The sequence below is a fragment of the Salvelinus fontinalis genome, chromosome 32, assembly GCF_029448725.1.
Source record: "Salvelinus fontinalis isolate EN_2023a chromosome 32, ASM2944872v1, whole genome shotgun sequence".
NCBI classification, from domain to species: Eukaryota; Metazoa; Chordata; class Actinopteri; order Salmoniformes; family Salmonidae; genus Salvelinus; species Salvelinus fontinalis.
In genome coordinates this window covers 22185957-22258045 of record NC_074696.1, presented here as the reverse complement: position 1 = coordinate 22258045, position 72089 = coordinate 22185957, and the positions used below count along the sequence as shown (strand labels likewise).

The 72089-nt window shown below is 44.7% G+C and overlaps 1 protein-coding gene and 1 pseudogene across 3 annotated transcripts in view; one reads left to right on the top strand and one right to left on the bottom strand.

Annotated features, from left to right (window-relative positions):
* Positions 1-9821, bottom strand: part of tent4a (terminal nucleotidyltransferase 4A) — a 16077-nt gene extending 6256 nt beyond the window's left edge. The window contains exons 1-10 of one of the 3 annotated variants that reach the window (XM_055893761.1): positions 7747-9820; positions 6169-6292; positions 6010-6056; positions 5777-5897; positions 5424-5531; positions 3076-3204; positions 1639-1852; positions 1394-1520; positions 1101-1204; positions 1-93 (exon numbers count right to left, since the gene is read on the bottom strand). The exon at positions 1-93 is cut by the window's left edge and continues 71 nt beyond it. In XM_055893761.1, the coding sequence (XP_055749736.1) occupies positions 1-93; positions 1101-1204; positions 1394-1520; positions 1639-1852; positions 3076-3204; positions 5424-5531; positions 5777-5897; positions 6010-6056; positions 6169-6292; positions 7747-8549 (1870 nt within the window). In that variant the 5' untranslated portion in view covers positions 8550-9820. The other 2 variants (XM_055893762.1, XM_055893763.1) reach the window with 2 other exon arrangements.
* Positions 9822-38016: 28195 nt separating this feature from the next.
* On the top strand, positions 38017-56478 carry LOC129830574 (RNA cytosine-C(5)-methyltransferase NSUN2-like; annotated as a pseudogene).
* Positions 56479-72089: the final 15611 nt, after the last annotated feature.

The following is a 72089-nucleotide window of genomic DNA, read 5'->3' as shown; positions in this document are numbered from 1 at the left end:
GAGAGTCTGCACTGTGAGGGGACACAGAATCCCTTTGCTCCTCCACACCTACACCCAACACACACCCTGCTGTGTCCTGATCCAGGAGGGAACCTACAGAGAAACAGGTTATTATAAACAGCAACACACACCCTGCTGGGTCCTGATCCAGGAGGGAACCTACAGAGAAACCGGTTATTATAAACAGCAACACACACCGTACTGGGTCCTGATCCATGAGGAAACCTACAGAGAAACATAGGTTATTATAAACAGCAACACACACCCTGCTGGGTCCTGATCCAGGAGGAAACCTACAGAGAAACAGGTTATTATAAACAGCAACACACACCGTACTGGGTCCTGATCCAGGAGGAAACCTACAGAGAAACAGGTTATTATAAACAGCAACACACACCGTACTGGGTCCTGATCCAGGAGGAAACCTACAGAGAAACAGGTTATTATAAACAGCAACACACACACCGTGCTGGGTCCTGATCCAGGAGGAAACCTACAGAGAAACAGGTTATTATAAACAGCAACACACACCGTACTGGGTCCTGATCCAGGAGGAAACCTACAGAGAAACAGTTTATTATAAACAGCAACACACACCGTACTGGGTCCTGATCCAGGAGGAAACCTACAGAGAAACACAGGTTATTATAAACAGCAACACACACCGTACTGGGTCCTGATCCAGGAGGAAACCTACAGAGAAACAGGTTATTATAAACAGCAACACACACCGTGCTGGGTCCTGATCCAGGAGGAAACCTACAGAGAAACAGGTTATTATAAACAGCAACACACCCTGCTGGGTCCTGATCCAGGAGGAAACCTACAGAGAAACAGGTTATTATAAACAGCAACACACACCGTACTGGGTCCTGATCCAGGAGGAAACCTACAGAGAAACAGGTTATTATAAAGAGCAACACACACCGTGCTGGGTCCTGATCCAGGAGGGAACCTACAGAGAAACAGGTTATTATAAACACGTCCCAAACTGCCATTTAAGACAAAGACTACCCTTCACACACAGGCCAATATACATACAGAACCTGCCATACAAGACTGTCAACATGGTACGCAGAGGTTACACACACTGCTCTTACCCTGGCTCTCCATGCGGGCGAGGTGCCTGCCCCCCCACTTCGTCATGATCCACTCCCTGTAGTCAATCACTTCCTGTGTCACCTTGATTATCCTACCCAAAGCGCTGCAGGGATAGTGAGAAACAAGAGGGGAACGGTTTAAACGTTGCACAGCAGTGGATCAGTTACACTTCCCAACACAACCACCGTATTAATTTGACAATCTTTACTTTGATAACAGTTGTACCTATTAATTTACAAATATTTCTAGGCCGGATGGATCCAGAAGACATTCTGAAAGAGGAGGAACGAACCTGTCAATGTCCTTGTTTGGGTAGGAGCGTGCTAGCGGTGACATGGCGTGACAGAGGACGATGTAAGCGTAGTCAAAAACCTGCTGGACTTGCATGGCTCCGTACGAACTCCTGCCAACGTCGTTACCTGGAACACACACACGGCAAAAAAATAACTCAATCGGCCCATACAAACTACAGCCAACACCATTACTAATGGAAAACCACAAAACAGTCCAGGGCACACACACACACACACACCCCACCTGGCATCAGTGGGTCCTCTATACAGAGCATGGAGGGTCTGTAGCCATTGTTCATAACCTTCATCATATCATCCTTGGCCATGTAGGCCCCTCCGTTCTTGACGCGGATGCCTGTCTTCAGGTAGTTAAAATGGCGCCCATAAAGCTCAAAGAACTCAATCAGCAGAATGCCAAGGTTGATGTTGGGGTTGCTGGCATCAATCCTTGGGTGGAGCTGGATGGAGAGAGAGAGAGAGGGAGGGTGAATCGGCATAGGTGTTAGAACACTAAGCGCTGTAATTGTACACTGTCATACTTGTTTAGGCGATATATTTTGTCTATCACGGTATATCAATAAAAAAATTACAGTATGGTGATATTTTATGTTTTTGAATAATAAAAGTTCTAAATTTGCTTTACGAGTAGTGCGTGACCCTAGGGTGGCAACAGACAAAAGTGATTTCAAATTATTATTTCTCCATTCTGATTGCTTTACACTGTTCAATTCAACTTCACCCCCCCAAAAATACTGCATTTTCATCCATTTCTGCATTCATTTTTGAATTTCCACACTGCCACGTAGGGCTGCACGATATGGGCAAACAATTAGGCCTAATTTTAAACCAAATATCACAATTGCAATTTGACTTGCGATAGAGCAAAACACTTGGGTGAATAGAATGATTATTCTAATTCTATAGTTCGAATATAATAGTGGGCACTTTAGATATGTGTTTTTTGACATGACAACAAATGAAAATGCCAGGGAGGAGTTATTGTGACAGGATAGGAACCAAAGTGTTGATAACCATTTCCTAGGGCACCCTATAATCTTTGGCTACATTGAATGTTTCCTCTTAACTACTTCATATAGCCAACCTATTCATGCTTTGCGTATTCCTCTTTTGATTTAGAAGATACTGTTGCACAAACAGGCTGATTTAGGTCTACACCATCACTGGTATTATCAGGCTGTATAGCAAATTATGTTTACTCTGACTTAGAACATTTATTAGCTAGCTAGCGATTAGTATCTAACAAGATTTAGGGATAACTTGCTAAGAAACAACTAACTGTTCGCATACGTAAGAAACAAACTACTTGTGCAATTATAGAATGCCAGTGGAATTATATTAAGGAAAGTGAAAACAGCATCGTTGTCATCAACATTGTTGCATGTGCTGTATTGACCATGCAGACTGAACGCAAGTGTCTCGTGGTTGAGGAACAACAAACGCGCTCCTTGATTGGCGGGGGCAGGTCTAGGACTATATTGAAAGCGTCATGAGAGAGTGAGCGGTGAGTCAAGTAGCGAAGTATCACATTTAAAAAACCAAACATTCAAAAACTGTTATAGAAACTTAAGTAAAAACCCCAACTGGTCCGAGCAGCAATACCAGTATATAGTCAAATACGGTATACCGCCCAGCCCTATGTCATACTAGTGTTTGTGTGTACCTGGAGGAAGCTGATGACCATCAGGATGAGGCTGTAAGAGCTGATTCCTCCGGTGAACACCTCATTGAGATCTCTCTGGAGCAGAAACTGCTTCAGCACAAAGATCATGTAAGGCAGCACGGGATACCTCTGCAGGGGGAGGGAACGAGGAAGTTATCAAATCCCTGCTTAATTTACAGTCATTGAAGAACAGAGCACAGATTAAAAATGAGGAGAATTTTCAATTAGACGAGGGAAAAGTCTCCATTTAATTAAAATATGTAACTTCGTATGGGGATCACAACTTAAATAAAATGAGTCTCTTCTCATTTTCACAGGTTGTCATGTTATATCATATGCTGATTTTGGGGCTACAGTTGTAAAAGGTCAGAGGGACAATGACTCATTCCAAAGTTATGCTTCTGGTGCCAGAAGCATGTTCGGCTATGTAATTGAATACAGAACATGTCAGAGAGACATTCCTTTACTGACTGTATATTATACGCCCATCACCAGATCTCCCCCTAACCCTTACTGTGCATATAGGCTGTGACTTAGAATTACATTTAAATTAAACAAAAAATGCCTTATTAGGCTCACTGCCGTGAAAGTTTTTTCTCCTTCTATAGGTAGGCCTTAACCTCAACAAGACGAAGCTGCTCTTCCTCCCGGGAAGGCCTGCTGGCTCAGACTCCATTATCACCCTCTCAGAGTGCAAATAACCTTGGCGTTACCCTGGACAACACCCTGTCCTACTCTGCAAAAATCAAAGCAGTGACTCGCTTATGCAGGTTCATGCTCTACAACATCACACAGGAAGAGGTGCAGGTCCTAATCGAGGTCCACTCCTGTCTGGACTACTGCAACTCACTGTTGCCTGGGATCCCCGCTTCTGCCATCAAACCCCTGCAACTTATCCAGAATGCTGCAGCCTGCCTGCTTTTCAACCTGCCTAAATTCTCTCATGTCACCCTGCTCCTCCACACTCTGGCTTATAGTCAAAGCTCGCATCCACTACAAGACCATGGTGCTTACCTACGGAACAGCAAGAGGAGAGCTGCCCATCCATACCTTCAGGATATGCTCAAACCCTACATCCCAACCACTGTTCTGCCACCTCAGGTCGCTTGTGGAAAAATGTACTTTCTATGACTGATGTGGTTTTCCCACCTAGCTACAGTAACCTAAGATGAACGCACTAACTAAGTCCATCTGCTAAAATGACTCAAATGTAAATGTTTAGGCAAAGTAACCCTATCAAAATGGAAAGCTCCTTGAAAGAGGTAATATGCCAGGGCTATTGGCCCAAATTCAATTATGACCTGTGGGGAAGATAATAGAACGAAAATTAACACACTTAAGAGATACGATTTTTTTGTTCATAAATACTTTGCTACAATGATACACCTCATTCCTTTCTGTTAGCACGTGCACATAGTAAGTACACCATCATGCTTTCGGGATGAGTCTTTTCAGATTCACCAATTATTCTTTAGTTGTGGATAGTACATCAAAATCACTCTTGCTCTTGGTCCTCTTTGTAAGTTACTGTGATTTTGCACCTGTGTATTTTATTAGTTTATTTATGAAAATATGTAGTAAACTCCATGACAGTAGCTAGGGGCTATAGCAGCACACAAGTAGACTACAATTGTATGCTGGGCCAGGCATGTCCTGACCTCGTGAAGTGAGCACTACTGGTGTGAAATTGGAGCGGGCAAGAAGGCTGACGCTCCAGCCTTTGGGAAACTCGCTCCGTGCTCCAATCAAATTGGGCACGCTCCGTTCCTCGCTCTGCTCACATACTCTGCACCACTCTGACCCACTGTGCAATACTCATTAGTATTATGGAAAGTAGTGCTGAGCGATGAACCGCCATGTCGTTTTTTTATCGGTTATTAAACTAGTTTAACCTGAAAGGAGTTGTAGTTTTCATAAAGCAATTATTTAGCACAGAAACGTGATAACTAACTACAATGACCATATCGTCACAGCCCCACTGCAGGTGCACATTCTGTACTTGCCTGATATGAAACATCTGAAATCCAAAATACTGGAGTATAGAACAAAATGTTCAACAAATATGTTGTGGACTGTAGTTGAAGTGTTTAAGTAGTGCTTCTGTTGCTACAGCGATAGAAAATGCATTTCACAGGGACAGTAGTTCAGTAAGTATTTATTAGCCTCAAATTTGACCAAAACAATTACAATATGGGAGCGTCAGTAGGCAGGAAGTCCATAAATTTTCCTTTCAAAGGCCAGTTTTTATACCCTGCAACTGGGAACACGTTTTAAATTGTTGCTCTGATCATTATAGCCATTCAGGTCTCCCATAAAAATAAAGGAACTATAAATGCTAGTGTCCTCACCCGAGTGTAGTCCTTGATAAAGAAAGCAGCTTTGACTCCAGTCTCCACGTTGAAGCTGATGTCCACTTTGACTTCAGTCTCCTGGTCAGTCAGCTTGATGATTGGCACCTGGGAGAGAGAATAGAGAAACATTGTGACTTCATTTCTGAAAAATAAAGTTTATTTAACGTCCATTTCGTTTTTCGTTCGCTATCTCAATTCTAAAGCAGTCACTAATTAGGTCCAATCATTAGCTAGTGCAGACGTGTCCTACATTATTAAAGTAAACCATCTGCTTGTTTATCAGTTCGGACAACATTGGAGTTACTCCAACAGATTGTATGTATGTATTTTTATTAAGAGCACCAACTCACTGTAGCTTTGTCCAGCACTTTGATGGAGAAAGGTTCCGCCACGTTGTGTTTCCGGAGGGCCTGTTCCAACTGCTGCAACGGTGGGCATTCCCACTTCCCAAACACCACCAGGTCTATGTCACTATGGCAACAGAGAGAGCGAGATGGTATTAAGTAAGCTGGTGGCCAAGCACTTGTGGCAAATTCTGAGAGCAAGACTGAGCCAAAACGTCACAACAAAACTGCCCTGTTACCTTGTAGGTAGGTAGAGTCCAGTGCTGAAGCTGCCAAATATCTGCACCTGAGAGAGCAGGGGAATGAAAGAGTTCAGAAAAAAACCTATACTGTACAAATATTTTTAGGGGAAAAAAAGTCTGATGTGCCAGTTCAACGCCCAGCTCTGGTGTGCTCACGTCGGCAGTAGGCCACAGCTCCTTGATGACAGTCTCGATCCTGTCGACCACCTCCTTCCTCATAGCAGCCTCCTCCGGTCGGGGAGACATGAAGTTGTAGAAGTCCACCACCTCCTCATGGAGACTGGGGGGGGGGGGGGGGGGGGGACGACAGGGAGAACACACACGCAGTTGCTCACCCAAAACTAAATCAGTCAAATAATTGGACGATTTACATTTTCTGTTTCATGATTTCATTCATTTAAATGGCATCAGTTCACCTACATGTTAGGTCTTTTCAAAGAAAGCAAGACCAGCATGGAAGCTGAGAGAGATATGACCTACATTGATACAGGCTTTCAAGTAAGCTCAGCATCCCTCACAACATTCAACATCATTACATGGTCCTGTAAGAGCGTGGGATTAGCAACTCCAAGGTTGAGGTTTCAATTCCCATACTGATCACAGACCTATACAAAAATTGTATGCACTGATGTTAACATTGTTCACACCAAAATGATTGAGTGCAGCCATACACTGGAATTTAGCACGATCAAATATTGCAATATGTACATTAGCCTACATTTTCATCCACGACACAATGATGGCCCATTGAAATTGGGAAATGTTCTACTTAAACACGAAAGCCTTCAGGTCTGGGCACTGCATGCTCTTCCAATTCCACAAGGGTGCAACTAGAGGCCAATCATTGTATTACACAGTTAAATTCAAACGAAACCTATGGATCTTACAACTGTCCATGGAGACCAGAGAGAATCTTAACCTAAGTCACCTGGCAGTTTTTTTATGCTGACAATGTTTACATGTATCAACAATCAACAATGTTAGGTTATGTAATAAACTAGCAAGTTCAGCTATAGTTTATTAATAACTGAATAATGAGTCAGAAGTTAATAATCCCTTAATGACTGTATAAAGAAGAAAAAACGTTAGCTAACCATGACCGCTTTCATAATTTTGCGTTACATGCCGCGTTCACGGCATGTCAAAAACTCGGGACCTCAGAGTTCAAATTAACTTAAATTATTTGCGTATAGCTTCCTATTGCTTGATTCTGATACTACCCAAGTAGGAAACTCGGGTATCATCTTTCTACTGAGTAAACATGCCGGAAAATGTCCGATTTCCGACATGACATGAATGCGGCATTAACCCTACATTCCAGAAGTTACCCAACCCTTTAGATCTGTCAAATAGCTTGCTAGCTGTTAGTTAACCTTACCAAACCGTTCTCTAGTTAGCTAGTTATAGCTGCTTAACAAGTCAAATCTGGCTAGTCAGTGCAGAGCGCAGTCAAATTAGCGATCTAGTTAGCTAAGTGGCTAGCTATTTAAGCTAACGTTAACATTCCCATTACTAATCACCCGTGCAGCAAATCAATTTGAAAAAGATAAACGTCAACATGCAAACACCAAAACACGGATTGACCTTAGGCGTGACATTTTTTATAATAATAAATACGTGTCTAGCTAGTAGGAAACCATGATAGGTAACGGTATCGCGGTTAGCGTTAGCAAGCTACCGTTAGCGTCAAACAATTCCAGAGGGGCAATGGCCCTATCAAAAATAACATCTCACCCATCAACACCGGGGCTGTATTTCCTCGTCTTCCAAGGCGTCCCCGTCCCCGAACTAACATAGTTGCCATAGTTAGAAAGAAGGTAATTCATCCCATAGGTGCTCGCCTTGTTGTCACTTTTCCTTCGGCCTGGATGGTGAGTGTGGTTATTTAGGGGTGCAGGCGGGTGAGTCGGGTGAAGCTTCACACAATTCTGTTGGAAATTGTACTGAGGTTGATGCTGATGGTGCCTTTGATGGTGGTATTGGTTGACATTATTATGCATGCTTTCACTGAAGTTAAACAGATTGACACTGCCAGCGTTTTTATTCATATTTCCAGTTACATTGCCACCACTAATCCTTCCCAAAGAGCGGTTTGAAGATGTACTGTCCGTTATAGATTCCACCGAAGACAAGGACGAGATAGATCCCGTCTTTTGGGGCATTTTACTGTCTCCCAAATCTGTCGTTACCCCGTAAGCGTTGGACGGGGTCAATGAGTTCTGTACGGTGCCGTTCGGTAACGTTAGCCCGAAGGAGGAGAACGCAGTGCCGTGGTTAGAAGTAGTGCCTTTTGAAATACCGTGATGGCTGCTGCTGCTCAGACCAGCGTTGGTGTTGGTGCACATGCTATTGCCCTTTGCCGCAACATGTTTATAAACGTCCAATGCTGGAGAATTCAAATGCAGGTTGTGGTTCTGATTATTATGAAGATGCTGGCCGGAGTTTGCTCGTACCTGAGAAGTCTCCCAGACTTGCATCCACAATGCGTTTGCAGGTCCTTTCTGCTCGGGCTGAATCCAAGCCACCCTCGGATCCATTCAACTTCTTTTTTCTGAACCCACTTCAAGCAAGTCAATGAGACCGTTAAAATGTACGACTGCTCCGACAAAATAAATGAGCTACTAAACCGGGTTACAAAGACATAGAGAAGTGCTAACGCCAAACCGAACGAGGACCATTGAGAAGAGTAGTCCAGGTTCTTTTCAAACCGCTAACTGAAAACGGTTAGCAGAAGTCTACGGTGAATCAATATGGCGTATTCTCTTCAAACCAAAGCGCCGTGCGCATTTCTGTAGGATTTTAAACTATCGCTTGAACACACCCCCATTCACCGCCCATTCCTCCCTCGCTCTCAGCTGCCACAATATTTAACTAATTACAAACCAACCAATGCTGTTCAAAGTAAATATTTGAATAATATTTGATCATGTTTATATAGCAACATATGTATTATGAATAAAACAATAACATAATATATTATCATAACAGGAGACAGATAAGCTAAAGTTAATTTGAAGAAAATAATCAGAAATAGTAATCAACATGATATTAAAGGGGATGTTCCAAATTAGACATGTTTCTTATTGTAATCACTATGTCTTTCTTTTTATCATTTGTCATTATCTATCATGAAAAATCTTGCATTTCCCTGCCCCCAAAAAACTACCAAAAAAGCTTGGCTCACAAATAATGCTCTTTCCTCAATACATAAAACGTTTTATCAGTTGCAATTAAAAATTAGTGATGCACCACTCACTTGTAGCCATCAAGCAAGGCATCAGCACGAATTCCACCTCAAATTAATAAAAGCCTTGGCTCCCGCAAAGTATGCACTTTTTCCCCTCCTTCCTTGCTCTCGCAATCGTTGGCCACAGACGATTCCGAGCTTCTTTATCAAATGCTGTCAGGTCCTCCTTGAACCTCAGGTTGTTGTTCTTTAGAATAGCCATTTTTCTTTGCACTTTTCCATGTCAGATCCCCCGCTGTCCTGGGGATGAATCTCATGATCACTGGTCGCGGTGGCTGGCTGTTCTCCCCATCTCTCAGCCTACCCAGGCGGTGCACTACATCCAGAGAACCTGCAACAAGATTTCGCTCGTCCTCCGGGACTTTTGCCCTGCAAATGTCCTTCACGTTTGCTTTGATGTTCTCGTCAGATCTTTCTGCGATTCCGTAAATTCTCGTCGGAGACCAACCCGTATGAAATTGTATTCACTCACAACTGTAAATCGTTCTGGATAAGAGTGTCTGCTTAATGTAATTGAGGTAAATATGTACAGGGCCTTCAGAGAGTAATCACACCCCTTTGGATGGTGTGTCACTCCAAAGATACAGGAAGGAAACCACTAAAGTGTATTTCACCATGAAGCCATGTGTGACTTTAGGCCTTCATTGGAAATAAGAATGTGTTCTTAATTTACTTGCCTAGCTAAATAAAGGTTAAAAAAAACATTGTTTAATGGCTGTGATAGGAGAAAACTGAGAATGAATCAAAAACATTGTAGTTACTCCACAATACTAACCTAAGTGACAGAGTGAAAAGAAGGAAGCCTCTACAGAACAAAAATATTCAAAAACATGTGTTCTGTTTGCAATAAGGCACAAAAGTAAAACTGCAATGAAATTAACTTTATGTACTGAATACAAAGTGTTATGTTTGGGGCAAATCCAACACGTCACTGAGTACCACTCCTCATATTTTCAAGCATGGTGGTGGCTGCATCATTTTTTTATTTTTCCGTTATTTTACCAGGTAAGTTGACTGAGAACACATTCTCATTTGCAGCAACGACCTGGGGAATAGTTACAGGGGAGAGGAAGGGGATGAATGAGTCAATTGTAAACTGGGGATTATTAAGTGACCGTGATGGTTGAGGGCCAGATTGGGAATTTAGCCAGGACACCTGGGTTAACACCCCTACTCTTACGATAAGTGCCATGGGATCTTTAATGACCTCAGAGAGTCAGGACACCCGTTTAACGTCCCATCCGAAAGACAGCACCCTACAAAGGGCAGTGTCCCCAATCACTGCCCTGGGGAATTGGGATATTTTTTAGACCAGAGGAAAGAGTGCCTCCTACTGGCCCTCCAACACCACTTCCAGCAGCATCTGGTCTCCCATCCAGGGACTGACCAGGACCAACCCTGCTTAGCTTCAGAAGCAAGCCAGCAGTGGTATGCTGCTGGCTATCATGTTATGGGTATGCTTGCATTGGCAATAGAGCTAAGCACAGGCAAAATCTTAGAGGAAAACCTGGTTCAATCTACTTTCCAACAGGTACTGGGAGACAAATTCACCTTATTGATGTGTGTGGGCCATGATAGGTCCTTAATGATGTGGACAACAAGGAACTTGAAGCTCTCGATCCTCTCCACTACAGCCCCGTTGATGTGAATGGGGGCGTGCTCGGCCCTCCGTTTCCTATAGTCCATGATCAGCTCCTTTGTCTTGTTGAAGTTGAGGTAAAGGTTGTTGTTTTGACACCGTACTGCCAGGTCTCTGACCTCCTCCCTATAGACTGTCTCATAGCCGTCGGTGATCAGGCCTACCACCGCCGTGTCGTCAGCAAACTTAATGATGGTCTTGGAGTCGTGTGCAGCCAGGCAGTCTTGGGTGAACAGGGAGTACAAGGAGAGTACTGAGCATGCACCCCTGAGGGGCCCCTGTGTTAAGAGTCATAGTGGCAGATGTGTTGTTGCCTCCCCTCATCACCTGGGGGTGGCCCGTCAGGAAGTCCAGGATCCAGTTGCAGAGGGAGGTGTTCAGTCTTAAGGTCCTTAGCTTCGTGATGAGCTTGGAGGGCACTATGGTGTTGAATGCTGAGTTGTAGTCAATGAACAGCGTTCTCACATATACTACATGGGCAAACGCATGTGGACACCCATTCCAATTAGTGGATTCCTCTATTTCAGCCACACTCATTGCTGACAGGTATATAAAATCAAGCACACAGCCATACAATCTCCATAGACAAACATTGACAGTCGAATGGCCTTACTGAAGTGCTCAGTAACTTTCAACGTGGCACTGTCATAGGATGCCACCTTTCCAACAAGTCAGTTCGTCAAATTTCTGCCCTACTAGAGTTGCCCCAGTCAACTGTAAGTGCTGTTATTGTGAAGTGTAAACGTCTAGGAGCAACAACGGCTCAGCCGCAAAGTGATAGGTCACACAATCTCACAGAACGGGACCGCAGAGTGCTGAAGCACGTAACGAGTAAAAATCATCAGTCCTCAGTTGCAACACTCACTACCGAGTTCCAAACTGCCTCTGGAAGCAACGTCAGCACAATAACTGTTCATCGGGAGCTTCATAAAATGGGTTTCCATGGCCGAGCAGTCGCACACAGGCCTAAGATCACGATGCGCAATACAAAGCGTCGGCTGGAGTGGTGTAAAACTAGCCACTATTGGACTCTAGCAGTGGAAACGCGTTCTCTGGAGTGATGAATCACGCTTCACCATTTGGCAGTCCGACAGACGAATCTGGTTTTGGCGGATGTCAGGAGAATGCTACCTGCCCGTATGCATAGTACCAACTGTAAAGTTTGGTGGAGGAGGAAAAATGGTCTGGGGCTGTTGTTCATGGTTCTGGCTAGGCCCCTTAGTTCCAGTGAAGGGAAATCTTAACGTTACAGCATACAATGACATTCTGGACGATTCTGTGCTTTCAACTTTGTGGCAACAGTTTGGGGAAGGCCCTTTCCTGTTTCAGCATGACAATATCCCCGTGCACAAAGTAAGGTCCATACAGAAATGGTTTGTCGAGATCGGTGTGGAAGACTGACCTGCACAAAGCCCTGACCTCAACCTCATCGAACACCTTTGGGATGAATTGGAACGCTGACTGTGAGCCTGGCCTAATTGACCGACATCAGTGCCCGACCTCACTAATGCAATTGTGGCTGAATGGAAGTAAGTCCCTGCAGCAGTGTTCCAACATCTAGTGGAAAGCCTTCCCGTAAGAGTTGAGGCTTTTATAGCCGCAAAGGTGGGACCAACTCCATATTAAATGCCCATGATTTTGGAATGAGATGTTCGACAAGCAGGTATACACATACTTTTGGTCATGTAGTGTATGTAGGTGGGAGAGGGCAGTGTGGAGTGCAATAGAGATTGTGTCATCTGTGGATCTGTTAGGGTGGAATGCGAATTGGAGTAGGTCCAGGATGTCTGGGACGAAGGCGTTGATGTGAGCCATGACCAGCCTATCAAATCAAGTCAAATTGTATTGGTCACATACACATACACACATATTTTATTGCTCACATCCACCGAAAAATACACAAAATTGAGAATTTCAATAAGCATTTTCTCTACGGCTGGGCATGCTTTCCACCTGGCTACCCCTACCCCGGTCAACAGCCCTGCACCCCCCACAGCAACTTGTCCAAGCCTCCCCATTTCTCCTTCACCCAAATCCAGATAGCTGATGTTATGAAAGAGCTGCAAAATCTGGACCCCTGCAAATCAGCCGGGCTAGACAATCTGGACCCTCTCTTTCTAAAATTATCACCCGAAATTGTTGCAACCCCTATTACTAGCCTGTTCAACCTCTCTTTCATATCGTCTGAGATCCCCAAAGATTGGAAAGCTGCCGCGGTCATCCCCGTCTTCAAAGGGGGAGACACTCTAGACCCAAACTGCTACAGACCTATATCTATCCTACCCTGCCTTTCTAAGGTCTTCGAAAGTCAAGTTAACAAACAGATCACCGACCATTTAGAATCCCACCGTACCTTCTCCGCTATGCAATCTGGTTTCAGAGCTGGTCATGGGTGCACCTCAGCCACGATCAAGGTCCTAAACGATATCATAACCGCCATCGATAAGAGGCAATACTGTGCAGCTGTATCCATCGACCTGGCCAAGGCTTTCGACTCTGTCAATCACCACATTCTTATTGGCAGACTCAACATCCTTGGTTTCTCAAATAACTGCCTCGCCTGGTTCACCAACAAAATGAAATGCATGCTCTTCAACCGATCGCTGCCCACACCTGCCCGCCCGTCCAGCATCACTACTCTGGACGGTTCTGACTTAGAATATGTGGACAACTACAAATACCTAGGTGTCTGGTTAGACTGTAAACTCTCATTCCAGACTCACATTAAGCATCTCCAATCCAATATTAAATCTAGAATCGGCTTCCTATTTCGCAGCAAAGCATGCTTCACTCATGCTGCCAAACATACCCTCGTAAAACTGACTATCCTACCGATCCTTGACTTTGGCGATGTCATTTACAAAATAGCCTCCAACACTCTACTCAGCAAATTGGATGCAGTCTATCACAGTACCATCCATTTTGTCACCAAAGCCCCATATACTACTCACCACTGCGACCTGTATGTTCTCGTTGGCTGGCCCTCGCTTCATATTCATCGCCAAACCCACTGGCTCCAGGTCATCTATAAGTCCTTGCTAGGTAAAGCCCCGCCTTATCTCAGCTCACTGGTCACCATAGCAGCACCCACCTGTAGCACGCACTCCAGCAGGTATATTTCACTGGTCACCCCCATAACCAATTCCTCCTTTGGCCGCCTTTCCTTCCAGTTCTCTGCTGCCAATGACTGGAACGAACAGCAAAATTCACTGAATCTGGAGACTCATATCTCCCTCACTAACTTTAAGCACCAGCTGTCAGAGCTGCTCACAGATCACTGCACCTGTACATAGCCCATCTGTAAATAGCCCATCCAACTACCTCATCCCCATACTGTTATTTATTTATTTAGCTCCTTTGCACCCCAGTATCTCTACTTGCACATTCATCTTCTGCACATCTACCATTCCAGTGTTTAATTGCTATATTGTAATTATTTCACCACTATGGCCTATTTATTGCCTTACCTCCCTTATCCTACCTCATGTTCACACACTGCATATATACTTTTCTATTGTGCTATTGACTGTACGTTTGTTTATTCGATGTGTAACTCTGTGTTGTTGTTTGTGTCGCACTGCTTTGCTTTATCTTGCCCAGGTCGCAGTTGTAAATGAGAACTTGTTCTCAACTAGCCTACCTGGTTAAATAAAAGTGAAATAAAAAATATATATTTTATTGCGGGTGTAGCGAAATGCTTGTGTTCCTTGCTCCAACAGTGCAGTAATATCTAACAATTCACAACAATACACACAAATCTAAAGTAAAAGAATGGAGTTAAGAAATATATAAATATTAGGATGAGCAATGTCGGAGTGACATTGACTAAAATACAGTAGAATAGAATACCGTATACACATATGGAATGAGTAAAGCAGTATGTAAACATTATTAAAGTGACTAGTGTTCCATTATTAAAGTGACCAGTGATTCCATGCCTATGTATATAGAACAGCAGCCTCTAAGTTGCAGGGTTGAGTAACCGGGTGGTAGCCGGCTATTGATGGCTATTTAACAGTCTGATGGCCTTGAGATAGAAGCTGTTTTTCAGTCTCTCGATCCCAGCTTTGATGCACCTGTACTGACCTCACCTTCTGGATGGTAATGGGGTGAACAGGCCATGGCCCAGGTGGTTGATGTCCTTGATGATCTTTTTGGCTTTCCTGTGACATAGGGTGATGTAGGTTTCCTGGAGGGCAGGCAGTGTGCCCCCGGTGATGCGTTTGACAGACCTCACTACCCTCTGGAGAGCCATGCGGTTGCGGGCAGTGCAGTTGCCGTACCAGGCGGTGATACAGCCCGACAGAATGTTCTCAATTGTGCATCAGTAAAAGTTTGTGAGGGTCTTAGGGGCCAAGACAAATTTCTTCAGCCTCCTGAGGTTGAAGAGACGCTTCTTGCGCTTTCTTCACCACACTGTCTGTGTGGGTGGACCATTTCAAATCATCGGTGATGTGTACGCCGAGAAACGTGAAGCTTCTCACCATCTCCACTGCAGTCTCGTCAATGTGGATAGCATTTAATGGCTACAGATGTGAGTGCTACAGGGTGATAGTCATTTAGACAGGTTACCTTGGTGTTCTTGGGCACAGGGACTATGGTGGTCTGCTTGAAACATGCAGGTTTTACCGACTGGGTCAGGGAGAGGTTGAAATGTAAGTGAAGATACTTGCCAGCTTTTCAGCGTATGCTTAGAGTACGTGTCTTGGAAATCCATCTGTCCATGCGGCCTTGTGAATGTTAAGCTGTTTAAAGGTCTTACTCACATCAGCTAAAGAGAGTGTGATCACATAGATGTCCGGAACCGCTGGTGCTCTCATGCATGGTTCAGGGTTGCTTGCCTTGAAGTGAGTATAGAAGGCATTTAGCTTGTCTGGTAGGTTTGTGTCACTTGGCAGCTTGCGTGTTGGTTTCTCTTTGTAATCCGTAATAGTTTGCGAGCACTGTCACATCCGACAAGCTTCGGAGCCAGCGTAGGTCCTTTGAGAGGTACATTTATAAAAATGTATTACCTCAAACTGGCAGATTGTTTAATGTAATTAATGTAAATGTGTAATTTAGCATGTGTAATTTACCCCCCCCCCCCCCCCCAAGGAAATTATTGCCTATTTCGCCCATATATTTTTTGTTGTTGCAAAAAAAGTTGTGTAGTTCCAGTTCTTAGCTACACACCAAATAAGTAATTAACTACTGTAAACACTATCAATATTTGAATTTAGTTCAACTACCACCAAGCTACTGCAAAATGTGGTTAAATTACATGTAATTTAACTACTCCAGCACAGGTTATTGCGCAGTAACGTCAAAAACGTAATTTCCTGTGCTTTTTATATATATAATATTTCCACACTATGAGGTTGGAATAATGTCGTTTTGAATCACAAATGGCCCCCAACTGACAACACGCTCAGCCATCAGGACTCTACACTCCTCCATCCAGATAGTTCCCAGACAGTCCTAGCAAATTATTGCTTCAGAAATATCCCTTTGCTAATAAGCTATTTTTGTTTCTTTTTGACAATTTTAATGTAAACAACCACAGAAAGGTACTTTATTGTACCCATAAATAATTTGATATTGAGATCAAAATGGCTGCATTGGACCTTTAATGAAGCATACTCATTCACTCATCACCATTAGCAGCATCTACTAAATGTTAAATGTATTACCTGTCAGGTATTTTAATTGTCCGTAATGTCTACTTGTTAAATGTTTGTAAGGTCTTAAAATTGTAATTTTTCTTGTGTCTTTTTAGTTCTGTGTTGGACCCCAGCTAACATTATGGCATCAGCTAATGGGGATCCTAATAAAATAAAATGTTTTCCCATCAGAGCAGCAAAAAGCAACAAAAAGCCTCATTACAGTAATATGTTAGTACATTTTCCCACCAGTGATGTGTTTCAATCAAACTGACATAAAAGTTGATTAAAGTAAATGGCCTCTTTTTGTCATTGTAGCCTTCAGGGTACTTTAAATTAACTCTTGTCAGTGGTGTTGTGGATTCTAGAGCTCTTCATATTTTCCCAGTGATTGTCAGTACTCAGTGTTCATCCTTGTACGTCTTCGCTTGACGTAAACACAAACTAACAAGCAATAACTAACCTTAACAGACCGCAGCTGATGTAGCATAGGGTCACAGCTCTTTGCGTAGGGCTGTTGAAGGTTGGATCGTAGTAGTGCTTTGTAATATGAATGATATCAACGTCTTCCTACACTTGGGGTAGTCTTCAAATTTCTGAAGGTACCACCTAGAGAGAAAGACAGAATGACATTAATTCACTGTGTTAACGGGACAGTTAACGGGACAGTTCACCCCAAACCGTGTGTGTGTATGCTCAGTATCTACATGCATGTGTGCCTGCCTGCAGAATGTGTGTGTGTTTCCCAAGGGTGCAACTTTTCACAATCTGAAATTGCATGTTTGTCATCCCCCCACTCCCAGTTTTATCATTGGAATGTGATAGACAATGAAGAAACCGTGCGGACCATGCGGACGCCTGAGAGCTTTCGGTTAGGCTGTTTGGAGTGTTTATCCCACTGGAAAAAAATATGTAATTATGCCCCCCCCCAACACACTTCTAAAACCAAAGTGGCGCCCCTGGTGTTTCCTACCTGAAGTGAGCGAAGGCTCTGCTGGCAAGAACAATGAGAGTAAAGGTGGGGAAGGATGCGCTGTGGACAGAATGAGCCGCCAGGGCAAACCTCACCCACTCTTATCTCGCCAAAGAACTTTGAGTATATGCCCGGAGCAAACAGCCTACCTACAGGAGAGAACATAAGACAGGGTAGAACTCGTTGCATTGTGATTACAGCAACAGTCATGTACAAATGTGACTAACCCAGTGGCGGTCAGTGCCGTTTATGATGAGGGAGGCCAATTTTCTTTTCATGAGCATGGCCTTATTTCTATTACAGCATGTTGGATGACTGTCACTCATATTCCATTCACCCAGTTCAATGTAACGTCGAGAGGTTGAGGCTACTACAAGATACAAAAATGTCCCCTACAACCTAGCCTATGAATGAAAGTTGACAATGTAGTTGCACACAGATCAAGATACATTTTTGAGATGACAGACAGTGACACATGGACAGACAGTGACACATTCAATGCCACCATGCACACTCTTGCCTGCATCTAGCTTATCTAAGGTGTAATCATTAGTCCAACAGTTGCAAACAAATTTTAAGAAATTCACTGAGGATGGTCCTTCCGTTCTTCCTCTGAGGAGCCTCCACTGGACTAACCAGGTTTATCATGATATCTGTTTATCCTTGCTGTTACCACTACTATGTAAAAAAGTCCATTCATGCCTGTTCCTGCAGTCACAAAACATTCTCACAGGTTCTCTATTAGCATACTTAATTGTCTGCTGATGGGCCATCAACAGGCTTTCCATTGTGTTCCAACTGGTTGGGTAGGTTAGGCCTTGCAGAACATTCACACCTGGCCCAGTGGGCAATCAGGAAGAAGTTGTCTTTACTTCACAAAACTGTGGAAGATAAGTCCACACAGTTGCAATGTTATTCATTCAAACCGATATATAATTTCGGGAAAAAATGCAACTCAGATCAATATAGGTTTTCCATATCAGTGCCCATCACAAAAAATATATAAATATACAGTATTAGTGTCACTCCACGATATAACAGCAATTGGCAATACAAATTACACTGAACAAAAATATAAAATAATGCAACATGTAAAGTGTTGGTCCCATGTTTGGATTAATTCGTGAAGAGCATTATTCTCCAGCATGCTAGTGGCCATCGAATATGAGCATTTGCCCACTGAAGTCGGTTACGACGCTGTTAGGTCAAGACCCTGATGAACCTTAGACGGTTTTTAACAGTTTGTGCAGAAATTTGTCAGTTGTGCAAACTCACAGTTTCATCAGCTGTCCAGGTGGCTGGTCTCAGACGATCCCGCAGGTGAAGAAACCGGATGCGGAGGTCCTGGGCTGCCGTGGTTACACATGGTCTGCAGTTGTTAGACCGGTTGGACATCCTGCCAAATTCTCGAAAATGACGTTGGAGGCAGTTTAAGGTAGAGAAATTAACATTAAATTCTCTGGTAACATCTCTGGTGGACATTCCTGCAGTCAGCATGCCAATTGCATGCTCCCTCAACTTGAGACCTCTGTGGCATTGTGTTGTGTGATAAAACTGCACATTTTAGAGTGGCCTTTTATTGTCCCCAGCACAAGGTGCACCGATGTAATGGTCATGCTGATTCTTGATATGCCACCCCTGCCACCCCTGTATATGTGTATGGATGTGTATGGATTATCTTGAGCACAACATTTGAGAAAAATAAGCTTTTTGTGCCTATGGAAAATGTCTGGGATCTTTTATTTCAGCTCATGAAACATGGGACCAGCACTTTACATGTTGCGTTTATATTTTTGTTCTGTGTATATACTCGTTGGAGTGGGATTGTTGTTCTCACACAAAAAAAATATATATAGTGAGTGAATATACTTCAAACAAGGTTCAGAATGTCCACTCTACACATGGGCCTACACATTGCACACCCCTTAAATAAGAACTGACAAATTTTAAATAAAATAAAATTCATGTCAAAACGTGTGAGATGAAAATGGACAAACTAAACGGTGTGCAATGTGTAGGCCCGCTGAGTGGACATTCTGAACCGTGTTTTAAGTCAGTAGCTCACATGACCAAGGAGCTATTCAAATTTGAAAGTTTGAACATTTAATGTAAAAACATCTGAGATGAAAATGGACAAACTAAACGGTGTGCAATATAGAAGGGTAGTCAGTGGACATTCTGATCCTTGCTTGAGGTCAGTAGGTCACATGACCAAGGAGCTACTGAAATTAGAAACATTGAAAAACATTGAAAATTCATGGGGAAATGGTGTGAGATGATAATGTACAAACTAAAGGGTGTGCAATGTGTAGGGCCACTGAGTGTACATTCTGAACCTTGTTTGAAGTCAGTAGGTCACATGAGCAAAGAGATATTGAAATTCACAAATGTAAATAAATAATTAAGTAGTGCGAGTAAATCGTCAAAAAGAAAAGTGTGCGCAATGTGTGTCTATACCATCAGGTTAGCTAGAACCAGTTTTGAAAGTTTTAGGAGTAATGGTTAAAGAACTATTGAAATTTGAAAAATTTGATTTGTCACTATATTGACGGTTCCTAACTGCTGTTGGTGGACGTAAGGAAAACTACAGGCGAATATCCGTAAAATATCCAACCTGAAAACGGTCTTTACCTCAGTATAAACCGCATGCTTTTCCGACTAGTCCTAGTGGGAGGACCACACAACATGTCATCGTGTGACTCCAAGTTTACTTCGATATGATGATTATTATACAAATATTTGCGCATAAAAGCATTTCTCACATAATTTTACATACAAAAAGATCGCACCTTGTCTAGTGTATTTTGTTTTGTCGAGATTTGGACAGTTTACCGAAAAAAATTCTGTTTCCATCAGGCCCGTCATTACATTTATCCGACATGTACTTTAACCTGGTTATTGTTATACATTTTTGGGGACCAAATCAGATGTGATGTGCTATATTTATTGAATATTCCATGAACCCTATAATTTAAAATTGACAATTTGGGTGCAATCAATTAGTTTAATTTCTCAGCAAATTACATTTTAACAAAATTATGTAGGAATGCTAATCTTATCATCGATGTTGGACGATAAGATGGCAAGATTTGGATCAGGCATTTACATTGTTTTTATCTGACGAAACTTGACAGTTGATTATTTTCATCAAAACCATTACTGACTCATTGTGGCTGGATAGTTGGAGAACGAGATCATCCCTAATATCATAAACCTCAGTTGAGTAAAACATTTCAATAAAGCCATTATTACAAAAGAAAGAAAAATCTTTTACTTTAGGAGTGTTTGTATCTACCCGTTTCAATTTCTTCAGGTCTCTCTCAGGTCAGTTTCTGGTGAAAACGTAGCATTGTAATTCAGATCCTTTCTCACGGTCTCTCTGGTTTCAAACCACTTCTAAGTCACTGAAGGTTAACCTCAATTTTGAGTGTTGATGTCATGGACGGATAAATATGGCAGCATAAAAAAACAACATTCATAAACACCGCACTAAAGACCATAGATGGCTGCTGTGCTCCCTCCCTGCTTGAACACAGACTGTACAGCCACTGCCTCTACCTCGCCTCTTCTAAAATGAGAATGTTTCTGGAATCCAGGAGTGCCTGCAGTTTCTGCAGGGCAGCAGGTAGCCTAGTGGTTAAGAGCGTTGGTCCATTAACCGCAAAGCCACTGGTTTGAATCCCTGAGCCGACGAGGTGAAAAATCTGTCAATGTGCCCTTGAGCAAGGCACTTAACCCTAATTACTCCTGTAAGTTGCTTTGGATAAGAATGTTTGCTAAATGACTAAGATGTAAACATATTTCATTAGGTGTGGCTTGTCCACAGGTACAAGAAAATATGAAATGCAAATATATCTGACTTTGAATATTATATAGTACTGTGCAGCCTTCTTCATCGACCTGGCCAAGGCTTTCGACTCTGTCAATCACCATATTCTTATCGGCAGACTCATATAGCCTTGGTTTCTCAAATAACTGCCTCGCCTGGTTCACCAACTACTTCGCAGACAGAGTTCAGTGTGTCAAATCAGAGGGCCTGTTGTCCGGACCTCTGGCAGTCTCCATGGAGGTACCACAAGGTTCAATTATCGGGCCGACTCTTTTCTCTGTATATATCAATGATGTCGCTCTGGCTGCTGGTGATTCTCTGATCCACCTCTACGCAGACGACACTATTCTGTATACATCTGGCCCTTCCTTGGACACTGTGTTAACTAACCTCCAAACGAGCTTCAATGCCATACAACACTCCTTCCGTGGCCTCCAACTGCTCTTAAACGCTAGTAAAACCAAATGCATGCTTTTCCACCGTTCGCTGCCCACACCCGCACGCCCGACTAGCATCACTACCCTGGAAGGTTCTGACCTGGAATATGTGGACAACTACAAATACCTAGGTGTCTGGCTAGCCTGTTGAGGATGGGGGCGCTGTTGAGACTATTTATGCTAATCGGGTAATTTTTGAAACGGCTTCCCACAAAATCCTTGATCGTACAATATGCATATTATTATTATTATTGGATGGAAAACAGTCTATAGTTTCTATAGGAGTTGAAATTTTGTCTCTAAGTGGAACAGAGCCCATTCTACAGCAATTTCCCTGACATGGAGTCAGATTTCAGAAATGTTGGCCACTGTTCTGGAGTCAGTTAAAAGGGCACTGTTATTGCTATGACTATACAGACACTGCTTATGTCTTCCCCTGGATGCCTTTACGTGATGACGATTTCAATGGGGTCGATTGCGCGTTCACAGGCACTACAAATGAAAAAACCCTGAGGCTAGTCATTCTTTTGGAGCTGCGTCATGCGCCTAGAGGACACCGGCCCGCACCTGTTCCAAGCATTAGTGGAGGGAGTAATATTACTCGGGTCATGTTTCTACTCGTTATGGGAGTTAAAAACATCATAAGGTAGTTAATTTAAAGCGTTTTATAGCAATTTATATCCGTTTAGTGCGATTTTGGGACAGTTATTTCTTTAACGCTGTGAATAGCTGGGCACGCTTTCAGTTCATCCCGAACGCAGTTGGCATTTCCACATGGCAAGAGGACAGCTTTCCACCAAAAGACGATTACTCCCAAGAAAGGATCCCTTGCCCAAGATACTGATGGAAGAACTGCTCACAGTAGGACATTTTTATTATGATAAATCGTGTTTCTGTCGAAACATTTTAGTGGCTTAGGACGCCATGTTTTTTGACGTAGCTTCGCTTGGCGCAAACTGTATTGAAAAGTAAGGATAAATTAAAAAATGTAATTCCGCAATTGTATTAAGAATTAAATTGTCTATCAATCCCTGTCCACCCTATATTTTTTAGTCACGTTTATGAGTATTTATGTATAAGAGTAGATCACTGTCTAAGTGGCGCAAGGACATTTTCTGACCAGCTGAGCTACATTTCACATTGTCTAACCATGATTTTGGTGGCTAAATATAAACATTTTCGATCAAACTCTATATGGATTGTGTAATATGATGTTACAGGAGTGTCATCTGAAGAATTCTGAGAAGGTTAGTGAAAAAATTAATATATTTTTGGCGATGTTGACGTTATCGCCCACTTTGGCTAGAATCAATGCTGGGCTGCTATGTGCTATGTGCTATGCTAATATAACGATTTATTGTGTTTTCGCTGTAAGACACTTAGAAAATCTGAAATATTGTCTGTATTCACAGGATCTGTGTCTTTCGATTCGTGTATGCTGTGTATTTTTACGAAATGTTTGATGATTAGTAAGTAGGTAAACACGTTGCTCAATGTAGTTTTTCTAGTCCATTTGTGACGGTGGGTGCAATTGTAACCTATGCCATCTACCTGAAATATGCACTTTTTTCTAACAAAACCTATCCCATACCATAAATATGTTATCAGACTGTCATCTGATGAGTTTTTTTCTTGGTTAGGGGCTATAAATATCTTAGTTTAGCCGAATTGGTGATGGCTACTGGTGTTGGTGGACAAATAAAAGATGGTGGATTATGCTAATGTGTTTTTAGGTAATAGATGTACATCTTTACATATTGTGTCTTCCCTGTAAAACATTTTAAAAATCGGACATGTTGACTGGATTCACAAGATCTGTGTCTTTCATTAGCTGTATTGGACTTTAATGTGTGAAAGTTAAATATTTAAAAAAAAAAGTTTTTTTAATTTCGCGGCACTGGTTTTTCAGTGAGGGGGGGGGGTGTGCCGCTAGCGGCACGCTGATCCTAGACAGGCTAGACTGTAAACTCTCCTTCCAGACTCATATTAAACATCTCCAATCCAAAATCAAATCTAGAGTCGGCTTTCTATTTCGCAACAAAGTCTCCTTCACTCAGGCCATCAAACTTACCCTAGTAAAACTGACTAGCCTACCGATCCTCGACTTCGGCGATGTCATCTACAAAATAGCTTCCAATACTCTACTCAGCAAACTGGATGCAGTCTATCACAGTGCCATCCGTTTTGTTACCAAAGCACCTTATACCACCCACCACTGCGACCTGTATGCTCTAGTCGGCTGGCCGTCTCTACATATTTGTCGCCAGACCCACTGGCTCCAGGTCATCTATAAGTCTATGCTAGGTAAAGCTCCGCCTTATCTCAGCTCACTGGTCACCAAAAATGTTGTCGGAGGAAGGCCAGGGTCTAGATTGGAGGAATGAGCCCATTCCAGGACCGGGGATGGGCAAAATCCGGGACAAACAACCAGTTAGCCGGGGCCCCCCGGGCTGGGAACGCTGTGCCTTGCGGACCAGGCCCTCAATACTCCAAACAAGTGTTGCTGCTAGACAGGAAGTAGGGAGGATGGTCTCTGGGTCAGACGGATTTGCAGCAGAGCTATGCAAGTGAGAGAGGGAGTCAGGCTTCACATTCTTGGACCCAGTGCGGTAGGAGATGGTGAAATTTAAACGATTGAACAACAGAGCCCAACGAGCCTGCCTTGAGTTGAAACGCAGTGCGGAGATATTCCAGATTCTTATGGTCGGTCTACACGAGGAATGGATGTTGCGCCCTTTCTAGCCAGTGTCTCCATTCCTCCAGCGCCATCTTGACCTGGTTACCAACATCCTAGTTCCTCTCTGCGGGATTAAGACTATGGGAAAAGAAAGTGATGGGATGCATCTTTTGATCCTGGGCAGAATGCTGGGACAGGACTGCCCCCACTACAACGTCCGAGGCGTCGACCTCCACCACAAACTGATGGGACGGGCCCGGATGGATTAGGATGGGGGCTGTAGTGAACCGATGCTTGATCCGAAAACGCCCAGTCAGCAGCTGGGGACCATGTGAAAGGATCCTTCGGTGAGGTGAATGCAGAGAGGGGGGAAGCCAGGGTGCTGCAATACTTCCCAGAAAGGAGATAGTGGATTATTGGAACTCACATTTCTCCGCTTTAAATAACAGGTGGTTCTCCAGGAGGCGCTGGAGAACATCCTCCTAAACTGAACGGGAAAAGACAAGGATGTCGTCAAGGTAGACAAACACGAACCGGTTCAACATGTCACAAAGCACATCATTGACCAGAGCCTGGAACACTGTGGAACGTTGGTCAGTCCGAATGGCATATCCAGATACTCGTAGCGCCCGCTAGCTGTGTTAAAGGCTGTCTTCCATTCATCTCTTTCCCGTATCCGAACCAGATGGTAGGCATTCCGGAGGTCCAACTTCGAGAATACAATTGCCCCCTGGAGAGGCTCGAAAGCCGGGAAGAGGAGTGGTAGTGGGTAACGGTTCTTTACATCCGTGATGTCTTTAAGACCCCGGTAGTCGATACACGGGCGCAAGGTTTTGTCCTTCTCCCCTAAGAAGAAACCTGCGCTGGCAGGGGAAGGAGGATGAATGAACCCTGCCCCAAGAGAGTCCTCAATGTACCCTTCCATGGTATTGGTCTCATTACCAGACAGGCAATAAGCCGCCCCCGTGGCGGTGTAGTGCCAGGGAGGAGGTCCATGGCGCAGTCATAGGGTCAATACAGAGGAAGAGATGTGGCTCGGGCCTTGTTGAAAAACCTCCCGGAGGTCCTGATACTCCGCGGGAATGGCGGAGAGATCCGAGGCTTAACCCAAGCCCGCTGGAGAACGTCAAGGGGTGGGTTGTGCCGCCTTCAGCCAATGCGCGTGGCAGAACGAGCTCCAACCCAGGATAGAACCCGTAGCCCAGTTGATCAGGGGGTTGTGCTTCTGGACAATCCCAAAACCACAGGTGCATGAGGAGATTCAATGAGCAGGAACCACATGGACTCACTGTGATTCCCTGACACTCACAGGTTAATAGGAATCGTACTGTGAGTGACCCTGCTAATAGAGCGTCCATCCAATGCTCTGGCATCCATGAGAACGGAGAGGAGTTGTGTGAAGATACACAGCTCCAACACCAGGATAGTGTCCATAAAGCGCTCGTCGGTCCCAGAGTCCACGAGCAACCGGAGAGATTTAGACAGGTCACCCCTCAACAGGATAGCATGGAGAGGAGTACGAGTAATGGGAGCTGGGAGACTCCCTGTATGGCCCACCAGCGTACTTGTACCTACTGATGAACCTGGGCTTTTTACTGGACAGGTGGATATGTAATGTCCCGAAGTTCCACAATACAGACAGCTTTTAGAGGTCAGTCTGCGGAAACGTTCTTCAGGGGACAATCTAGCCCTGCCCAGTTGCATGGGCGCTGGAGGAGGAGAGTCAACAGTCCTCGATGATTTCTGAAGGAACTCGTGTGACATCGGATTCTCACGGGAATGCAGGCGTCTGGGATTTCTGGGGTTCTTCGGAGGTGAGGGGAAAACCGTGGACGGGTGTGTGTGCCCAGGAACAGACCTCTCCCTACTGTGTTCCCGCCCATCGATCCTTATGGTCAAGGCTATGAGAGAGTCAAGGTACTAGGGCAGCTCCCGGGCTGCGAGCTCGTCTTTAATTCCCTCCGATAATCCATGAAGGAACGTGCTGAACAAGGATTCCGGGTTCCAGGAACTCTCGGCGGCTAAAGTGCGAAAGTCTACCACATAGTCTGTCACACTACGGGAGTCTTGACACAGTTGAAGTAGCTTCCGAGCCACCTCTATCCCAGACAACGGAGAGTCAAACACCTTCCTTACTTCCACCAAGAAATCCTCGAGCATAAGGCAAATGGTGGATTGTTTCTCCCACACCGCCGTAGCCCAGGCGAGTGCCCTCCCGGACAACAGCATTATAAGATACACCATCTTAGAACGATCCGACAGAAACGAAGAGGGCTGCAGATCAAAAATGAGGGAGCACTGGGAGAGAAAAGCCCGGCAGGTTCCAGGATCCCCAGCGTAGCGCTCCGGAGGAAGTAAGCAGGGTTAACGGGAAGTCGGTGTAGGCTGGGGAGAAACACTGCTGGTAGCGGGGTTACTGAGAGTTTGGGAGATTACAGTTGTGGCTTGCTGCCTGTTAGAAAATCTGTGGAATAGCTCTAGTAATGCATTGAAAGCATGGTCATGGTGTTTCGCCAAGGTCTGGAGTCTTTCCATAAGCCTTTCAAGGAACTCCTAGTGGCTCCTTGGGAAGAGACAGCGTCGCAGAGCTGGTCCGAGTCTGCTGGGTCAGTCATGGCCAGTTTGTACTATCATGACTCGGGATATGACCCAGATGAAGACAGAGGGGGCGGATAGTTCAATACTCAGAATATTTATTATACAACGGGGCAGGCAAAGGGCAGGTCGAGGACAGACAGTGGTTCGTAATCCAAGGCAGGGTCAAATAGGGACAGAACGGAGGGCAGGCTCAGGATCAGGACAGACAGGTCAGATCCGGGAAGACTCAAAAAACAAACTTGAGAGCATACGCAACGTGAAACACACTGGTAAGACCTGACAAGACAAACTGGCAACAGACAAACAGAAAAACGCAGGTATTAATACACAGGGGATAATGGGTAAAAATAGGAAACACCTGGTGGGGGGTGGAGACAAGCACAAGACAGGTGAAACAAATCAGGGTGTGACAACAACAAAATGTGGTATCAGTCAATTGGTATGCACTATCTGTAACTGTAAAGCAAGGGTGTCAAACTCATTCCATGGAGGGCGTAGATTCTGCTGGATTTTCATTTTCAATTTCAATTAAGACTTAGACAACCAGGTGAGGGGAGTTTCTTACTAATGAGTGACCTTAATTCATTCATTATTGTCAAGGGAAGAGCGAAAACCTGCAGACACTCGGCCCTTTGTGGAATGAATTTAACACGTGCTGAAAAGGAACAAGCAGTGATTCTCCACTACATGTAGACGTAGATTGAGGATCACTACGTTACTAGGAAACTTCCAGGCAGTGGTTTTGATTGGCCAAAGCGAACCTGCAGGCAGCAGGAATCTTATCTTTTGGTACAGTATCTTGTAGCCCCTCTCTCCAGGTTTCCGTAGGTTCCTTAGGATGTGGTCAGAGTGAACGTTCACCAACCAACCCACCAACCCCAGCACAGAGCCTGAAAATCAACCAGTGGGGAAGCTGATTTATAATGACAGTGTGTATAAGACGACCAATGAGGTGAACATTTGGAGATGTGACGTGTTTATGGATAGCGTGACGTTGAATAACTCTAGAACGATCAGGGACAATACATTAAGAAATTCACGGAACTTATTGACAGACAACTGTGTAATTTGTGGTTTGTGATTTTTTTCTTGAGCGGATGGTCAGATAATAATTTGTAGACTGCAAATTGACCGCAAGAAGCCCAAACAGATATATTATTTGACTAAAACATAATTTCAAACCTTGTTTACATTTGTATACGATCACATACACTAGATGCACAAACATTAGGAACAACTTCCTAATATTGAGCTGCACCCCCCTTTGCCCTCAGATCAGCCTCAATTTGTCGGGGCATGGACTCCACAAGGTGCCGAAAACATTCCACAGGGATGCTGACCCATGTTGACACCAATGCTTCCCACAGTTGTGTCCATTGGGTGGTGGACCATTCTTGATATACACACAGGAAACTGTTGAGCGTGAAAAACCCAGCAGCGTTGCAGTTCTTGACACTCAAAACGGTGCACCTCGTACCTACTACCATAGCCGTTCAAAGGCACTTAAATCTTGTCTTGCCCATTCACCCTTTGAATGGCACAAGTGTCTCGAGGCTTAATAAAAATCCTTCTTTAGCCTGTCTCCTCACCTTCATCTACACTGATTGAAGTGGATTTAACAAATAAGTACAGTTACATGCAAACAATAATGTGATTATTGTGGATAGTCAGATTCATATAATAGTTTGATTAAAATGTTTAAATGCTTTGCAAGAACGATTTCCTTAATAATCCTGTTTACATGGAGACATCTGAAATAAGGCTACCTGATAGTACTCTGATAAATGTAGAAAATCGGCAATCAAAATAAACGTTCCACCACAGCTGCCAGGTTATTTCTTGGAAATGTATTTGATTCTGGGTTCGGACATATGAAGTATTTATGTGAAAACTACTTCTTATGAGGCATACATTCAGTTGTTTCGAACACACTTCACTCACGCTAAAGAGGGAGGCTCACTCGGCTGGTGCTAGCACATGTGCAGATCAAATACACAGCTGCAACCCCGATTAAGGTGTTTACTGTGCGTGTCCTAATCATTTGAAAGATTGCTCAGAAAACCAGGTATTTTAATCGATGTATGCTTACTTTGATTTTTACCTCACACCGATTAAGATAAGCAGAGTAAGGTGTTTACATGACTACTGCATAATCTGTCTACTGCCATAATCTATTTGATATCTAATTATTAGTGTGCATGTAAACATACTGAATAAGGCATCATAGCTTTCACCTGGATTCACCTAGTCTATGTCATGGAAATGTTCCTATTGTTTTGTACACTGTGTATATCTCTCTATTATGCGTGGAAATACTTTGGAACAGATATCCAAAATGAAACTAATTTCAGCTGATTTGCTGGTGTTTTTACAGTCTTTTAAGTCCAACATTTTTTATACATTTTTGTCAGAATGCATGGGAGCCAAATAAAATCACTTGCGGGCCAAATTGGGCCCAAGGGCCGCCAGTTGGGGAACCCTGATGGTATGCAGTATGTCACCCATGTCTCTTACCTGTGATGAAGCAGGGGCTGGTAACCCAGTTGCTCAGGTATCTGACCTGCATATAGCCATTATAGATGCAGAACAAAAAGGCCAGGACAAACAATGCAAACAATGTCGATTTCCCTCCACCCAAAAAATGGATAGATGACCTCGAAGAAAAAATAGAACTGATTCATAATAATTTCACCACCAGTTGTCTAAGGTGGATGTTTCTCATGGCTAAGAAACAAGTTACAATGTTGACACATCCTTTAAGCAATGACATGCATTATTATTACCGATTTCATTTTCAATTTCAGCCATCAAATTGCCTACTAAACTGAACACTGTCACCTAGAACAGTGGTTCTCAACCAGGTACTTGGCCTATCCACTGGGGACACTTGGGAAGACTCATCAGACCATAGGCTTACTGGTGCACTGCGTATGAGCAGGTATTCTGGGCAGAGCAAAATAACCAAACAGCAGAAACTGATTGGGAAGATGAATAGTTTTTGCAACAGAAGTCCACAGCATAAGGCACAGTAGCACTAGAAAAGCAGGTAGCTCCTGAAAAAAAACTATCCAACGCAATAATTAACACATACGTGACTTGAGAAACATGCGTACATGTGATCAAATCACTGGTATGCCCAGCACCATCGTCCAATCATAAAGAAGGATAAAGGATGGTTCTAACAAACCAAAACCTGCAGAAGAAACATTGAAGAAACCTTGAAATAACATCCAACACAAAACTGAGTGAGCAATGTTCAGTCTGAACCTACTTCTGAAGCCAAAAAGTAAAAGACAATCTGTAGGTAATTTTGTTATATAAAGCTTAGCAAATAAGGCTACTAAGCTACCAAGCTTCTTGGACAGAACAGACTTGGCTGCAACTTCAATTAGCACTGAAGTGTGAAGTGAGATGTGTGAAAACTCTTGAGTACAAAAATAAGCTCCTCAAGGACAATCCAGAGACACTATTTGCTGACTACTACACAGACCATCCCCTGGCATGGCACAGTGCTATAAGAGTTCACTACCCCTATGTCAAAAGAGAGGGTATTGTCCCAGGGTGGAAACTCAGAATACTAGACATTGAAGAAATGGAAACAACCTCTGTCAACATCTGGGACAGTAATGGTACAGGGCATCCCCATGCCACTAGGACAGTAATGGTACAGGGCATCCCCATGCCACTAGGACAGTAATGCTGCAGGGCATCCCCATGCCACTAGGACAGTAATGGTGCAGGGCATCCTCATGCCACTAGGACAGTAATGCTGCAGGGCATCCTCATGCCACTAGGACAGTAATGCTGCAGGGCATCCCCATGCCACTAGGACAGTAATGGTGCAGGACATCCCCATGCCACTAGGACAGTAATGCTGCAGGGCATCCCCATGCCACTAGGACAGTAATGGTGCAGGGCATCCCCATGCCACTAGGACAGTAATGGTGCAGGGCATCCCCATGCCACTAGGACAGTAATGGTGCAGGGCATCCCCATGCCACTAGGACAGTAATGCTGCAGGGCATCCCCATGCCACTAGGACAGTAATGCTGCAGGGCATCCCCATGCCACTAGGACAGTAATGCTGCAGGGCATCCCCATGCCACTAGGACAGTAATGGTGCAGGACATCCCCATGCCACTAGGACAGTAATGGTGCAGGGCATCCCCATGCCACTAGGACAGTAATGCTGCAGGGCATCCCCATGCCACTAGGACAGTAATGGTGCAGGGCATCCCCATGCCACTAGGACAGTAATGGTGCAGGGCATCCCCATGCCACTAGGACAGTAATGGTGCAGGGCATCCCCATGCCACTAGGACAGTAATGCTGCAGGGCATCCCCATGCCACTAGGACAGTAATGGTGCAGGGCATCCCCATGCCACTAGGACAGTAATGGTGCAGGGCATCCCCATGCCACTAGGACAGTAATGGTGCAGGGCATCCCCATGCCACTAGGACAGTAATGGTGCAGGGCATCCCCATGCCACTAGGACAGTAATGCTGCAGGGCATCCCCATGCCACTAGGACAGTAATGGTGCAGGGCATCCCCATGCCAGTAGGACAGTAATGGTGCAGGGCATCCCCATGCCACTAGGACAGTAATGCTGCAGGACATCCCCATGCCAGTAGGACAGTAATGGTGCAGGGCATCCCCATGCCACTAGGACAGTAATGGTGCAGGGCATCCCCATGCCACTAGGACAGTAATGCTGCAGGACATCCCCATGCCAGTAGGACAGTAATGGTGCAGGGCATCCCCATGCCACTAGGACAGTAATGCTGCAGGACATCCCCATGCCACTAGGACAGTAATGGTGCAGGGCATCCCCATGCCACTAGGACAGTAATGCTGCAGGGCATCCCCATGCCACTAGGACAGTAATGCTGCAGGGCATCCCCATGCCACTAGGACAGTAATGCTGCAGGGCATCCCCATGCCACTAGGACAGTAATGGTGCAGGGCATCCCCATGCCACTAGGACAGTAATGCTGCAGGGCATCCCCATGCCACTAGGACAGTAATGCTGCAGGGCATCCCCATGCCACTAGGACAGTAATGGTGCAGGGCATCCCCATGCCACTAGGACAGTAATGCTGCAGGGCATCCCCATGCCACTAGGACAGTAATGCTGCAGGGCATCCCCATGCCACTAGGACAGTAATGCTGCAGGGCATCCCCATGCCACTAGGACAGTAATGGTGCAGGGCATCCCCATGCCACTAGGACAGTAATGCTGCAGGGCATCCTCATGCCACTAGGACAGTAATGGTGCAGGGCATCCCCATGCCACTAGGACAGTAATGTTGCAGGGCATCCCCATGCCACTAGGACAGTAATGGTGCAGGGCATCCCCATGCCACTAGGACAGTAATGGTGCAGGGCATCCCCATGCCACTAGGACAGTAATGCTGCAGGGCATCCCCATGCCACTAGGACAGTAATGCTGCAGGGCATCCCCATGCCACTAGGACAGTAATGGTGCAGGGCATCCCCATGCCACTAGGACAGTAATGGTGCAGGGCATCCCCATGCCACTAGGACAGTAATGGTGCAGGGCATCCCCATGCCACTAGGACAGTAATGCTGCAGGGCATCCCCATGCCACTAGGACAGTAATGCTGCAGGGCATCCCCATGCCACTAGGACAGTAATGGTGCAGGGCATCCCCATGCCACTAGGACAGTAATGCTGCAGGGCATCCCCATGCCACTAGGACAGTAATGGTGCAGGGCATCCCCATGCCACTAGGACAGTAATGCTGCAGGGCATCCCCATGCAGTTCCAGTAGGACTTTAACAGGATCAAAAAGAGAGCACAGCAGGAAAAGTTCTCTCTCTGTGATGACTCCCCCATCCTGAGTGAGTCTGATCACACCTCTTCAAACTGTCCTGCAGACGAGGATAGTCACCCCCTCCCCAGCACGGAATACACCCAGGTCCCACAACTGACTGCTCCTCCATCATTGAGAGGGATAAATTCACAAAGCTGGAGAGAGGCATTATGGAGCTCAGAGGGCTAGTCCACACAGTCCAGACAGAACAGACCCATGAAACAGACCAGCACAACAACACCCTCCCAACAAGACCTGGAGGGCTGAAGGTGGGGATGGACAGTTGTCTGACAGAGCTGGCTGCACTCCGGACTGAGGTGAGACAACTTAAAGAGGAGAGAGAGGAACACATGGTACAGCTAAATGCAGTGATGGAGGAGGGAGAGACACACATGGCACAGCTAACAGCAGTGAAGGAGGAGGTGAGAAACACATGGCACAGCTAACAGTAGTGAAGGAGGAGAGAGAGACATGGCAAGCTAACAACAGTGAAGGAGGTGAGAAACACATGGCACAGCTAACAGCAGTGAAGGAGGAGAGAGAGACATGGCAAGCTAACAACAGTGAAGGAGGTGAGAAACACATGGCACAGCTAACAGCAGTGAAGGAGGAGAGAGACACATGACACAGCTAACAGCAGTGAAGGAGGAGGTGAGAAACACATGGCACAGCTAACAGTAGTGAAGGAGGAGAGAGAGACATGGCAAGCTAACAACAGTGAAGGAGGTGAGAAACACATGGCACAGCTAACAGCAGTGAAGGAGGAGAGAGACACATGACACAGCTAACAGCAGTGAAGGAGGAGGTGAGAAACACATGGCACAGCTAACAGTAGTGAAGGAGGAGAGAGAGACATGGCACAGCTAACAGCAGTGAAGGAGAAGGTGAGAAACACATGGCACAGCTAACAGTAGTGAAGGAGGAGAGAGAGACATGGCACAGCTAACAGCAGTGAAGGAGGAGGTGAGAAACACATGGCACAGCTAACAACAGTGAAGGAGGAGAGAGACACATGACACAGCTAACAGCAGTGAAGGAGGAGAGAGAGACATGGCAAGCTAACAACAGTGAAGGAGGTGAGAAACACATGGCACAGCTAACAGCAGTGAAGGAGGAGAGAGACACATGACACAGCTAACAGCAGTGAAGGAGGAGGTGAGAAACACATGGCACAGCTAACAGTAGTGAAGGAGGAGAGAGAGACATGGCACAGCTAACAGCAGTGAAGGAGGAGGTGAGAAACACATGGCACAGCTAACAGCAGTGAAGGAGCTGAGAAACACATGGCACAGCTAACAGCAGTGAAGGAGGAGAGAGAGACATGGCAAGCTAACAACAGTGAAGGAGGTGAGAAACACATGGCACAGCTAACAACAGTGAAGGAGGAGAGAGACACATGACACAGCAGTGACGGAGGAGAGAGAGACATGGCACAGCTAACAGCAGTGAAGGAGGAGAGAGACACATGGCACAGCTAACAACAGTGAAGGAGGAGGTGAGAAACACATGGCACAGCTAACAGCAGTGAAGGAGGAGAGAGAGACACACATGGCACAGCCAACAGCAGTGAAGGAGGAGGTGAGAAACACATGGCACAGCTAACAGCAGTGAAGGAGGAGAGAGAGACACACATGGCACAGCTAACAACAGTGAAGGAGGTGAGAAACACATGGCACAGCTAACAACAGTGAAGGAGGAGAGGGAGACACACATGGCACAGCTAACAGCAGTGAAGGAGGAGAGAGAGACACACATGGCACAGCTAACAACAGTGAAGGAGGAGGTGAGAAACACATGGCACAGCTAACAACAGTGAAGGAGGAGAGGGAGACACACATGGCACAGCTAACAGCAGTGAAGGAGGATGAGAAACACATGGCACAGCTAACAGCAGTGAAGGAGGAGAGAGAGACACACATGGCACAGCTAACAACAGTGAAGGAGGTGAGAAACACATGGCACAGCTAACAACAGTGAAGGAGGAGAGGGAGACACACATGGCACAGCTAACAGCAGTGAAGGAGGAGAGAGAGACACACATGGCACAGCTAACAACAGTGAAGGAGGAGGTGAGAAACACATGGCACAGCTAACAACAGTGAAGGAGGAGAGGGAGACACACATGGCACAGCTAACAGCAGTGAAGGAGGAGAGAGAGACACACATGGCACAGCTAACAACAGTGAAGGAGGAGGTGAGAAACACATGGCACAGCTAACAACAGTGAAGGAGGAGAGAGACACACATGGCACAGCTAACAGCAGTGAAGGAGGAGAGAGAGACACATGGCACAGCTAACAGCAGTGAAGAAGGAGGTGAGAGAGACACACATGGCACAGCTAACAGTAGTGAAGGAGGAGGTGAGAAACACATGACACAGCTAACAACAGTGAAGGAGGAGGGAGAAAAACACATGGCACAGCTAACAGCAGTGAAGGAGGAGAGAGAGACACACATGGCACAGCTAACAGTAGTGAAGGAGGAGGTGAGAAACACATGGCACAGCTAACAACAGTGAAGGAGGAGAGAGAAACACATGGCACAGCTAACAACAGTGAAGGAGGAGAGAGACACACATGGCACAGCTAACAGCAGTGAAGGAGGAGAGAGAGACACACATGGCACAGCTAACAGTAGTGAAGGAGGAGGTGAGAAACACATGGCACAGCTAACAACAGTGAAGGAGAAGAGAGACACACATGGCACAGCTAACAGCAGTGAAGGAGGGGAGAGAGACACGCATGGCACAGCTAACAGCAGTGAAGGAGGAGGTGAGAAATACATGGCACAGCTAACAGCAGTGAAGGAGGAGGTGAGAAACACATGGCACAGCTAACAGCAGTGAAGAAGGAGGTGAGAAAGCTGAGGTGTGACAGAGAGCAGGACACTCCCCCAGAGGAGCCAGCAAAACTGCCCACAACCTCAACACCACAATGGGACAGACAACACAGGACCCACCAACCCAACAGACTCTACCGACTCCTAACAGCCCCCCTGTCAGCTCCCCCTATAGCCCTCCTGACAACCCCCACACATCTACTGAGGACACACAAAAGCCAGAAATGGTGTTCCCCATTGACTCAAATGGCAAATACATTCAAGAGAACTAACTTTTGTCCAAACACTAGGCATGCCCTGGAGCTGTTGTCAGAGGACAGACTATGGTCCCCCAGCCACATTATAATTTACACAGGCACAAACTACCTGAGGGCCAGCAGGAAAGGATGGCCACAGCACAAGGGAGTGATTGAAAAAGCTTCTTCCACTTTCCCCAACACACAAGTGGTTATCTCCACCCTGCTTCCACGAAAAGACATTCACCTTGTCACCATACAGCGGGTGAATGCAAGCCTTTCCTGAGAATGTGCCTCAAAACCTAATGTCTACCTGGCCCACCACTCCACCTGGACTTGAACAGCCTTTATGACCAGGTCCACCTGTACAAGGCAGCAATCCCAACTTTTGCCAGGACCCTGAAGGACGTCACCCTCAACCACAGCCCCAGCACCTCACACAGGAGCAACAGAGCAACGGACACCCTGCCTAGACCAGCGAGACACCCTCCCAGACCTGCTAGACCCCCTTCCGAAGGACCTGCACCGAGAGAACCCACGCCAAGAGGACCTACACTCAGACCACAGCTTCACTAGCCACACCACAACCAGCTGGGACCACCCCAAACAAACCCTGACCACCCCCGAGATCAGACCTACGTCCCCATGTGCCCCGCCCCTGCAGCAAGGACCTCAACATAACAGCCACACATATGCCCAGGCCGTGAGCAGAGCAACAGGCCCACCCCCCTAATACACCCACCCAATCTCCATCCTGCAACCTAATAGGTATGTATCAGATGCTCAACATGCTCTGCTCACATCTACTGTAATGGTCGTGGCCTAAACCACACAAAAACAACACTAGACACTATGGAACACAAAGCTTTTTCTATCTCATCCAGGAATATACAGGGTCTGAGGTCATCTGCCTTTGGCCTAAAGACCAGGAGCCCAGACTTCATCAAAGAAACTGGAAATACAGACATTCTCCTCCTACAAGAAACATGGTATAGAGGAGACAGACTCACTGGTTTCCCTCTAAATTACTTTAACTATTTTTTTAAATTTAAATGTTTTATTTATTTCACCTTTATTTAACCAGGTAGGCCAGTTGAGAACAAGTTCTCATTTACAACTGGGACCTGGCCAAAATAAAGCAAAGCAGTGCGACAAAACAACAACATGTAAACATGTGTTTCCCATGCCAATAAAGCCCCTTGAATTGAGCCTGAATCCAAATAACCAATCGATATCAAATTGAGCAATGTTATTCAACTAAAAACCCACTAGTGCATACTGTATATAACCATTCTGCGGATTAGATTATTCTGAGCCATGGGCCTGTGACGTGCGGTGCAAAAACGGTGAGGGAGGAGCGCTCTTCTCGGATTGAACAGTATTCTGTGCTGCTAGGTCATGTTGCCAACAAGGAAGCATCGTGTACCATGCAGAAACATAAAACATGTATTTTCCATATGGTTTCATTTTCATAGTAGTTTTCATTGTGAAGGCAGATGACGCGTTTTTATCAAAACAATCACCTACTCATTACTCCTCGTGCTTAATTATGTCACTTTTGTTTGTTTTGAGACGATTTCGCTGTGGGCTTTGAACAGGGGCACCTGGTTTACGCACCGGAGGCACCCGTTCCAAAACGAATGCAATCAACTTTCACCCTTTCAAATACGCCTACATGGGCGCCCGGGCGATATTAATCGAATCCCCACATTCTATAGACCCTACTTTGGGGTGTGTTCAAGAGAAACCACTATATTGTGGTGAAAATGTGAAATTTCAGTACTTTTAGATTAATTAAATTACACATGTTGGCAAAAGCTGGAGTTTTTGTTCTAAATTCGTATCTCTTGTTCAGACATGATCGTTTCCTATACTGGCGAAGAAAAGGCCACTATCGGACATTCTTTGGAGAAAGGTGTGTCAGTGCACACAAAAAACACAAATTGTTGGGGGCATGGACATCAAGCAATTTTCACATATAATATGTCACTGTCTGTCTGTCTCCAGTTGGCTAAAATGTTGCACTGACATTTTTCTTTTCTCTCTGGCGAATACATGGTCACCCATAAACTGCTGGCTGACAAACTGGGGTCCTGTCTCAAATGGGTCCGCGAGCAGTGTGGTTTCCGCTAAATAACACAGCCACAAAAATGTTTTCGTGAAAACAGAAATGTGATTTTTGTTCTTAATTTACTGTTAGGTATAAGGTTAATATTGTGGTTAAGGTTAGGTTTAAAATCAGATTTTAAGATGATAAATTGTATAAATAGGCGGGGTTAACTAGTGACGACCGAGCAATGTGTATTCGTCAGAGGCAGTACGCGAGTGCAACACCATTCGCAGTTTCGGTTTGACCACCAATTTTCTGCTTTGTAGGTTCATATCCAGAGTGGTTTTGTGTTTCCGACATGGGGAAGAGAAGTCGACAGAGAAAGAAGGAGCATCATAACAGCAAGCCTGGCGGAGGGGTTAGTGGGGACAATGCTGTAAGGTTTGATAGCTAATCATAGATAGCCGGCTAACTTTAGCGGAACGTTACTGTATCTAGTTAACTTAGATAGCTTAAAATTACTGTAACGTTCGAGATGGTTATACAATTGTAAATAAAAGCATGTTTTGATTTCACAAGTTCTGATAAAGCGTTATATTTCTGAGATGATTTTCCACGACACGTTATGCCAAGTCAAAGAGATAAAGAAAAGAGCCCGGGGGGGGGGGGGTTGAGAAGTTCATTGCGGTGGCAGGTAGCCTAGTGGTTAGAGCGTTGGGCCAGTAACCAAAAGGTTGCTGGATTGAATCGATGACAAGGTAAAAATCTGTCGTTCTGCCCCTGAACAAGGCAGTTAACCCACTGTTCCCCGGTAGGCCGTCATTGTAAATAAGAATTTGTTCTTAACTGACTTGCCTAGTTAAATAAAAAAGGGAGAACCACCATCGGCCACACTGGATACAAGCGGTATGGAAGGGAATCTACTTAGCCAGACCTCTGCAATCAGGTCAGGGGTGTATTCACTATGAAGAAAATGGTATCAAACGGTGAGGAACCTATCTGAATTTGTCCAATAGAAACACTTGATTCTTTGCCAAACGTTTTCTGACGTTTTGCTACAGTGCACTAATAAAAGTGGTCTTTCTCAGCCTGTGTAATGAGAACAGGATTGAAATGAATAGAGGTATATGTTTGAATATGATGATAGATACATCACCCTCTCTTTCTTTAGCCTGTTCCCGGATCTGTTATTGTTCATGATAATTTGGCATGACAATGACCATAGGAGGGGGAGGGGGGGGGGGGGGGGGGTTAGTGAGACAGCGTGCACACATTTACATGTACATTTAAGTCATTTAGCAGACGCTCTTATCCAGAGTGACTTACAAGTACATACATTCATACTTTTTTTTGTACTGGCCCCCCGTGGGAATCGAACCCACAACCCTGGCGTTGCAAGCGCCATGCTCTACCAACTGAGCCACACGGGGCTGTGTCTAGGAACGGACACGGGGCAGTGGTGTGGTCTAGGACCGGGCTACTCTTGCTCTACATCAGGATCAACAATTATGAAGACTTGTCCAAAACACCCTCTATTAAACCTCTAAAATGCATTGAAAGGAATGCGTTGTCCGTCTGTAGCCATGCAAAGTAGATCCTCCACTGTCTGAAGAACTAGTGCAAATAGAGGCTCCTCAGCCTCTGAGCTGGTACGAACACATGCGCATGCACGGACACAGACCATAATGCCACATTCACATGCTACTAGGAATCTCAAACATTTCCGACTTCATGTCATAACAACTGAACCTGTGTCTGGGGAAACCAGCCCAAATGTTCATGTCACAACAACTGAACCTGTGTCTGGGGAAACCAGCCCTAATGTTCATGTCACAACAACTGAACCTGTGTCTGGGGAAACCAGCCCTAATGTTCATGTCATAAAAACTGAACCTGTGTCTGGGGAAACCAGCCCTAATGTTCATGTCACAACAACTGAACCTGTGTCTGGGAAACCAGCCCTAATGTTCATGTCACAACAACTGAACCTGTGTCTGGGAAACCAGCCCTAATGTTCATGTCACAACAACTGAACCTGTGTCTGGGGAAACCAGCCCTAATGTTCATGTCATAAAAACTGAACCTGTGTCTGGGGAAACCAGCCCTAATGTTCATGTCACAACAACTGAACCTGTGTCTGGGAAACCAGCCCTAATGTTCATGTCACAACAACTGAACCTGTGTCTGGGAAACCAGCCCTAATGTTCATGTCACAACAACTGAACCTGTGTCTGGGGAAACCAGCCCTAATGTTCATGTCACAACAACTGAACCTGTGTCTGGGGAAACCAGCCCTAATGTTCATGTCATAACAACAACTGAACCTGTGTCTGGGAAACCAGCCCTAATGTTCATGTCACAACAACTGAACCTGTGTCTGGGGAAACCAGCCCTAATGTTCATGTCACAACAACTGAACCTGTGTCTGGGGAAACCAGCCCAAATGTTCACGTCATAACAACAACTGAACCTGTGTCTGGGAAACCAGCCCTAATGTTCATGTCACAACAACTGAACCTGTGTCTGGGGAAACCAGCCCAAATGTTCATGTCACAACAACTGAACCTGTGTCTGGAAATCCAGCCCTAATGTTCATGTCATAACTGAACCTGTGTCTGGGGAAACCAGCCCTAATGTTCATGTCACAACAACTGAACCTGTGTCTGGGGAAACCAGCCCTAATGTTCATGTCACAACAACTGAACCTGTGTCTGGGGAAACCAGCCTTAATGTTCATGTCACAACAACTGAACCTGTGTCTGGGGAAACCAGCCCTAATGTTCATGTCATAACAACTGAGCCTGTGTCTGGGGAAACCAGCCCTAATGTTCATGTCACAACAACTGAACCTGTGTCTGGGGAAACCAGCCCTAATGTTCATGTCATAACAACTGAACCTGTGTCTGGAAATCCAGCCCTAATGTTCATGTCATAACAACTGAACCTGTGTCTGGGGAAACCATCCCTAATGTTCATGTCACAACAACTGAACCTGTGTCTGGGGAAACCATCCCTAATGTTCATGTCATAACAACTGAACCTGTGTCTGGGGAAACCAGCCCTAATGTTCATGTCATAACAACTGAACCTGTGTCTGGGGAAACCAGCCCTAATGTTCATGTCACAACAACTGAACCTGTGTCTGGGAAACCAGCCCTAATGTTCATGTCACAACAACTGAACCTGTGTCTGGGGAAACCAGCCCTAATGTTCATGTCACAACAACTGAACCTGTGTCTGGGAACCAGCCCTAATGTTCATGTCATAACAACTGAACCTGTGTCTGGGAAACCAGCCCTAATGTTCATGTCACAACAACAACCTGTGTCTGGGAAACCAGCCCTAATGTTCATGTCACAACAACAACCTGTGTCTGGGAAACCAGCCCTAATGTTCATGTCACAACAACTGAACCTGTGTCTGGGGAAACCAGCCCAAATGTTCATGTCACAACAACTGAACCTGTGTCTGGGGAAACCAGCCCTAATGTTCATGTCACAACAACAACCTGTGTCTGGGAAGCAGCCCTAATGTTCATGTCATAACAACTGAACCTGTGTCTGGGAAACCAGCCCTAATGTTCATGTCATAACAACTGAACCTGTGTCTGGGGAAACCAGCCCTAATGTTCATGTCATAACAACTGAACCTGTGTCTGGGGAAACCATCCCTAATGTTCATGTCACAACAACTGAACCTGTGTCTGGGGAAACCAGCCCTAATGTTCATGTCATAACAACTGAACCTGTGTCTGGGGAAACCATCCCTACTGTTCATGTCACAACAACTGAACCTGTGTCTGGGGAAACCAGCCCTAATGTTCATGTCACAACAACTGAACCTGTGTCTGGGGAAACCATCCCTAATATTCATGTCATAACAACTGAACCTGTGTCTGGGGAAACCAGCCCTAATGTTCATGTCATAACAACTGAACCTGTGTCTGGGGAAACCAGCCCTAATGTTCATGTCACAACAACTGAACCTGTGTCTGGGAAACCAGCCCTAATGTTCATGTCACAACAACTGAACCTGTGTCTGGGGAAACCAGCCCTAATGTTCATGTCACAACAACTGAACCTGTGTCTGGGAACCAGCCCTAATGTTCATGTCATAACAACTGAACCTGTGTCTGGGAAACCAGCCCTAATGTTCATGTCACAACAACAACCTGTGTCTGGGAAACCAGCCCTAATGTTCATGTCACAACAACAACCTGTGTCTGGGAAACCAGCCCAAATGTTCATGTCACAACAACTGAACCTGTGTCTGGAAATCCAGCCCTAATGTTCATGTCATAACTGAACCTGTGTCTGGGGAAACCAGCCCTAATGTTCATGTCACAACAACTGAACCTGTGTCTGGGGAAACCAGCCCTAATGTTCATGTCACAACAACTGAACCTGTGTCTGGGGAAACCAGCCTTAATGTTCATGTCACAACAACTGAACCTGTGTCTGGGGAAACCAGCCCTAATGTTCATGTCATAACAACTGAGCCTGTGTCTGGGGAAACCAGCCCTAATGTTCATGTCACAACAACTGAACCTGTGTCTGGGGAAACCAGCCATAATGTTCATGTCATAACAACTGAACCTGTGTCTGGAAATCCAGCCCTAATGTTCATGTCATAACAACTGAACCTGTGTCTGGGGAAACCAGCCCTAATGTTCATGTCATAACAACAACTGAACCTGTGTCTGGGGAAACCAGCCCTAATGTTCATGTCACAACAACTGAACCTGTGTCTGGGGAAACCATCCCTAATGTTCATGTCATAACAACTGAACCTGTGTCTGGGGAAACCAGCCCTAATGTTCATGTCACAACAACTGAACCTGTGTCTGGGAAACCAGCCCTAATGTTCATGTCACAACAACTGAACCTGTGTCTGGGGAAACCAGCCCAAATGTTCATGTCACAACAACTGAACCTGTGTCTGGGAACCAGCCCTAATGTTCATGTCATAACAACTGAACCTGTGTCTGGGAAACCAGCCCTAATGTTCATGTCATAACAACTGAACCTGTGTCTGGAGAAACCAGCCCTAATGTTCATATCACAACAACTGAACCTGTGTCTGGGGAAACCAGCCCTAATGTTCATGTCACAACAACTGAACCTGTGTCTGGGGAAACCAGCCCTAATGTTCATATCACAACAACTGAACCTGTGTCTGGGGAAACCAGCCCTAATGTTCATGTCACAACAACTGAACCTGTGTCTGGGGAAACCAGCCCTAATGTTCATGTCACAACAACTGAACCTGTGTCTGGGGAAACCAGCCCTAATGTTCATGTCATAACAACTGAACCTGTGTCTGGGGAAACCATCCCTAATGTTCATGTCACAACAACTGAACCTGTGTCTGGGGAAACCAGCCCTAATGTTCATGTCACAACAACTGAACCTGTGTCTGGAGAAACCAGCCCTAATGTTCATATCACAACAACTGAACCTGTGTCTGGGGAAACCAGCCCTAATGTTCATGTCACAACAACTGAACCTGTGTCTGGGGAAACCAGCCCTAATGTTCATATCACAACAACTGAACCTGTGTCTGGGGAAACCAGCCCTAATGTTCATGTCACAACAACTGAACCTGTTTCTGGGGAAACCAGCCCTAATGTTCATGTCACAACAACTGAACCTGTGTCTGGGGAAACCAGCCCTAATGTTCATGTCACAACAACTGAACCTGTGTCTGGGGAAACCTGCCCTAATGTTCATGTCACAACAACTGAACCTGTGTCTGGAGAAACCAGCCCTAATGTTCATGTCACAACAACTGAACCTGTGTCTGGGGAAACCAGCCCTAATGTTCATGTCATAACAACAACTGAACCTGTGTCTGGGGAAACCAGCCCTAATGTTCATGTCATAACAACAACTGAACCTGTGTCTGGGGAAACCAGCCCTAATGTTCATGTCACAACAACTGAACCTGTGTCTGGGGAAACCAGCCCTAATGTTCATGTCACAACAACTGAACCTGTGTCTGGGGAAACCAGCCCTAATGTTCATGTCACAACAACTGAACCTGTGTCTGGGAACCAGCCCTAATGTTCATGTCATAACAACTGAACCTGTTTCTGGGAAACCAGCCCTAATGTTCATGTCACAACATCTTAACCTGACAATAGATGAGCTGCTGGTTGAGTTACTTGGTTTCTTGCATAGAATTAGAATACTAATTGAATTGGATCTTGGTAGTTTCTTAGCTCTATGGCTTCCTTATGTAGTCAGGTGTTTCTGTCTCTACCTTGGCCTCTACAGGTAACGTCAGTAGACAGGAGGCTGTAAGTATGATCCTCTGCTGAAGATTGAACAAAAATACAAGGTAAGCGACACACTGGACGCCTCTGGTAAAGGCCTGCTCCCATTTATGCCCCCCTAAACCTGGGAACATCATAGTGTAACAGTGTGTATTCCTGTGGGTAGATTCTGGACATGTGTGCTGCTCCTGGATCCAAGACAGCCCAGTTGATCGAGATGCTCCTTTCTCATATGGACATATCCTTCCTTGGTAACGTGTGTCACACACGCACATTGCAAAAATATGATCTAAAATAAATAAAATAACACCTGATCCATTGGAGTGTCTGAACTGTTGTCCAATAGGAAAAGACCTTAAGTTGCTGAATGTATCTTTTCTGAAAAGGAATAATACACTAATAACACATTGTAGTCTTGAACATCCCTCTCTTTCGCTCTACCTTCTGCTTTGCAGAGGGCTTTGTGATAGCCAATGACATGGACAACAAGCATTGCTACCTGCCGGTGCACCAGGCTAAGAGACTGAACAGCCCCTGTATCATGGTGGTGAACCACGATGCCTCCTGCATCCCCAGACTACAGATAGTCACGGAGGACGGACCGAAGGACACACTGTTCTATGACCGCAGCCTCTGTGATGTCGCCCGGCGGTAAACAAAGATTTAACCTGCTTAGCTGAGAGAGAAGTAGGGGGAGAAAGAAAGGTAGGGGGAGACAAAAAATCTGGGGGTTTTGTGTTTGACTGTTAGAACTCGACATGATATCTAGACAGTCAGCAATATGGAGCTATATAAACCTCATGGTTCTACCCTGTCTGTCCTATGATTGGTTGCTATACTGGGTAGGCTACTGCTTGTTTGTTTTTAGTAGGGGAAACAAGTGTGACTACAAGAATGAGACTGTGGGTAAAGTAACTCTCCCAGGTCAAATGCTGAGTCTGACTGGTCCCATCACTCACACATATTTACTGTTCATTTCTAAAACTTTTTGTTTCTTCTAACTTTTGTTAGTCTACATTGCCAAAGCAAGTGAAATAGACAATGTTTAATAGGTTTACATTTGGGACTCTGGAGTGGTGCAGCGGTCTAAGGCACTGCATCTCAGTGCAAGAGGCGTCACTACAGTTCCTGGTTAGAATCCAGGCTGTATCACAACCAGCCGTGATTGGGAGTCCTATAGGGCGGCGCACAATTGGCACAGCGTCATCCGGTTTTGGCCGGGGTAGGCCACCATTGTAAATAAGAATTTGTTCTTAACCGACTTGCCTAGTTAAATAAAGGTACAATTTAAAAAAACGTAGATTTAATAGAGACAGAGGAAAGGGATGAGTAGAGACATAAGAGGAAGGCGGCTGAGCAGTCTGAAACCACGCTGTTGGAGTTCCTGTGTGGGAAGGCTCATGTGTCGTTAGGGGTTTGCTTTCCTGGTTTCTCTCTGTCCAAACAACATTTTTAAGTGTGTTCCTATTTTCTTCATTTCCTAAAGTCAAGTATTATGTGTATCTCCAGTGGAGAGGGCACCATGAGGAAGAACATTGATGTGTGGAAGAAATAGACCACCAGCAACAGCCTGCATCTCCATGGGTGAGGAGAGAGCTTGTGTGTGTCTTAACCTTTATTTATTTTATTTCGCCTTTATTTAACCAGGTAGGCCAGTTGAGAACAAGTTCTCATTTACAACTGCGACCTGGCCAAGATAAAGCAAAGCAGTGTGACACAAACAACAACACAGAGTTACACATGGAATAAACAAGCGTACAGTCAATAACACAATAGGGGAAAAAAGAACGTCTATATACAGTGTGTGTAAATGGCATGAGGAGGTAAGGCAATAAATAGGCCATAGTAGCAAAGTCATTCACAATTTAGCATATTAACACTGGAGTGATAAATAAGCAGATGAAGTAGAGATAGAGATACTAGTAGAGATACTGGTGTGCAAAAGAGCAGAAAAGTAAATAAAAACAATATGGGGATGAGGTAGGTAGATTGGGTGGGCTATTTACAGATGGACTATGTACAGCTGCAGCGATCGGTTAGCTGCTCAGATAGCTGATGTTTAAAGTTATTGAGGGAATTATAAGTCTCCAGCTTCAGCAATTTTTGCAATTCGTTCCGGTCACTGGCAGCAGAAAACTGGAAGGAACGGTGGCCAAAGAGGTGTTGGCTTTGGGGATGACGAGTGAGATATACCTGCTGGTGCGCGTGCTACGGGTGGGTGTTGTTATCGTGACCAGAGAGCTGAGATAAGGCGGAGCTTTACCTAGCATAGACTTATAGATGACCTGGAGCCAGTGAGTCTGGCGACGAATATGTAGCGAGGGCAAGCCGACTAGATCATACAGGTCGCAGTGGTGGGTGGTATAAGGGGCTTTGGTAACAAAACGGATGGCACTGTGATAGACTGCATCCAGTTTGCTGGGTAGAGTATTGGATAACATCGAATTCGAGGATCGGTAGGATAGTCAGTTTTACTAGGGTAAGTTTGGCGGCGAGTGATGGAGGCTTTGTTGCAAAATAGAAAGACGATTCTAGATTTGATATAGCAGTGCATGGTGTGGAGCAGTGCGTGGTGTGGAGCAGTGCATGGTGTGGAGCAGTGCGTGGTGTGGAGCAGTGCGTGGTGTGGAGCAGTGCGTGGTGTGGAGCAGTGCGTGGTGTGGAGCAGTGCGTGGTGTGGAGCAGTGCGTGGTGTGGAGCAGTGCGTGGTGTGGAGCAGTGCGTGGTGTGGAGCAGTGCGTGGTGTGGAGCAGTGCATGGTGTGGAGCAGTGCATGGTGTGGAGCAGCTAGCTGTAGGAGGGAGGATGGTCTACTCTACCTGTTCACTCAACACTGTAGAGGACGAAGCTGTCATAGCAACAGTACTGGAGAAGAGTGAAGGTAACACACACAAATGCATGCATGCACAAATCCAGTGTCTCAGACACACACCCACACCGGTGATAACTGCCTCATCTGCTTTGTCTCTCTTCAGGTGCGTTAGAGTTGGCAGATGCGTCCGCTGATCTCCCAGGGTTAAAATGGATGCCTGGAGTAACCAAATGGAAGGTATATAACTGTTGGACCACATGACCTCCACCTCATGCCTAACAGTCACTGCTAGCAGCTACTAGAGGTACTTGATAGGCATGAGAGTCAAGCCACTACAATATTCATGATATTCCACAACCTTGTCAGTTTATTGACGACATATTCAGACAGTTTTAGATCGCGCTCTTTCCCATCTCCTCCCCATCTACAACTATCTCTCACATACTTATTCTCTATTCATTTTCTTTCTTTCCTAGTTGATGACTAAGGAGGGTCAGTGGTATAAGGACTGGTCAGAGGTGCCAGCCAACCACCATACACAGATCAGACCCACCATGTTCCCTCCCACAGACACAGAGAAACTGGCCAATATGAAGTTGGAGATGGTACGCAGATCTGTGTATACACATGCGAACTCATACACACCGACCGGCTCCACTTTATTTGGTTAGAATATGCCTAAGATGTCAACTTTCATGACAATCATGTACATTGTATTTGCTACACCTGTGCACATTCACCTTTCAACACAGCTGCATACATATCTGATCCTAATATGAGATAAATAATCAAATCTAGACAGACTATCAAATCCCTGTGAAGGGTTGCTGGTTTGTGTTTTGATTTCTACCAGCAGAGGGTGCTCCTGGCCCATATTTATCTCTATATAATATATACATACTCACACACACACACAGTATCTATGTGTATTCAGTATGAGGATTCTGCCCCATCACCAGAACACTGGAGGCTTCTTTGTAGCTGTCCTGGCCAAGAAAGCCCCCCTGCCCTGGAACAGAACAATCCCCAAGGTACACACCCACATACTTGCACTGGAACATACACAGAAAAGCGCACAGTCCACACAGACACGCACACTTCACACACACATGGACACGCACGCTCCTCACACCTTTGTTTTCTTGTTAACACAGGCACATTTCAGATGGAACGCAACACTGTCCGGTACCTCATACACGAGAGAGAAGTTCCCACAAAAGTGAACTTTGATTCCTTTCTCCAGTTGAGGAAGGAGCAGACATCCAGCTCTGTGCCCCAGCCATAGGACTCTCCAGTGGACACCCCCCTCCTTGAGAAACCCCTGGAGGATGGAGACGAGGCAGGAGAGGACTCGCCCAAAGAGCTAGTCAGACCAAGGAACCCAACGTGTGTGGGTGAGATGAGGGAGGGAGAGTGTGTGCAGGGTGGGAAATTAACTTTTTGGTCCACCAGCCACTAGCAGGTAGATAAGAAAAATGTACCAACAACAGATTTTTTTACCAGCCAAACTACTTTTCCCGCCATAATCACTCCAAAAATCACAAAAACGAATGAGCATGCATTCTAATGTTTCTAAAACAAAAGTATTACTAGTAAGAAGTAATGGGGTATATTGCTTAATTTTATTTCATTGTTTTCACCTGCGTCTTAACCATTGCATCTTAAAATAAATCATTTAAATACTATAGTAAGAACAGAAACAGTTCTACAACTGAACATCAGAATCAACAAAGTGCCTCCCCTGCCACAAATGCTGATACAGCTGATTTATGATGTTTTACAAAGAGTACATGTGTTCCTAAGTAGAAATGTAGAAGCACACAAATACATCTAGGAGAACAATTACAATGTTTGAGTGTTTTAATGACAAGAAATTACAAAAAGTTAATGAATAAAAGTTTTGGGGAGTGATACATACTCAATCAAGCACAATCATTAGGTGATACAAATGTTCAGCTTCCCCTTTAAGGGACAGGGCGTCACCGTGGTAATTTGGACACTCCCCTGTGATGGAAAATCTGACTGCAATGTCTTCTTAGCAGAAGGCAGTTGCCGCAAACTCAAACTAATATTGAAAAACAATCTAGTATGTGAACAAAACGATGTAACTGGCAAAGAAACACGAGGGAGAAAGTCACACCTTAGAAGCCTTTCTTGTCCATTCGACCAACTTCTACACGTGGGCTTTGGATTTTTTTTTTATGCTCTTTGTGACCATCCGCCAACATGGCTGGTGAAATAGACATTCTTACCTACCAATGACAATCTACATTTGGCGGGTGTTAATTTCCAGCAGTGTGTATCTTCTGACTCTGCTCTCTGCTCCAGGCCTCCCAATAAAAAGATGAAGACTTCAGCATGATTTTAAAGAAGACCCCTTTGTCTTCCTACCTGAAGACCACCCTGTCTTCCCACCTATAGAGTGAGTATTTGGTCTCTTACGGATTGCAACCTATGTAAGCAGCTGCTTGATATCAGCTTTACCTGTATGGAGGGGAAACTGTTTTGACCAAGCATAGATAGTATTAACTTTACAAGGTAATGTACACTGAACAAAAAAATATAAACGGAACATGCTTTAAATTTAAAAGATCTTTCAGAGTTTTACAGTTCATATAGGGAAATCAGTCAATTGAAATAAATTGATTAGGCCCTAATCTATGGTTTCACATGACGGGCAATACAGATATGAATCTGTTGGTCACAGATACACACCCTACTTTAATTTTTTAAATTTAAGTTGTCAGTATCTTGTGTGACCATTTTGCCTCATGCAGCATCTCCTTCGCATAGAGTTGACCAGGCTGTTGATTGTGGCCTGTGGAATGTTGTCCTACTCTTCTTCAATGGCTGTGCGAAGTTGCTGGATATTGGCGGGAACTGAAACACACTGTCGTACACGTCAATCCAGAACATCCCAAACATGCTCAATGGGTGACCTGTCTGGTATGCAGGCCATGGAAGAATTGGGAAATTTTTCTGCTTCCAGGAATTGTGTACAGATCCTTGCGAAATGGGATCCTGCTGAAACATGAGGTGATGACGGCGGATGAATGGCACGACAATGGGCCTCAGGATCTCGTCACAGTATTTCTGTGCATTCAAATTGCCATCAATAAAATACAATTGTGTTCGTTGTCTGCAGCTTATGCCTGCCCATACCATAACCCCACCACCACCATGGGGCACTGTTCACAACATTGACATCAGCAAATCACTCACTCACACAACGCCATACCCGCTTGTCTGTCATCTGCCCGGTACAGTCGAAACCGGGATTCATCTGTGAAGAGCACACTTCTCCAGCATGCCATCGGTTACGATGCCGTACCGCAGTCAGGTCAAGACCCTGGTGAAGAAGACGAGCACACAGATTAACTGAGAGACGGTTTCTGAAAGTTTGTGTAGAAATTCTTTATTGGCGCAAACCCACAGTTTCATTAGCTGTCTGGGTGGCTGGTCTCAGACGATCCCGCAGGTGAAGGAGCAGGATGTGGAGTTCCTCGGCTGCCGTGGTTACACGTGGGCTGCGGTTGTGAGGTCGGTTGGACATACTGCCAAATTCTCTAAAATGACGTTGGTAGAGAAATTAACATTCCATTCTCTGGCAACCGCTCTGGTGGACATTCCTACAGTCAGCATGTCAATTGCACGCTCCCACAATACTTGAGACATCTTGTGGCGTTGTGACAAAATTGCACATTTTAGTGGCCTTTTATTATCCCTAACACAAGCCTCACCTGTGTAATGATCATGCTGATCATCACCCAACTACCTCATCCCCATATTGTTTTAGTTTTTTTGCTCTTTTGCACCCCAGTATTTCTACTTGCACATCATCATCTGCACATCTATCACTCCAGTGTTAATGATAAATTGTAATTATTTCGCCTCTATGGCTTATTTATTTCCTTACCTCCCTAATCTTACTACAATTGCACACACTGTAGATATACCTTTCTATTGTGTTATTGACTGTGCGTTTGTTTATCCCATGTGTAACTCTGTTGTTTGTGTTGCACTGCTTTGCTTTATCTTGGCCAGGTTGCAGTTGTAAATGAGAACTTGTTCTCAACTGGCCTACCTGGTTAAATAAAGGTGAAATAAAATAAATAAATGATCATGCTGTTTAATCAGCTTCTTGATATGCCACACCTGTTAGGGGATGGATTTTCTTGGCAAAAGAGATGCTCACTAACAGGGATATAAACAAATTTGTGCACAAAATTTGAACGAAATAAGCTTTTTGTGCGCGTGGAAAATGTCTGGGATCTTTTATTTCAACTCATGAAACATGGGACCAACACTTTACATGTTGCGTTTTATATTTTTGTTCAGTGTACAGGTTTTGATTGATAACTTAATCTATTCCATAATGTGTGTGTTGCTGGTCCTTCTATGACCTGTCTCCAGACTTCCCTAAGACCCTTCTCACCCCAAATCCCCCTAGTACACTCAGCACCTGCGCAGGTGGATGTGTGTGTGTGCCTCCAAGCAGTCAGATAACCACTCCCTTCCCCTATTCCTCTGTCATTCTCCCCCTCTCTTTCGATGCCCCCCTCCCTTTCTCTGTTGTGATGTTTAGACTTGACCCAGGGTCTGATCAATCTCCAGTTAAACATTAGAAACAGTCTGAGTCTCCATCACCAGACTGTTCCCAGAACTACATACAGTACCAGTCAAAAGTTTGGACACACCTACTCATTCCAGGGTTTTTTGTTATTTTGACTATTTTCTACATTGTAGAATAATAGTCAAAACATAAACTATGAAATAACACACGGAATCACGTAGTAACACAAGGAGTGTTTAACAAATCTAAATATATTTAAGACATGAAGGTCAGTCAATCTGGAAAATTTTAAGGACTTTGCGTTTTTTCAATTGCAGTCGCAAAAACCTTCAAGCGCTATGATCAAATCAAATTTATTTATATAGCCCTTCTTACATCAGCTGATATCTCAAAGTGCTGTACAGAAACCCAGCCTAAAACCCCAAACGGCAAGCAATGCAGGTGTAGAAGCACGGTGGCTAAGAAAAACTCCCTAGAAAGGCCAAAAACTAGGAAGAAACCTAGAGAGGAACCGGCTATGAGGGGTGGCCAGTCCTCTTCTGGCTGTGCCGGGTGGAGATTATAACAGAACATGGCCAAGATGTTCAAATGTTCATAAATGACCAGCATGGTCAAATAATAATTATCACAGTAGCTGTCGAGGGCGCAACAAGTCAGAACCTCAGGAGTAAATGTCAGTTGGCTTTTCATAGCCGATCATTGAGAGTATCTCTACCGCTCCTGCTGTCTTTAGAGAGTTGAAAACAGCAGTTCTGGGACAGGTAGCACGTCCGGTGAACAGGTCAGGGTTCCATAGCCACAGGCAGAACAGTTGAAACTGGAGCAGCAGCACGGCCAGGTGGACTGGGGACAGCAAGGAGTCATCATGCCAGGTAGTCCTGAGGCATGGTCCTAGGGCTCAGGTCCTCCGAGAGAGAGAAAGAAAGAAAGAGAGAATTAGAGAGAGCATACTTAAATTCACACAGGACACCGAATAAGACAGGAGAAGTACTCCAGATATAACAGACTGACCCTAGCCCCCCGACACATAAACTACTGCAGCATAAATACTGGAGGCTGAGACAGGAGGGGTCAGGAGACACTGTGGCCCCATCCGATGATACCCCCGGACAGGTTCAAACAGGCAGGATATAACCCCACCCACTTTGCCAAAGCACAGCCCCCACACCACTAGAGGGATATGATGAAACTGGCTCTCATGAGGACCGCCACAGAAAAGGAAGACCCAGAGTTATCTCTGCTGCAGAGGATAAGTTCATTAGAGTTACCAGCTTCAGAAATTCCGGCCCTAATAAATGCTTCAGATTTCAAGTAACAGACACATCTCAACATCAACTGTTCAGATGAGACTGTGTGAATCAGGCCTTCATGGTCGAATTGCATGAATAATAAGAAGATACTTGCTTGGACCAAGAAACACGAGCAGTGGACATTAGACCGGTGGAAATCTGTTCGTTGGTCTGATGAGTCCAAATTTGAGATTTTTGGTTCCAACCGCAGTGTCTTTGTGAGATCCAGAATAGGTGAACGGATGATCTCCGCATGTGTGGTTCCCACCGTGAAGCATTGAGGAGATGCTGTGGGAGTGCTTTGCTGGTGACACTCAGTGATTTATTTAGAATGCAAGGCACACTTAATCAGCATGGCTACCACAGCATTCTGCTGGACCTATCATTTGTTTTTCAACAGAACAATGACCCAACACACCTCCAGGCTGTGTAAGGGCTATTTGACCAAGGAGAGTGATGGAGTGCTGCATCAGATGACCTGGCCTCCACAATTACCCGACCTCAATCCAATTGAGATGGTTTGGGATGTGTGAAGGAAAAGCATTCAACAAGTGCTCAGCATATGTGGGAACTTCAAGCCTGTTGGAAAAGCATTCCAGGTGAACCTGGTTGAGAGAATGCCAAGAGTGTGCAAAGCTGTCATCAAGGGAAAGGGTGGCTACTTTGAAGAATACAACGTATACACTACAGTTTAAATGTTTTGGGTCACTTAGAAATGTCCTTGTTTTTGAAAGAAAAGCACAAAAAAATTGGTCCATTAAAATAACATCAAATTGATCAGAAATACAGTGTAGACATTGTTAATGTTGTAAATGACTATTGTAGCTGGAAACGGCACATTTTTTTATGGAATATCTACATAGGTGTACAGAGGCTCATCAGCAACCATCACTCCTGTGTTCAAATGGCACGTTGTGTTAGCTAATCCAAGTTTATCATTTTAAAAGGCTAATTGATCATTAGAAACCCCTTTTGCAATTATGTTAGCACAGCTGAAAACTGTTGTGCTGATTTAAAGAAGCAATAAAACTGGCCTTTAGACTAGTTGAGTATCTGGAGCATCAGTATTTATGGGTTTGAAAACAGGCTCAAAATGGCCAGAAACAAAGAACTTTCTTCTGAAACTCGTCAGTCTATTCTTGTTCTGAGAAAGGAAGGCTGTTACATTAACAATGTCTACACTGTATTTTTGATCAATGGACAAAAAATGTGCTTTTCTTTCAAAAACGAGGACATTTCTAAGTGACCCCAAACTTTTCAACCCTAGTGTATTTTGATTTGTTTAACACTTTAAAAAAATGTATTACTACATGATTCCATATGCTATGTCATAGTTTTGATGTCTTCACTATTGTTCTACAATGTAGAAAATAGTAAAAATAAAGAACACTTGAATAAGTAGGTGTCCAAACTTTTGATTGGTACTGTATATATGCACATGCATATACACTGATTGTACAAAACATTAAGAACACCTGCTCTTTCCATGACATAGACTGACCAGGTGAATCTAGGTGAAAGCTATGATCTCTATTTGATGACATCTGTTATCCACTTCAATCAGTCTAGATGAAGGGGAGACGGTTTAAAGAATGATTTTTAAGCCTTGAGACAATTGAGACATGGATTGTGAATGTGTGCCATTCAGAGCGGCAAGGCATAAGATTTGAGTGCCTTTGAACAGGGTATGGTAGTAGGTGCAAAGCACACCGGTTTCAGTGTGTCAAGAACTGTAACGCTGCTGGGTTTCCTGTGTGTATCAAGAATGGTCCACCACCCAAGGGACATCCAGCCAACTTGACACAACTGTGGGAAGCATTGGAATCAACATGGGCCAGCATTCCAGTGGAATGCTTTCGACAACATGTAGAGTCCATGCCCAGACAAATTGAGGCTGTTGAGGGCAAAAGGGGGTGCAATTCAATATCAGGAAGGTATGCACAAATAAAATAAAAAAATCAGTGTTTACATGCATGCAGAATACTCACTACGGTTCTGGCTCAATGATGTGTGACAAAATATTGTAAGAAGCAATGGCTTATTTGAAATCCAAACTATTATTCAAAACATTGAAATCAGAAGCAATCGGTAAATATGTTGCTGAAATGGATGTTATTCTCAAGCACTGTAATTTTCTTATTTTGTGTGTTTTGCAGGTGATCAATACAGGGGTGAAGGTGTGGTCTCTCAACAGCGACAAGGAGGAGCTTGGCTGTGCCTTCAGACTTGCCCAGGAGGTAGGTACACGTGTATTAATATTCTAGACTGTCAGATAACATGGAAAATGCACACTCGCACATACAGCAGTACACATGCGTACACACACTCAATCCTCTCTCTCCCTCCTCATCCATCTCTCCTCCAGGGTATCTATACTCTGTTCCCCTACATCCGCTCCAGGATGATCACAATCACTGTTGAGGACATCAAGATTCTACTGACTCGGGAGAATCCGTACTTCAACCAACTGGAGGATGATGTTCACCAACAGGCCAAGAAGATTGGTACAGTCGTGCTTTTTGTTTTTCCTTCAAACCCGTCTATGTTCTGTACTGTTTGGCTGTAGGGTGGTGGCTTTGTGTGTGTTCATGCAGTGTTTCTCTGTTTCTACAGAAATGGGCAGCATTGTTCTAAAGTACCGGCCTGATAGTAGGTAAGTACCATTTTGTCTCTGTATTATTTACTGTTATCAGAGAATTCACCCTCTTTCTCTCTCCAACCCTCTCCTCAGTAACCTTGATGGTCCACAGTGTCCTATAGAGCTGTGTGGCTGGAGAGGCAAGTCCTCCATCAGAGCTTTCGTACCCCGCAACGAGAGGTTCCACTACCTCCGCATGCTAGTGGTCAAGGTATTCCAGAACAAACAGGGACCGGGTCCCAGGGAGGGAGAGGAGGAGATGGAGACGGAGAACGGGAACAAAAATGGCAGTATAAAAGAGGAGGTGAAAGTAGAGGTGACGAGCACCTGACAGGGGAGGGGAGATATTGACCAGCACCTGAGGGGAGGAGTAGAAAGAGATTTGTATCTCATTAGTCTTAACAAGTTTTCCTCTCTTTGTCTCCACCATATTACTTTCACCCTTTTGTTTTTATATCAGTGGAGATGTAGGAGAGGCGTTGAACCTCTTTAGACTATTGAGACACAGGGAGGAAGGGAAAGGGAGGAGGATGTGCTGTATGAGCTGGAGCTATGCTGGCCAGACTAGGGCTAGACCAAATGTGAGGGAGAAGAGATGAGTTGGGTAGCTTAGTAGAACTTCTAAGCCACTGCCATAGCAGAAAGGCCACCCCTTGACAGAGCACCTGGTCTTCCATGCTCCCCCAGACTTGGTACACTCCAGGGGTCGAAGCTTTAGTAACTTATTTTAGTTTCTACTGCTGATTTGTTTTAACAGGGAACTTCACTGGCAAAAAACTTTTTAAAATTATTATTATTGTGCATGTTTGAATGTTTATCAACGGCTATTTAATTTTCTATCATTGTAAGGAAGATGGAATTGATTAAAGATATTAAATTCATATACAGTCTCTGAAGGTCATTGAAATTGAATCTAACCCCAACTCTGCTTCCCACGCACACAAATAAACATGCACGATCTCTCAAAGTAACTGCCTTTATGTGGTTGCCATGCCGACTTAAACTGCATCATATCACACAAACATACACAACCCCCCCATCAGCCATATCTCTCCTATTTAGTACCAATCTCTGCTGCCATGACGACCATGCAGCCACCTCAGGAAAGAGTATACTCCTTTCTCATTCCATCCTGTTCTCCCACTGGAAGAGGAAGAACAGAGGAAATGTTTCTTCTCCTTAGCCACCCTTCCATCCTTCCCCTCTTCTCTCATCCTGTCTCAAACTAATGTAGGCATAAGGAAGAGGAAGCAAAGGCCAGCCCTAGACAGAGCAAAAGAGTGGGGGGAAATATAGGCTAGATAGAGGGAGATTGAAAAGGGAAAACATTTTGTTACATTACAGCCTTATTCAAAAATTGATTAAAAAAATGTAATATTCAACCTACACAATACACATTGACAAAGCGAAAACAGGTTTTTGCATATGTATAAAAATACTGATACCTAATTTGCTAAGAAACTCAAAATTGAGCTCAGGTGCGTCCTATTTACATTGAACCTCCTTGATATTTTCTACAACTTGATTTGAGTCCACCTGTACAAATTCAATTGATTGGACATTATTTGGAAAGGCACACACTTGTCCATATAAGGTCCCGCAGTTGACGGTGCATATTAGCAAAAACCAAGCCATGAGGTCAAAGGAATTGTCAGTAGAGCTCCAAGACAGGATTGCGTTGAGTCACAGATCTTTGGAAGGGTACCAATAAATGTCTGCAGTATTGAAGGTCTCCAAGAACGCAGAGTCGTCCATCATTCTAAAATGGAAGAAGTATAGAATCACCAAGACTCTTCCTAGAGCTGTCCGGCCGGCTAAACTGAGCAATTGGGATAGAAGGGCCTTGGTCAGGGAGGAGACCAAGAACCCGATGGTCACTCTGATTGAGCTTGAAGAACCTTCCAGAAGAACAACCATCTCTGCAGGACTCCACCAATTAGGCCTTTATGGTAGAGTGGCCAGACGGAAGCCACTCCTCAGTGAAAGGTACATGACAGCCCGCTTGGAGTTTGCCAAAAGGCACATAAAGGACTCAGACCATGAGAAACAAGATTCTCTGGTCTGATGAAACCAAGACTGAGCTCTTTGGCCTGAATGCTAAGTGTCACATCTGGAGGAAACCTGGCACCATCCCTACGGTGAAGTATGGTGGTGGCAGCATCATGCTGTGGTGGTGTTTTTGAGCTGCAGGGACTGGGAGACTAGTCAGGATCGAGGCAAAGATGAACGGAGCAAAGTACAGAGATCTTGATGAAAACCTACCCCAGAGCACTTAGGACCTCAGACTGGGTTGAATTTTTCCCTTTTCAACAGGACAACGATCCTAAGCATACAGCCAAGATCATGCAGGATCATGCAGGACAAGTTTCTGAATGTGCTTGAGTGGCCCAGCCAGAGCCCGGACTTGAACCCGATCTCTGGAGAGACCTGAAGATAGCTGTGCAGCGACACTTCCCATCCAACCTGACAGAGCTTGAGAGGATCTGCAGAGAAATATGGGAGAAACTCCCCAAATACAGGTATGCCAGGCTTGTAGTGTCATACCCAAGAAGACTCGAGGCTGTAATCGCTGCCAAAGGTCCTTCAAAAAAGTACTGAGTAAAGGGTCCGAATACTTACGTAAATATGATGTTACCGTTTTTTGTTTTTTAATCAATTTGGACACGTCTAAACCTGTTTTTGCTTTGTCATTAAGGGGTATTGTGCGTAAATTGAGAGCTTTTTAAAAATCTATTCTGGAATAAGTCTAACGTAAAACAAAATGTGGAAAAAGTGAACTGCTTCTCTGCGTCCCAAATAACACCATACTTCCAAAAGAATGGCGCCAGAGGGGATGGCTGCCGTTTTACGTGCTCATTACCAACTGTGCCATATTGGTAGTTTTTTTGCGTTGTTTGTAACTTATTTTTTTACTTATTTTGTACATAATGTTGCTGCTACCATCTCTTATGACACAAATAACTTCTGGACATCAGAACAGCGATTACTCACCTAGAACTAGACAAAGATGTTTTCTTTAATGAGTCCGACGCAAAGGATATACTGCTTTCTCGGGAACTGGCCAAAATCCCCGTCATTTGCGTGAAGAAACAGTGTAGAAAAGGGGGGAGGAGGTTGGGCTGCCTTCTGAGAATTTGTAGGCGAGTGATTAAACCCCCTCTACCATCAGTCCTTTTAGCTAACGTGCAATCATTGAATAACAAAATGGATCAGCTCTAATCAAGTATATCCTACCAATGAGACATTAAAAACTGTAATATATTATGTTTCACCGAGTCGTGGCTGAACGATGGCATAGATAACATAGAGCTGGCGGGGTTTTTCGGTCCATCGGCAAGATAGAACAGTTGCCTCCCGTAAGAAAAGGGGTGGCGGTCTGTATTTGTAAATAACAGCTGGTGCACAAAATCAAATATTAAGGAAGTCTCAAGGTTTTTCTCGCATGAGGTAGTGTATCTCATGATGAGCTGTATACCACACTATTTACCAAGAGTTTATCTATATTTGTCGTAGCTGTCTATTTACCACCACAAACCGATGCTGGCACTAAGACGGCACTCAAAGAGCTGTATAAAGCCATAAGCAAACAGAAAAATGCTCATCCAGAGGTGACACTCCTAATGGTCGGGGACTTTAATGCAGGGAAACTTAAATCCGTTTTACCTCATTTCTACCAGCATCTTAAATGTGCAACCAGAGGGGAAACAAACTCTAGACCACCTTTACTCCACACACAGAGATGCGTACAAAGCTCTCCCTCGCCCTCCATTTGGCAACTCTGACCATAACTCTATCCTCCTGATTCCTGCTTACAAGCAAAAACTAAAGCAGGAAGTACCAGTAACTCGCTCAATGTGGAAGTGGTCAGATGAGGCAGATGCTAAGTTACAGTACTGTTTTGCTAGCACAGACTGGAATATGTTCCGGAATCTTCCGATGGCATTGAGGAGTACACCACATCAGTTACTGTCTTCATCAATTAGCATCGATGACGTTGTCCCCACAGTGACCATACGTACAGAAGCCATGGATTCCAGGCAAAATCCGCATTGAGCTAAAAGGGTAGAGCTGCCGCTTTCAAGGAGCGGGACTCTAACCCGGAAGCTTATAAGAAATCCCGCTATGCCCTCCGACGAACCATCATACAAGCAAAGCATCAATACAGGACTAAGATTGAATCGTACTACACTGGCTCCGACACTTGTCGGATGTGGCAGGGCTTACAAACTATTACAGATTACAAAGGGAAGCACAGCCGCAAGCTGCCCAGTGACACAAGCCTACCAGATGAGCTAAATAACTTCTATGCTCGCTTCGAGGCAAGCAACACTGAAGCATGCATGAGAGCACCAGCTGTTCCGGATGACTGTGTGATCACGCTCTCCGTAGCCAATGTGAGCAAGACCTTTAAACAGGTCAACATTCACAAGGCCGCAAGGCCAGACGGATTACCATGACGTGTACACTGAGCATGTGCTGACCAACTGGCAAGTGTCTTCACTGACATTTTCAACCTGTCCCTGACGAGTCTGTAATACCAACATGCTTTCAAGCAGACCACCGTAGTCCCTGTGCCCATGTACACTAAGGTAACCTGCCTAAATGGCTACTGACCCGTAGCACTCATGTCTGTAGCCATGAAGTGCTTTGAAAGGCTGGTCATGACTCACATCAACAACATTATCCCAGAAACCCTAGACCCACTCTAATTTGCATACTGCCTCAACAGTTCCACAGATGATGCAATCTCTATTGCACTGCCCTTTCCCACCTGGACAAAAGGAACGCCTACGTGAGAATGCTATTCATTGACTACAGCTCAGCATTCAACACCATAGTGCCCTCAAAGCTCATTACTAAACTAAGGACCCTGGGACTAAACACCTCCCTCTGCAAATGGATCCTGGACATCCTGATGGGTTGCTCCCTGGTGGTAAGGGAAGGTAACAACACATCTGCCACGTTGATCCTCAACACGGGGGCCCCTCAGGGGGGCGTGCTCAATCACCTCCTGTATTCCCAGTTCACCCATGACTGCATGGCCAAGCAAGACTCCAACACCATCATTAAGTTTACAGATGACACAACAGTGGTAGGCCTGATCACTGGCAATGATGAGGCAGCCTATAGGGAGGAGGTCAGAGACCTGGCAGTGTGGTGCCAGCATAACAACCTCTCCCTCACCGTGATCAAGACAAAGGAGATGATTGTGGACTACAGGAGGACTGAGCACACCCCCATTCTCATCGACGGGGCTGTAGTGGAGCAGGTTGAGAGCGTCAAGTTCCTTAGTGTCCACATCACCAATTAACTATCATGGTCCAAACACACCAAGACAGTCGTGAAGAGGGAATAACAACACCCATTTCCCCTCAGGAGACTGGAAAGATGTGGCATGGGTCCTCAGATCCTCAAAAGGTTTTACAGCAGCACCATCAATAGCATTCTGACTGGTTGCATCACCGCCTTGTAGGGCAACTGCACGGCCTCCGACCGCAAGGCACTACATAGGGTAGTGCGTAGGGCCCAGTACATCACTGGGGCCAAGCTTCCTGCCATCCAGGACCTCTATACCAGGCGGTGTTAGAGGAATGCCCAAAAAATTGCAAGGATTCCAGCCACCCTAGTCAGACTGTTCTCTCTGCTACCGCACAGCAAGTAGTACCAGAGCGGCAAGTCTAGGTCCAAAAGGGCTTCGTAACAGCTTCTACCCTAAAACCATAAGACTCTTGAACAGTTAATCAAATGGCTACCCGGACTATTTGCATTGTCCCCATCCCACCCCCCATTTTTACACTGCTGCTACTCTGTTTATTATCCATGCATAGTCAATTTACATATTACCTCAACTACCTCGACTAACCGGTGCCCCTGCACATTGACTCTGTACTGGAACCCCTGTATATAGCCTCGCTGCTGTTATTTTATTGTTGCTCCTTAATTATTTGTTATATTTCCATTTTCTTAACTGCATTGTTTGTTAAGGGCTTGTAAGTAAGCATTTCACTGTAAGGTCTGTAAGGTCTACACCTGTTGTGTAGACCTTAATTGGTAATATGACACCATATTACCAATTAGGTTCAAAGCTAGTGCACCAGGAAATAGGGTATCGTACTGTATGCCGACCAGTTGTTGTTGATGTGTGGAGTTTCAGAGTATTAAACAGACGAGAGTGAGGCGGGGGGGTAGAGAATGCTTAGGCTGTAACCGTGTGTGTGTACCCCTGCTATGCTCTGCTCTGCTCTGCCAGAGTGATTGATGCCCAGTGCCTTTTAGCTACAGCTCTCTGTGCCAATTCACTAATACCATAATGACATGCTCCCTGGTAGGAACACATCATTCACTCTACTCCTCCTTGTACCTTTCTCACTCTGTCTACAGTGCCTTCATTCCTGCTTTCTCTACCTCCTCTCTATTTATCCTGTTACCCTCCTCTGCTGTTCTTTCTCCTCACACCTTTGTTTATCCATTTCTCTCTTCCTCTCGCTCTCTGTCAACCTGGCTTTTAGAGTAGGCCTCCTCTTCAAGCTCTGGACTTTAAATGTTCCAGACGGTCACTTTAATCAAACGGTCTCTCAGAACCTAGACATTCCACGTGCTTGCTATTTTAAACTCTAAAACCTCAGTTACTGTAAATACTCTTGAGACCAGTGTACTTCATCTTACGTTAGTATTTCAATGACTGTCTTGAAACCCTATTCCCTATCTAGTGCACTTCATTACATTGTTTGATCCATCACTTGTTTTCTTTAGACTGAACCATCAATCTAGAACCTATCAATCAAGTGGACCGTCTCTTCATCTCACCCCTCTTTGACTACCCAACCTCCTTCCACCCTCTTCCTTCTACTCTTCTCCTCATCCTCTCCACTCCTTTCCTCTTCTTCCTCCTCCTCTCCAATCCGCTGCTGTTACCTGCTTCATGCTCTCTGAATGCAAGCCTCGGCTCGTGGATATGTGTCCATCTCTGGGATTGTATAATAAAAGCCCTTACACAACACACACATACAGATTCACATTGGGTGTTGGCATTTGTGGATAGAGTTTGTTTCATGTTTGTTTCACCAAATCTCACTCAGCCTTCAACGCGCGCATACACACGTGTGTCTACAGGCTAACGCGCGCATACACACGTGTGTCTACAGGCTAACGCGCGCATACACACGTGTGTCTACAGGCTAACTCAGACATTTAGAAAAGCAAAATGCTTTTAGTCCACACGCTTACTTACATTCACCTATACTAAGACCTTTATAAAACACATCTCTGGCTCCTGCAGTGTGAGGGCACAGATTTCATGGATTTACCTGTCTTTCGTAAGGCAGCTTTAGTTTTCCAACTGTCCTGGGAAAGACAGAATTTGGTTTAAACTCCTAAAATACAAATTCTCTGCATTTTTTCTCCTCTACAGAGACCATAGTGACCATAACTCTGAACTAAATGCTCTAAAACAGGTCTCTGTAATGTCATTAGGATAATCACAGCCCACTGGGCACATACTGGTTGAATCAATGTTTCCACGTCATTTCAATGAAATTACAGTGAACCAACATTGAATTGACATCTGTGCCCAGTGGGAAGTAATTGTTTAGAATCTCTAGTGCCTGTTCCACTGCCTGTTGCTAAGTAGTCTCCATGGTGATAGGGTTTATTTCCTGTAGTGATTCAGCTAGCTGGGTCCACAGGGTTTACCTCTATCTTATTTGATCTTACTCCCTCTCTCATAGTCATTTTACATAAATCACCATCAGTGTAAATGGGTTCTGGGTTCATGGTAGAACATCACACACAGTCAAGGTAGCTCTGCAGGTTCAAGGCCTGTGCTGTGGATATCTCCTCTGCTTTTGGCTCAGGGTGGATATGAAGCTGAGGTGGGGCAAGAAAAGGATGCAGAGGGAGAGAAGAGAGGAATGGAGGGAATGGGGTGAGGGAGAATAAGATTAGAGAGTATGGCGGTGAGAGATGGGTAGAGTAAGGGAGAAAGGCATGAAGGATGTAGATAGAAAATGGGGGTGAAGGAGGGGGTGAGTGGCTGGTGCAAGGCTTTATTTAGCCCATGCCTGCAGGTGTTGCCTAGTAACAGAGACTAAACAGAACGGAGCAAGAGAGACAGTGTGTATGTTGCTTTTCTCTTTCTTTCACTCATTCCCATCCTCTCACTCTCTCGCTCTCTGTTTTTGCTGTTTCTTTCACCCTTACCTAACTCTTACAGTGGCCTGCGAAACTATTCACCCCCTTGGCATTTTTCCTATTTTGTTGCCTTATAACCTGGAATTAAAATGTATTTTGGGGGGATTTGCGTTATTTGATTTACACAACATGCCTACCACTTTGAAGATGCAAAATATTTTTTATTGTGATACAAACCAGAAATAAGACAAAAAATGGAAAACTTAAGCGTCTATAACTATTCACCCCCCCAAAGTCAGTACTTTGTAGAGACACCTTTTGCAACAATTACAGCTGCAAGTCTCTTGGGGTATGTCTCTATAAGCTTGGCACATGGATTTTTGCCCATTCTTCAAGGCAAAACTGCTCAAGGTCCTTCAAGTTGGATGGGTTCCGCTTGTGTACAGCAATCTTTAAGTCATACCACAGATTTTCAATTGGATTGAGGTCTGGGCTTTGACCAGGCAATTCCAAGACATTTAAATGTTTCCCCTTAAACCACTCGAGTGTTGCTTTAGCAGTATGCTTAAGGTCATTGTCCTGCTGGAAGGTGAACTTCCATCCCAGTCTCAAATCTCTGGAAGACTGAAACAGGTTTCCCTCAAGAATTTCTCTGTATTTAGCGCCATCCATCATTCCTTCAATTCTGACCAGTTTCCCAGTTCCTGCCGATGAAAAACATCCCCACAGCATGATGCTGCCACCACCATGCTTCACTGTGGGGATGGTGTTCTCGGGGTGATGAAAGGTGTTCTCGGGGTGATGAAAGGTGTTGGGTTTGCGCCAGACATAGCATTTTCCTTGATAGCCAAAATGCTAAAATGTAGTCTTATCTGATCAGAGTACCTTCTTCCTCTTCTTCTTTCTTACTGAAATTTACAGTTGATTTGTCAGAGGACAAACCATCCACAGAGACAAATTGATATCTTTCCGACAGATAAGATCTAAACCAGGCCAGAACTTGTCTGTGTAGACCAAGTTGGGTTTCCAATCTCTCCAAAAGAATGTGGTGATCGATGGTATCAAAAGCAGCACTAAGGTCTAGGAGCACGAGGACAGATGCAGAGCCTCGGTCTGACGCCATTAAAAGGTCATTTACCACCTTCACAAGTGCAGTCTCAGTGCTATGATGGGGTCTAAAACCAGACTGAAGCATTTCGTATACATTGTTTGTCTTCAGGAAGGCAGTGAGTTGCTGCGCAACAGCTTTTTCTACAATTTTAGAGAGGAAAGGAAGATTTGATATAGGCCGATAGTTTTTTATATTTTCTGGGTCAAGGTTTTGCTTTTTCAAGAGAGGCTTTATTACTGCCACTTTAATGAGTTTGGTACACATCCGGTGGATAGAGAGCCGTTTATTATGTTCAACATAGGAGGGCCAAGCACAGGAAGCAGCTCTTTCAGTAGTTTAGTTGGAATAGGGTCCAGTATGCAGCTTGAAGGTTTAGAGGTCATGATTATTTTCATCATTGTGTCAAGAGATATAGTACTAAAACACTTGAGTGTCTCCCTTGATCCTAGGTCCTGGCAGAGTTGTGCAGACTCAGGACAACTGAGCTTTGGAGGAATACGCAGATTTAAAGAGGAGTCCGTAATTTGCTTTCTAATGATCATTATCTTTTCCTCAAGCCATCCTCTCTTGGGGAATGCTGCTTTTTAGTTAGCTTTACGACAGTATCAAAAATAAATTTTGGATTGTTCTTATTTTCCTCAATTAAGTTGGAAAAATAGGATGATCGAGCAGCAGTGAGGGCTCTTTGATACTGCACGGTACTGTCTTTCCAAGCTAGTCGGAAGACTTCCAGTTTGGTGTGGCGCCATTTCCGTTCCAATTTTCTGGAAGCTTGCTTCAGAGCTCGGGTATTTTCTGTATACCAGGGAGTTAGTTTCTTATGACAAACGTTTTTCGTTTTTAGGGGTGCAACTGCATCTAGGGTATTGCGCAAGGTTAAATTGAGTTCCTCAGTTAGGTGATTAAGTGATTTTTGTCCTCTGACATCCTTGGGGAGGCAGAGGGAGTCTGGAAGGGCATCAAGGATTCTTTGGGTTGTCTGAGAATTTATAGCACGACTTTTAATACTCCTTGGTTGGGGTCTGAGCAGATTATTTGTTGCGATGGCAAACGTAATAAAATGGTGGTCCGATAGTCCAGGGTTATGAAGAAAAACATTAAGATCCACAACATTTATTCCATGGGACAAAACTAGGTCCAGAGTATGACTGTGGCAGTGAATAGGTCCAGAGACATGTTGGACAAAACCCACTGAGTCGATGATGGCTCCGAAAGCTTTTTGGAGTGGGTCTGTGGACTTTTCCATGTGAATATTAAAGTCACCAAAAATGTGAATATGATCTGCTATGACTACAAGGTCCGATAGGAATTCAGGGAACTCAGTGAGGAATGCTGTATATGGCCCAGGAGGCCTGCAAACATTAGCTATAAAAGATAGATACATAGATTTCATGACTAGAAGCTCAAAAGACGAAAACTTAGTTTTTTTTTTTGTCAATTGAAATTTGCTATCGTAAATGTTAGCAACACCTCCGCCTTTGCGGGATGCACGGGGGATATGGTCACTAGTGTAACCAGGAGGTGAGGCCTCATTTAACACAGTAAATTCATCAGGCTTAAGCCATGTTTCAGTCAGGCCAATCACATCAAGATTATGATCAGTGATTAGTTCTTTGACGATAACTGCCTTTGAAGTGAGGGATCTAACATTAAGTAGCCCTATTTTGAGATGTGAGGTATCACGATCTCTTTCAATAATGGCAGGAATGGAGGAGGTCTTTATTCTAGTGAGATTGCTAAAGCGAACACCGCCATGTTTAGTTTTGCCCAACCTAGGTCGAGGCACAGACACGGTCTCAATGGGGATAGCTGAGCTGACTACACTGACTGTGCTAGTGGCAGAATCCACTAAGCTGGCAGGCTGGCTAACAGCCTGCTGCCTGGCCTGTACCCTATTTCATTGTGGAGCTAGGGGAGTTAGAGCCCTGTCTATGTTCGTAGATAAGATGAGAGCACCCCTCCAGCTAGGATGGAGTCAGTCACTCATTTACATTACATTTACATTTAAGTCATTTAGCAGACGCTCTTATCCAGAGCGACTTACAAATTGGAAAGTTCATACATATTCATCCTGGTCCCCCCGTGGGAATTGAACCCACAACCCTGGCGTTGCAAGCGCCATGCTCTACCAACTGAGCCACACGGGACTACAGGCCAGGCTTGGTTCTGTTTGTGGGTGAGTCCCAGAAAGAGGGACAATTATCTACAAATTCTATCTTTTGGGAGCGGCAGAAAATAGTTTTCAACCAGTGATTGAGTTTTTAGACTCTGCTATAGAGCTCATCACTCCCCCTAACTGGGAGGGGGCCAGAGACAATTACTCGATGCCTTCACATCTTTCTAGCTGATTTATACGCTGAAGCTATGTTGCGCTTGGTGACCTCTGACTGTTTCATCCTAACATCGTTGGTGCCGACGTGGACAACAATATCTCTATACTCTCTACACTCGCCAGTTTTAGCTTTAGCCAGCACCATCTTCAGATTAGCCTTAACGTCGGTAGCCCTGCCCCCTGGTAAACAGTGTATGATCGCTGTATAATTCGTTTTATGTCTAATACTACAGGTAATGGAGTCGCCAATGACTAGGGTTTTCAATTTTTCAGAGCTAATGGTGGGAGCCTTCGGCGTCTCAGACCCCGTAACAGGAGGAGTAGAGACCAGAGAAGACTCGGCCTCTGACTCCGACTCGTTGCTTAATGGGGAGAACCGGTTGAAAGTTTCTGTCGGCTGAATGAGCGACACCGGTTGAGCATTCCTACAGCATTTCCCTCCAGAAGCCATGAGAAAGCTGTCTGGCTGCGGGGACCGTGCAAGGGGATTTATACTAACGTTACTATCTGTACTTACTGGTGGCACAGACGCTGTTTCATCCTTTCCTACACTGAAATTACCCTTGCCTAGCGATTGCATCTGAAGCTGGGCTTGTAGCACAGCTATCCTCGCCGTATGGCGATCGTTCTCCTGTATATTATGAGTACAGCGACTGCAATTAGAAGGCATCATGTTAATGTTACTACTTAGCTTTGGCTGTTGGAAGTCCTGACGAAGCATGTCAAGATAAAATGTCCGCATTGCTGCAGTCAGCATGCCAATTGCACGCTCCCTCAACTTGAGACATCTGTGGCATTGTGTTGTGTATTTTAGAGTGGACTTTTATAGTGCCCAGCACAAGGTGCACCTGTGTAATGATCATGTAAACTGCCTGCTACTCAGGCCCAGAAGCTAGGATATGCATATTATTAGTAGATTGTGATGGAAAACACTCTGAAGTTTCTAAAACTGTTTGAATAATGTCTGTGAGTATAACAGAACCTTTTTGGCAGGCGAAACCCCGAGGACAAACCATCCAGGAAAAACATTCTTTGAGTTCACTCTCTTTTCAATGGGTTTCTATGCGGATCTAGATTTCTAAGGCATCTGCTTGCAGTTCCTATTGCTTCCACTAGATGTCAACAGTCTTTAGAAATTGGTTGATGTATTTCCTTTGAGAAAGGAAGAAGTAGGGCTGTTCAGAACGAGGGTCGAGTCTAGTGTACTGTTTGTTAGGGGAGCACGACCTGAAAGCTCGCTCCACTTTGTTTTTATCTGCTATTGAACGCAGTTTATCCCGTATTAAATATTAGCGATTATTTACGTAAAAAAATACCTAAAGTTGTATTAGGAAAGTTGTTTGAAATGTTTGGACAAAGATTACAGGTCATTTATTAGATATTTTGTAGTCATGTTGCGCGAGTTGGAACCAGTGTTTTTCTGGATCAAACGCGCCAAATAAAATGACATTTTGGAGCTATAATGATGGAATTAATCAAACAAAAGGACCATTTGTGATGTTTATGGGACATATTGGAGTGCCAACAGAAGAAGCTCGTCAAAGGTAAGGTATGAATTATATCGTTATTTCTGAGTTTTGTGTCGCGCCTGTCGGGAGGAAATATGATTGTCTGTGTTTGTTTGATGGGGTGCTGTCCTCAGATAATAGCATGGTATGCTTTCGCCGTAAAGCCTTTTTGAAATCTGATACGGTGGCTGGATTAACAAGAAGTAAAGCTTTAATTTGGTGTATTGCACTTGTGATTGTATGAAAGTTAAATATTTCTAATAATTTAATTTGAATTTGGCTCTCTGCCATTTCACCAGATGTTGTCAAATCGATCCCGTTAACGGGATTTGGTCCCGTTACCGTCTTTACATGTTGCATTTATATTTTAGTTCAGTGTACATCCAAAACTTGGTCAATATATCCCAACCACAACTGAAAATCTAGTCATGGCTCACATCAACACAGCTCACATCACCACCATCATCCCTGAAACCCTAGACCCACTCCAATTTGCATACCGCCCCAACAGATCCACCGATGATGTAATCTCTATTGCACTCCACACTGCCCTTTCCCACCTGGAAAAAAGGAACACCTATGTGAGAATTCTATTCATTGACTACAGCTCAGCGTTCAACACCATAGTGCCCTCAAAGCTCATCAATAAGCTCAGGAGCCTGGGACTAAACACAGGGGCCGCTCGGGGGTGCGTGCTCAGTCCCCTCCTGTACTCCCTGTTCACTCATGACTCCACGACCAGGCATGACTCCAACAGCATCATTAAATTTGCCAATGGCTGCAGTGGAGCAGGTTGAGAGCTTCAAGTTCCTAGGTGTCCACATCACCAACAAACTAACATGGTCCAACCACACCAAGACAGTCTTGAAGAGGGCACGACAAAACCTATTCCCTCTCAGGAGACTGAAAATTTGGCATAGGTCCTCAGATCCTCAAAAGGTTCTACAGCTGCACGATTGAGAGCATCCTGACTGGTTGCATCACTGCTTGGTATGGCAACTGCTCGGCCTTCGACCACAAGGCACTATAACGGGAAGTGCGAACGGCGCAGTACATCCCTGGGGCCAAGCTTCCTGCCATCCAGGACCTCTATACCAGGCGGTGTCAGAGGAAGTCCCTAAAAATTGTCAAAGACTCCAGCCACCGTATTCATAGACTGTTCACTCTGCTACCGCACGGCAAGCAGTACCGGGGCACCAAGTCTAGGTCCAAGAGGCTTCTAAACAGCTTCTACCCTCAAGCCATAAGACTCCTGAACATCTAGTCACATGGCTACCCAGACTATTTGCATTGCCCCCCCCCCCCCCCCCCCCCCCATTACACCACTGCTACTCTCTGTTGTCATCTATGCATAGTAACTTTAATAACTCTACCTACATGTACATACTACCTCAACTAACCGGTGCCCCCGCACATTGACTCTGTACCGGTACCCCCCCTGTATATAGTCTCACTTTTGTTATTTTACTGCTGCTCTTTAATTACTTGTTACTTTTATCTCTTATTCTTATCCGTATTTTTTTGAATCTGCATTGTTGGTTAGGGGCTCGTAAGTAAGCACTTCACTGTAAGCATAGTTCAACTACACCTGTTGTATTACGTGCATGTAACTAATAAAATTTGATTTAAATACCAATACTTTCTGTGTCATAGTTCAACTGTTGGTTTAACTATCAGTTCAGAAAGTAACCACAATTGGCAACTTTTTGGTAGAACGACTGAGAAAGTCAGTTCTGGGGTGCGTTCAGTTCGATTGAACATTTGGTACGTTGCATAACAGATTGTACTGAATGACACCTTTCCCCAAAATGTTCTTCAATGTTTTTTAACAGACTTTGAGGTAGCCTGCGTTTGCTGCAGTTGATGTGTTTGGCGGCGTGTGGCTTGAAGCAATGAATGACGTATTTTACAGAGCAGCGGTGCATTTTGAACCCACAACCCAATCCCTCCCCGTTTTCCAACTGTCGTTACGAACAGCACTGTTTCCGTTTACTTGAACTTTGCATTACGTTTTTTTGTACTGAACACAGCTAAGGTGACTTTTCTACTCCAAAATTAATGAAAATAAAATGGTGACACTATTTAAAATTAAATGCCCCTTCCAAAAATTTGCTTAAAACATATTCGTCCATATTATCAGGCTGGTGTGATATTTAGCATTATAAACTGGGTGGTTCGATTCCTGAATGCTGATTGGCTGACAGCCGTATGACAAAACATGTATTTTTACTTCCATAATTACTTTGGTAACCAGTTTATAATAGCAATAAGGAACTTCGGGGGTTTCTGGTATGTGGTCAATATACCACTGCTAATGGTTGTATCCTCAACACTGGGGCCCCACAAGGGTGCGTGCTCAGCATCCCTCCTGTACTCCCTGTTCACCCATGACTGCGTGGCCAAACACGCCTCCAACTCAATCATCAAGTTTGCAGACGACACAGCAGTAGTAGGCTTGATTACCAACGATGACGAGACAGCCTACAGGGAGGAGGTGAGGGCTCTGGGAGTGTGGTGCCTGGATAACAACCTCTCACTCAATGTCAACAAAACAAAGATGATGATCGTGGACTTTGGGAAGCAGCAGAGGGTGCACCCCCTATCTACATCAACGGGACCACAGTGGAGAAGGTGGAAAGCTTCAAGTTCCTCAGCGTACACATCACTGACAAACTGAAATGGACCACCCACACAGACAGTGTGGTGAAGAATGCTCAACAGAGCCTCTTCAACCTCAGGAGGCTAAAGAAATTTGGCTTGTCACCTGTCGGGCTGTATCACTGCCTGGTACGGCAACTGCACCGGCTGAAAGCGCAAGGCTCTCCAGAGCGAGGTGCTGTCTGCCCAACGCATTACTGGGAACCACTACCCGCCCTCCAGGACACCCACAGCACCTGATGTCACAGGATGGCCAAAAAGATTATCAAGCCACTGCCTGTTCACCCCGCTATCATTCTGAAGGTGAGCTCAGTACAGGTGCATCAAAGCTGGGACCGAGAGACTGAAAAACAGATTCTATCTCAAGGCCATCAGACTGTTAAACAGCCATCACTAGCACATTAGAGGCTGCTGTCTATAGGCATAGACTAGAAATCACTGGCCACTTTAAGGGTTGAAACACTAGTCACTTTAATGATGTTTACATCTGGCATTACTCATCTCATATGTATATACTGTTCTATACTTCTACTGTATCTTAGTCAGTTCCGCTCTGACATCGCTCGTCCATATATGTATGTAGTCTTAATTCATTCCTACTTAGATTTGTGTGTATTGAGTATATGTTGTGTAATTTGTTAGATATTACTGCACTGTTGGAGCTAGAAGCATAAGTATTTCGCTACACCCGCAATAACATCTGCTAATCAAGTGTATGTGACCAATAAAATTAGATTTGCCTAAGAACAGCCC